This window comes from Xenopus laevis, chromosome 5L, assembly GCF_017654675.1.
Source record: "Xenopus laevis strain J_2021 chromosome 5L, Xenopus_laevis_v10.1, whole genome shotgun sequence".
Lineage (NCBI taxonomy): Eukaryota > Metazoa > Chordata > Amphibia > Anura > Pipidae > Xenopus > Xenopus laevis.
Window position 1 is genome coordinate 118964298 of NC_054379.1, and position 66405 is coordinate 119030702.

Below are 66405 nucleotides of genomic sequence, written 5' to 3' on the forward strand. Positions count from 1 at the left end.
TGACCTTAAAGACCACTGATTTCCAAATACCACCCACTATATTTCTTAATATCCTCATGTGGCATTGTCATTCTTTCAAACTATTTGTTTTGTTTCTTTGGTGGTAAAGATGTTATTATTTGTGCCCAGGTGGCCCCTCTAAATCTTAGAGAGTGGGAAAATCATGCTTTGAAGTGTGATTTTTGGGGTGGTAACAATTATTATTGCTTATTATAGCAGAGGGCATGGGGCCAAGAATGTTGCAGGGTCTGCTGCATAGTTCCCCCTTCCCAGTGAGCAGGTGGGTCTTGTCTATGGTAGGCAGTCAGGATGATCTGAATTTGGACCAACTTTTATTGAATCTATTATCAGGATATGGTTTACTAGTATCTCTGGTGCTTTTGCAAGTTTCCTTACTAGTTCTTTCTGCAGAATGTACACTCATATATTAATGACATGGCAGGATGAAAATTGCAAAAGACAGGCTCTCCTATTAATGAATACAGAGAGGCCTACATTTGTCAGCAGCAGCAGTCTGGGGTTGATATGATGTCCCCCCTAACCTTTACCACATTTCAATGCATAAGCTATAGGGCCCAATAGGTGCAGGGTGCTAGGGAGCCCTGTGGGGGGGGGAGTGGGGTTTTCAAGATAGAGGTAATGGGGATGAGCTTAAATTGTGCTTGCCCTTGAGTGTTCATCAAAGGTGCATTGTAGATTTGACTGAGATAAGAATAGCATCCTGGGGGTGCAAAGGAGCTCTTGGGCTCCACAACAGTGTACCTCTATGTGTAGGATGGAATGTATCATTTTTAATCCTGGCCCAGGCTGGTTTGGCTTCTATAGTTGACCAAGCTAGAATTTGGTATAAATGTTATGATCTCTGAAAGAAAGGGACCTCCAATCCTAACTATGTCTCTTTTGGTGATCAGTACTGTATGCACATTTTTTGGATTGTTTACTGATTGTACAGCTTTGTAATTGACTTGTTTATGAAATGAATAAACATACTTTAAAGGTAACGTACTGTATCAGTGTCACTTGTTTACTATTAAATATGGATTTCTACACACCTGTTTGCGGACTGATCAGTATTTTAGTGGGATTGTTATTAGAAAAGTCTCAAATGAATACAAACATTCTTCCTGCTATATGGATAAACCAGGAGACATTATACATTGAGTAGAAGTGTTGTTTGCTGAATGAGTGAAGAGAAGTTCTGAACTCTAACCTTAAATATACTGAGGTAAGTCAAGATCCTAGGGGGGTAATTTAAAAAAACAAAATTTGCAAATAAAAATTTGCATGTCACAATGTAATATTCTTCATTAGACTTTTATTGCGTTGCAAATCTTAATTGCACCTGCTTGACAGTGGTGTAAACTTTTGGAGCAAATGTAACAACTTTTTCATTGAGACGTTTTATTACATACACTTCACTATTCAGTGAGTTTGAGATTGATCCTCAGCATGCAGGCCAGATTCAAAGACAAACAGTTATGACCAATATGCCTCCCTCAAGTTACTGCCTGGTAACCAATCAGTGGAAACCAAGAGAGCTGCAAGGCAGGAAGTAGTGTTCTGGCTATTATGTTACACATCCGCTCCGTCCAGCCTTTGTAGATTTCTATCTATTTACCCAGTTATTCTTTTTATACTGAACAATCTGTGGGCCCCAGTAAATGTAAATGACAACTCTGCTTCATTATAGAAATTCAATACTTTACAATATCAGTTGAATGAAGCTTGAAGTTTGCTCAGCATATGTTGGCAACAAGCATTAATGTCTAAATTAGACACCATGTTTTCATTATTTGGGATGCAAGATTGATAAGGAGATTTAGGTGAACAGATGTTTGCCAATGGCCTGTGCAATTTCTTTCTATTTCCTTTTCTATTTTAATACATGTCTGGCATGGTTAAATGCTGAGACATCTGGGTCAAGTAATGGGATTAATTACAGTACCTGACTGCGTTATACGTTACAGAATATAGACTTTGGAATGATCGTGGTACTATATCAAGCTATGGTATCAGAAGCAGAAGACTTTAATTATAGCAATGCTTTTCAGTGTGTAGCAAGTTAAATCCTCATACATAAGATTCAGAGAAACAGGTAGGGGACATGTTATCCAGAATGCTCAGGACCTGGTGTTTTCTGGATAATGGATCTTTCCATAATTTGGATCTTCTTACCTTAAGTTTACAAGAAAATCATGTAAACATTAAATAAACCCTATAGTCTGGTTTTGCTTCCACTAAAGATTTATATCATTTTAGTTTGGATCAAGTACAAGGCACTTTACTATTATTACAAAGAAAACACAAAATCATTTTTGGGTTATTTGGATAAAATTGAGTCTTCAGTAATTCGGAGCTTTCTTGATAATGGGTTTCCAGATAACAGATCCCATACTTGTATGTGGAATCTTTCACAATGATTATATAGATGAATAATCGGGTGACGGAACATCAGGATATGTACTGAAAAGGTATGGAATAATAAAAAACACAAAAAAGTTTGCATTTATTCTGACCTGCACACACAGTTTTTAAAAATATGCAAGCAAGTTTAAAAGGTGCACACAACATAATTTTTTTTGTGTACATAGCCAAGAAGGAATTAGAGGGGACATTGGTTACCAATACCAGTTTTTGAGGGTATTTGCTCTGGGCCCCAACACCAGAAGGGCCCCAGTGATGGAAAAAATTGTGTTAAAAAAGAACAAAAGACATATTGTGAATGAATGTTATTTCAGTAAATATATCAAGGACTACAGACCTTCTCCTCACATGGCCCACACACATTCTGTATATTTAAAAAAGCAAGAAACTAAATGCAGTGGTTGAAATTTATTGGGGAAGACAGGTTTAACATAATAAATGTAATAAATATATAAAAAGTAGAGATAGAGACCTGTGTATATTGGAAATTGGTAGATAAGAAGGATCCAGTCATTTGGCATGCTGTCATGCCTAAACAGATTTTTTTTTTTATCATGGATCAGATGGATTATTCTGCCTTAGCAGTGGTGTGACCCAGGTTGTACATAGATGCCTCCAGTTCCTCCCTTGCCTATTGGCCAGAGCTCATGGAAGCTCAGCTCCTAAGATTTATCTTAAGATTGTGGGAGTTCTACCCCAAGGCCAACTTTAGAGCTGCCAATGCAGTATGACATCCCTGGCCCTGTTAACATTCCCAATGGCATTGAAGGAATATATTTCACAGTAATTTGTTATGCTTTAAAAAGTAGAAAATGATTATGGTTTTTCATTGAAAAATGAAATATGTTTCAACACATAACAACACTCGCTGACAGCCATAATTATAGAGGGATTAAATAGAGCTGTTTCCATTTATATTTGACAAGAAATAATAACCTACCTCAGTGTTAGGTGAAAAGAATCTGAATATTACTGAACAGAATGGGTGGAATGTTGGATAATAATTACCATTCCATCGAGCCACATCCTGATTTGCTATAGACATAGCCCACTGCTATAGCTTCAGACTAATTAGGCCCTGAAGTGTGGTTACTTCATGTGGTCTGTTCAGTAGTTTCCCAAGAGATGTGTTCACAAGTACATTGTGCATTTTCTCTCTGGGCAGGGGGCTACATTGATATAATCAGACCTGCCTCTCTATAAATCAAACCATCGCCTTGACTTCTCCTCTGTGCCACTATATTAATCCCAGCTTTGCAATAAAAAAATTGTGAGGCTGCTGCTGTCGGTCAGAAAATGTCAGGATATTTCCATTTATGTGTGTTTGCCCCTGGTACTGGGCAAAGCTACATTAGCTATATATATATATATATATATATATATATATATATATATATATATATATATATATATATATATATATATATATATATATATATATATATATATATATATATATATATATTATAAAACCTTTCCCTTGCTACTTTGTTCTTTCTAACAGGTCCATGACGCAAGGACATATTTCATGGCAACGGTCCTCTCAGGTAGAACCAGGGCGATCAAAATAACTTTAAAGAAAACTGGAGGGTACTTTGGGCTAAGGAAACCTTGCCCATACATACATACTTATTGAGAATGAGGTACTAAGATCATATAACCTTCCCAAATTAAGCATATAATCACAACAAATGAAATGTAAATAGACCTTGCACAGTAAAAAAAAAAAATCACAACATACAAAGATGGTATTGTAGCCAAAAAAACTTTATTGGTGTTTTGTGTAAAACACTTATGATATTGTATTTAAACAGTGTTTATATCAGTGACAATTTCCACAAATAATTTATGCATACCACCTAGCATTAATATTCTATTAGGTCTGAAAGTGGATAATCCAGGCAATAGAATTACCCCAGCATTTCAGCAAGGAAGCCTTTTATCAAGGGTTTTTTGAGTACAATAACACCTTTATAAATAGTGATTTTTAGTGTACAAAATATATGTAAATATTATTCATTTTGATCAAAATACCTGCTCCTGAATTCAGCAAACTGCCTGTTACTGGAATGGGAAATGTGCTGTTATGGGTAGGTGGGTATCTGTTAGGAAGTCAGCAACCAGCATTGTTTACTCCTTCTCTTCTTAGTTATTTTATAAATTGCAGTATGATTTTGCCTGTCTGTTTCTTTTAAAGGCAGCCATACACTGGCTAATGTTCCATGGTATCTGACCAATCAGTTTGCAGGGCCAACAGCTAAATACCATACCTCTGGTCATATACATGGATGGTCACCTTCTATTGTTCCCCACTGGTTTTGAAAATCATTAGTATAAAAGCATAGGAAGGCTGCTATTTTTCTTTTTGGACAGGTGAGGAATAGAGATCAATAAAACATGCAACACGATGAACATTTCTCTACAGGAAACAAGATAACATATCAATCCCCAGTAGCTTGAGTGTATATGAACAAGATATTTTCCCAACAAATTCAGTTAAAGAGGGGTACTAGGCTGGAATGCCCACTTTCCCTGACCTGTTCACATTAGCAATTGAGCCACTAGCAATTCTTATCCGTGACTCTTCAGAGATTAACATCCACTACTTGGGAAGTGAAAAAGATCGTATCTCTCAAAATGCTGATGATGTATTTTTACACCTAAATGACCCAGGCCCATCGTTACAGGTAGTCCTGGCATTAGACACTTTTGGGATATGCTCAGACCTTACAACCCACAAGAGGAAATCCAGTATGTATCCTATAGATGAGAATTTGATTCCTTCGGGTACTTTGGAATAGTAATAGTGAATGCTAAATCACTGGGCATCACTCCCACTGAAATAGATCAGGGGCAGAATCAATTTATTGAAAATTGTAATTACTGAGATTCCACTTACACTGTCAAACCAACATTTACCCAGCTACAAAGTTTACAAGCATCATTTATTGGGGTCAGAAATCCCTTCACTTTTCTATGGCAAAAAGGAAAGGCTCCAGTGGAAGAAGGGGGATCTCACATTTCTATTTATATTCTCTGGCCTTCAAGCAGAACCTAACAACCTCAATTTTTAACTTCAGGCTATGCTGGTGGGCTCAAAAGAAACTCAGTAATATATTTCATATGGGGAACTGAAACCAAACCCCCAGTTACTGTGTATAATATAAACTCTTATCTTGACTATTGCCAAATGAGATCTTTGGAGGTTTCTTCTATTATACTATAGGAAGGCATTCATTGTGCAAAGTATAAAAGTGAGTCCTCCTTCTAGAAAGGACTGGCTGGATCTTAGGGCTATGACACATTGGGAGATTTGCCACCCGCAGGAAATCTGCACTACTCAGAGGCAACAAATCTGAAAATGCTTCTCTCCTTTAGAGCTAAATCACTAAAAAATGCAGAAGCAATATGTACCTATACTTTCTCCCCCTTCACGTTTATACCCCAGTCCTGGTTAACATTGAAATTCAATAAACAACACCTGGGAAAAAACAACATAACAAATGTATTTGCAGCACAAATAAAGAGCTTTTATTTTGAAGATGACAGAATCCATTTAGCGTTTGAAAAGATGAATGAAATCTTGTTTTCCAAAAAAAAAAAAAAGCTATACAGAGCATTTCATACCACTTCTGTTCCTTGTGAAGCCTTGCTTTAAAACGCATTCTCATTTAAGTAAGAGTAGATCTAATGTCGGGTAAGTAACCACTGCTCTTTAGCAGCTTGTTTCAGTTGCTAGGAAATGCTAGACTAGTAATTAAAACCTACCATTCTGCACTACGTAAATTGCTTAAGGAAAGTAAACGTGTTAATATTTTATAGGGAAAAAGCCCTTGCTCTTTATGTATATGTGCTTTTAAAATGTTTGGATGGTGCTCTAGAAATTCTCAAATATTACATGTCATTCAACTGGATGCTCTGCAAAACTGACAGCATCTCAATAACAACCAGTATATTTGGGATACTGACATTTGTAATTTATCAGCAACCACAGAAATACAGACTGAACTAAAGCAACCGCTGTTTCAATACAACGTTTTCTATTGCTGGCACCAAATGTCCTCGCTGTAACAATTATGGGAATGCTCTTAGCAAAGCTATCCAGTACGATGCACACAAAATCATGTGTTATTTATTGCCTTTAGTATATTGTAAAAAATATACATTTGTATATTGATGGATTGCACCTTAGAAAAAGTATCATTTTAACAAGATACCATATGATGAATGAACAGTTGCTCCACGTGATGGGTTAATCTGACCTTTGCAGACAATTCTTGAAATGTATAAAATTTACCGAAAGCCATAGCAGACTATGAAACAGGTCTAATATCAGTGCCCAAAATCATTAATGCCTTTGTGACAGAGCCGAGCGAGACTGGCCAGATGCCCTATGCAACCTGGCCTGTTACGGCGCCAGCTGAGCGTGTGCGCATGCGTGAATCCATACTCTTGAGCGCATGCATGAGTTGGCGCTCATGTGCATGCGCAAGTTATTGCTCAAATGCTTGGAAGAGCAAAAACACCCGGAAATAACACACATAGTCGGGGAGAGAGGGGACCAACATGGGTTAGGCGACAGGGCAGGTACGTGCCAGCTTTGCGCCCTAGCATGTGCGTACTCTGCCTACCTCTAGTTCCAGCCCTGCTTTATGACTAAATGGTAAAAATTACCAGTGTCTGACATCTGTCAAAAATGTCCCATAAGAATAGAGGCTGTTATAGTAACAAACGGAAGACTAACTACTTTTTATTAGCCTTGTTTTTGGCAGCCCCCATCAGCCCCCCTCCAGCGCAGGAAAGGAAAGCTCCAGGGGCGGCATTGAAGGAGCCACCTCAGACCAGAAAAGCCCCTGCATGACCTGTTGCAGGTTGCAATTCATTGCAACAGTACTCCTAGGTAATCCTCATTAAGTACAGGTATGTGATCCGTTATCCAGAAAGCTCCAAATGATGGCCATTTTAAAAAATTTGGCTCTTCTAGTGCGAGAGAGCGCAATTGTGCTCTCCACACTAGCAATGGCGGCATTGAAGGAGCCATCTCAGCCCAAAAATGCAGGACCTGTTGATGGCTGCAGCTTCTTATAACAGTACTTCCAAGTCATCCTCATTAAGTTCAGGTATGGGATTTGATATCCAGAAAGCTCCAAATTACAGCAAGGCCATCTCCCACAGAGAACATTGTTATCAAATAATTCCAATTTTTACAAATGATTTCCTTTTTCTCTGTATTAATAAAACATGACCTTGTTATTGGTCCCAACTAAGATATATAGTAACAAATCCTTATTGAAGGCAAACAATCCTATTGGATTTAATTGAGGTTTAAATATTTTAGTAGACTTAAGGTATGGAGATCCAAATTATGGAAAAATCCCGTATCCACAAAACTCAGGTCTTCTGGATTCTGGATAAGGTTCCATACCTGTATTCACAAATATTTTGTAATATATTCCCATTAACAGGATCCCATCTGAGTAGGGTTGCCACTTGGCTGGCATTTTACCTGCCGGTGTTTTTTTCCAGAAAAGGTGGCAACCCTACATGTGAGCCATCCTTCAGCTGGATCATTTGCATGTAATATCAGAGTGATGTGTTTCTGATTTATTTTATCTAAGTTCTATGCAGATCTGTTGGGAGTAGCACTGAGCGCAAAGTAAATCTGACTATTCAATCAGAGGCCTTCAGATTTTCTTGGTACAGATGCTTTTTTGCAGTCCAAGGTTTGGTCGGACCCCCTTAATGTAAGTATATGATGAAAACTAGGAGTAAAGCTTGGAAAAAATGGTAAGATATGCTTGTAAGCCAAGGTTGCCAAACAAACAGATTTTTGCCTGATTTGGTAAACTGTCATAAGTGAGAAATCAGTGGATGCTTTGCATATCCTATCCTACACAAAATGAAAAGGAAAATGTATTAGGAAAATCTATTTACTGCAATGTAAATTTCCCATCCAAGACTAATATGTTTGAGTAATTGATGTTTTTGTTTCTTATTTCTATCTGAACACACTGAGAAATGTCTGATTTCTCCATTATGCACTTTTGTAAACATCTCATTTTCTAGCTCATTCTAATTGGTGAGAAATCTGTACTGCTGCAACAAATTAGGCCGAGTCATTATGCCACTAATTTATTAATGCGAGAATATGCAAATAATAATCCTCCAGATATAGCAGTGTTGGCACGGATAGCCTGGGAATTGTCAACTTTGCTTTATACCGTATTGTGCTGTACACACAAGCATCTATTTCTCTGATTCTCTTTCCCTCTGGGAGGCTCACTTCTGTATAAAGGGAGATGGAATACAGCAACAATTACACTGGGCATTCTTATCAGTGTATTAATAGTATCTAGTGATGGGCACCAAGATTTTCCATAGTTAGATTTGCTTTGAATTTTTCAGTTTCGCCAACAGCAAAAGTTTTCACAAAACTACGCCACACGGCTCATTTTGCCTTGCACAACAAAAATTTTCACACGCGAACAGCACAACAGAGGAAAGTCATCACCGGGAATCCTGCCCGATTTTCCTAATTTGGAGAACCGGCCAGGAAGTTTTGACCCGGGCAGCCCTTCAAAATACTGGGCTGTCCAGGTAAAAACCGGAAAGGTGGCAACCCTAGCTATTATCCAAGTCCTCCTGCCTCATCATCATACAAACAACACTCTCTTCAAAGCCTTCAACTTATGCTAGTGTTGAGTTATACAGTACTTGTATTAAAGGCTTGCATTATGTGTAAGGAGCGACAAAATAAAACAAAAACATAATGGATTTGAGGCCCACTCAATTAAATAGCACTTTTGATAAAAACGATACTTGAAAAATAATTCGGCACTCACACGGCAAAATCAGCATTCGAGTCACATGACGCATCAAAAAGTGGGGTCACCAGTATAAATACCCAATGCCCTGCCCTTTCACCTGTAGGAGAACTTTTACAATGAGACGATGGCAGGACCTGGCGCTTTGAATCCCCAGCAGCTCAGTTTCTTTATTGAGTTCCTGCATCTTAATGGTGTTGCCTGCCCCATACTTGCCATCCTTATAGATAACGGTTTTCCTGTAGTTACACAACACAACTCAGCCTGTAAAATTTGTACTGTACAAATGCAAGTGCTGTATCACTCAAATTGAAATTCTTTCATTGCCAGCTGAATGGCTCCAATTGGATCTGGCTGCGGATGGCACAGCAACAGCACGTGATAAGGCAGCAGCACCACTGGAAGTACCACCACCATCATCTGCAGACTTTCCCAAGCTGGCAGAACCAGTGACTGCAGCAGCTCCTCTGGATGTTGCTACTCATACCAGGGAGCAAGGCTACCACCCCCACACTGACCTGCTGTTTACTCTTATCCAGTAGGTCAATGCAATGAAGCAGGAGCTTCAGGATATGAAAGATATCCTCCTCACTTTGAGGGACAACCATTCTCTCCTCCTGTGTTATAAATCTGTATTGTGATCTGTTGATCACTTTAACATTTAGCAGGTTGTGATATTTTTTATATTATACATTAAAAAAGTAAACTACTACTTTTATTTTACTACTCAGATTGTTCTTGAAATTGTTTGGATTATATAACACAACTATGACTATTCTTGAGCTCAGTCATGTAACATTATATTACATAGTATTTCAGATTCATTACATTACATTATAAATCCAAATAGTGCTCATAAATGCAGCAGAAAGCTCCCCTTTGCACTCTTCTAGCTGCTTTGGAAAATGTATGTAATCTATTGTGGCCTTTATTATACTGGACATGCTGTGCACATCAAAGGAAAAAATAATTCAAACCCAGAATTTTCCAACAGTAAAACAATCCACCCCGAGCGAGGGATACTGCCTGCGGTATTTTGGAAAGCAACCTCTAGTGTCCATTATGATTTTCCAATAACAGGTAGAATTGACATATAATGGAGTTTAAGCAGCAATATGCTTTATATCTTCCCTGTGCAGTAAGCCATGGCAACAAGCTATTTGCTTTCATTAATCTTATGTCCCTAGACCTGCCAAAGCAAGTTGCTGATTGGTTGCTATGGGTTACTTCACCTCAGGCAGAAGTTACTCCTCTATGTGAGAAATAGCACACTACATCACCTATATATGTCTATAGAGGACCAGTCATGGAACTATTATGACACTGGGCCATGACAATCTACCGTAATTATGGCCCAAGTCCAAGGAGAGCATCAGAAGATAAAATTCCTTGTGGGTACTTTTAGCCTGTTCAAGAATATTACCAGATCATTTGAAAAATCAGGGAAACTTGTAAAGCATGCAAGTTGCTGGTCTGCATTTAAATAAAATGCATGATTCATGTAGACAGCACCATACAGGATAAGGTTAAAAAGGTTTATTGTAGATAGGGCTTTCTTACATGTTAAGACAATAACACAGCAATGTTTCAGGCTTGCAACAGCCTTCCCTCAAGCTTATTGGTGAGTGCTGACATCTTATCACAACACAGTCAAATAGTTAGCCACTCCAAACTCACTCCCCTTGGTTCTTTCTCCTCCATTTGCTCCACTCCAGGACCAGGTGCTCAGCCACCAGCGCCTCAGCTGTAGTAGGTAAAGATAAAAACAGATAGGCGGCACTCCAGATAAAATGAATAAAGAGAATTTATTCCAACAGTGGATGTATCCACATGGCCATGTTTCAGCTTGTCATTAGCAGCAATGATCCAGGACTTCAAACTTGTCACAGGGGGTCACCATCTTGGAAAGTGTCTGTGACACTCACATGATCAGTGGGCTCTGAGCAGCTGTTGATAAGCTAAGCTTAGGGGTCGTCACAAATTATCCAGCAGAAAATAAGGTTTGTCTGTTATATAAGCTGATGCTACAAGACTGATTATTAAATTCTGATGCTAGTTGCACTGGTTTCTGAGCTGCCATGTAGTAATTATCTGTATTAATTACTAATCAGCCTTGTATTGTGACATTTCTATTCTAGGTGTACTGTATATTGTGAGTGGGTCCCTAAGCTCAGTAAGTGACAACAGCACAGAGCATGTGCAGTGAATCAGCAGAAAAGAAGATGGGGAGCTACTGGGGCATCTTTGGAAACACAGATCTTTACTACTAAAGGGCTGTGGTTGCCTGGGGTTGGTACAGAAGCCCAAAACACAATGTACAACATTTCTAGCCTACTTCTTTAGTTGAACTTTCCTTGTCCTTTAAGGGTGGTTCCCTGTGCTGTTCAGGGTTGGCCCCTATGATCACCTTTACCAGTTGCGGAACTACTGGGGGTGCTTGGAGTCTCAGAGCTCGGGGCCACCACAGTCTTGTATGTATCAAAATCTGGAGCAAACAAATTAGAACTACTGTCGATCCGAATAATACCACTATGGCCTTTATGAAATGGAAATTTATCATCCCGCAGGCTGAAAACATGGATATTCACATACCAGGAAATGTCCCTGCAATTGCTACACCATGCTTACCTCACACCTCTAAAAATATTTCATATAGGCACAACACACTCAGATAGCTGCCTGAAGTGCGAAGCGCCCATTGCCGATATGATACATTGTCTATGGTCATGCCCTCTTATACAACAGTTCTGGAAGGAAATCGCCAGTTATTGGGAAAACCTATCGGGGAAATCGATTACCGTTAACGCCACATGGGCTATATTTAGCAAATTGCAATCCACCCCACACATCTCCAAGCCGGAGAAAGCCTTAGCGGAAAGGCTGGCGGCGGCAGCCAGGAAGGCCATCTTACATACCTGGCTATCCCGACTTCCTCCGCCTCTATCTTTGGTGCGCCAAAAACTGCATCACATATTCCACTTAGACTGGATTGAAACTCTAACGAATAAGGAGAAAAACACAGAACGGTTTTTTGACACTTGGTTGACTTACATTAACACCCTCACTCCACCTACAAAACTACTCACTATCCAAACTTTTCAAACTACCACGTGGTATGAACGGGAGCAGCTGCTGGGGACCGATCTTGTCCGTGAGGCGAACCAACTGCTAAGATCCGTGGGAAATCCGCAACAATCAGCTGTTATGGGACCCCCCAGGAGTCATCATCTTAACCAACTATTTTCTACCGCCCTATCTTGATCATAAACCTTAATGCTCTGTCTTATCGTCTACAGGTAATACCATCGTGAGTAACTTTCAATATCTACAATTAGGGGTATACCTATCCATTTCCCCCTTTTCCTGATCACTTGACTAGATTTTGGATTATTATTGTCTATCTTGCTTTATGACACTCGAATCTGTACTTGACTGTTTACCTTATTTTATTTTCCTTTTGTTTCTTTTTTTTTTCTTATATGCATATTGAAAAACAAATAAAAACATTTGTGAAAAAAATCTGGAGCAAAGATTGCAGGTTGAGGGGGATGCGGGGGGCGCGGCTGCACATCCTGCACCTGGGCCCCACCATCTATGGTTCCGTTAATGACCTTTACTACACTGCCTAGTCAACTCTGGGCATGAATATGCCTCTCAGTCTTACTTTGACTCCCTCTCTAAAATTGTTAAGAAATCCTGACCTAGATAAAACATTAGGAACATTATTATGCTGATCTAAGCTGGAAAGGGTAGTGTAAAGCAGCAAGATTGTGATTCACAGGTCGGTGAAGATGCATCTGTCAGTTCAGTGGATCAGAGCTCCAAGCAAAATATTTTGTTAGTGCATGAGAACAGGGCCGCCATCAGGGGGGGACAGGGGGGACAAGCGTACCGGGCCCGGGCATGAAGGGGGGCCCGGCAGCGCTGCATTTTTTTGAAGATCCGGGCCCCCCTTACGAGCGCCCGAGCCGTACGTCTTGCCTCTTCAGTGCCGAATGCGGAAGTGCCGAAAAGCCGAAGCCGATGCGACGAAAAGACCCGAAGTCACGGAAAAAGCCGAAGTCACGAAGCGCCGAAAAGACCCGAAGTCACGAAAACAGCCGAAGCCGAAGTCCTGAAGCAGCGCAAAGACCCGAAGTCACGAAAACAGCCGAAGCCGAAGTCCTGAAGCGGTGAAAAGACCCGAAGTCACGAAAGGAGGCGAAGTTGAAGTACTGAAGCCATGAGTTCAATTCTACTGAACACCAGTTTGTGTTTTTTTTTTAATCCCCTGGCCACCAATGTATTATTTTAATATTCTATAGGCCCCTGCCACCAATCTTTTTTTTAAAACTTTTGTTTTTGGGGCCCCAATTTTTTTTTTAACTCGTAAGGGGCCCCTTGCCACCATTGTTTTTTTTGGGTTTTTTTTTTTAAAAAAAAAATTAATTTTCTTTTTGGTGGCCCCAAATTTTTTTAACTTGTAAGGGGGCCCCTGCCACCAGTTTTTTTTTTTTTTCAAAAAAAAATTATTTTTTTTTTAAATTTTTTTTGGGGCCCCAATTTGTTTTTAACTTGTAAGGGGGCCCCTGCCACCATTTTTTTTTTTTCAAAAAATTTTTTTTTTCTCAATTTTTTTTTGGGGCCCCAATTTGTTTTTAACTTATAAGGGGGCCCCTGCCGCCAATGTTTTTTTTTTTTTTCAAAAAAAAATTAATTTTTTTTCAAATTTTTTTTTGGGGCCCCAATTTGTTTTTAACTTATAAGGGGGCCCCTGCCGCCAATGTTTTTTTTTTTTTTCAAAAAAAAATTAATTTTTTTTCAAATTTTTTTTGGGGCCCCAATTTGTTTTTAACTTAGAAGGGGGCCCCTGCCACCAATGTTTGTTTATTTTTTAGTTTTTTTTACATTTTTTTTTGTTGGGGCCCCAAGTTTTTTTTAACAGGGGGCCCCTGCCACCAATGTTTTTAAAAAAAAAAAAATTTAAATTTTTTTTTTTTTGGGGCCCCAATTTTTTTTATAAGGGGGCCCTGACCATCAATAGCTTTTTACAACTTGTGTGGGGGGGGGGTTACTTTTTTAGCGCTGATGTCTGTGTGGTCTTTTAACTGCGATGTGGGCGGGATATGGGGCGGAGCTTGGTCGTCAGTGTGGGCGGGGCCCAGGGGGCCCCAAAAATTTTGTTGTACGGGGCCCCGTGATTTCTAATGGCGGCCCTGCATGAGAGCATACACAACTGCATGACAACATGGCACATACAAGAAAGAATATTATTAAAATCAAGAAAAAAAACAGTCCCGAATTTTGAGCAAACCTGGTCCAAATGGGACTTTGGGTACACCCAAAAATCAAGGATTACTACCTAAAGACCTCTTGTGAGAATTTCTCAAATAAACACACACAGTGCATATACTCTACTTCACCCCATCTTTCTTGACTATACTCTGTACCCCTCCACATCTCCCCCCATTCTTAAATTCCCTCATATTCACTTTACGCTCTTCTATGCTAAAACTATGGTGATAGCAGGGAATAATAACATTTATTATGTTGATCAAACCTCTGCTATATAAATGTACTGAACAGCATAATGTCCACGTGTTGAGAAAATTTTATGTTGAAAAAATCAATAAAAAGAAAGTCACGAAAAAAAAAATCAAGAAAAAGTCCATAGTGGTGCTTGTCTGTCTGTGCATTTATAATGCTGGGAGGGGCGGGTACATGAAAAAGTGAATACGAAGGCTAAAGATTAACTGAACAATAAAAACATAAAAATGTGTAATTTTGGATACCTGTCACGGTTCTAGTGCTTGACAAGCGCACAAGCTAAACAGTAACATTTAAAATGCTCTATATCCATTTGTACATAACATACATCTAGCCAACATTTCAGGAATTTCAGTTCTGTAACATAAATATACAGGACAACAGGTCTGCAAATATGCTGGAATTATGGGGAGAAAACTCTGCTTCACAGGTAGAAAAGAACATGGCAATTAAGTTCGAAATTGCAATTTGCACACTGCACTTGTGTTCCTACACGATCCTTATAATTTTTCAAAACAAAGACTGTCAGACTATTTGGGCTTCTGTGGAATTAACTATACAATAACTGACACTGTGACTGGCGCTGCAACCATGTGCAGCCTTTAGTGAATTCGAATCCACCCCACCTTTTTAGCATTTGATTTTATGGCATCTAATTAAAATAATATGTGAAATAAAGGCACCCAGACTAAAACTTGAAATAATGCCCCCGTTCGTGGGCAAGTGACTTTAGTGCATGTGCCAGCAATCAATAAGTGAAATAGGTTTAAACCCTGCATCTAGCACCTGTTCTAAAAGTGTCCATGGACTTTTGTGCCAAGTAACAGCAGGCTTCCGCTTGTCCTTTGTCCCCCACTGTTTTATCAATATTCCTGTTTACAAGAGAAATGTATCTTTCCATAGTCTGTTTTTCGGCTTGTCTCTGTAGGGGGCAGAAGAGTAATAGCGTCATAGTGAATTATTATTTTATATGTCCTGTTTCTATAGAAAGACTCTGTAACATTACAGTAAACACTTAGTAATATTCCAATGTTCATGTTTGAATGGCTTTGCTATTAACAATAACATTTATTTTGTTATATAATATGAATATCAGTATATAACATAATAAATATAAAACCAGTTTATATAATATGAAACCAATCAGTTCTTCCCATGCAGGCTGTACTCTAACATAGAAGAATAGGATATTAGAGCATAAGAACTCATATAACGCTGTAAGAAGAAGCAGGTTGTCAGAACACAAAAAATAGACTCACCAAACCACACAGGTGCTCATTCCCCAGACTTTCAGCTTGATGAGAAAAACCAGATCATTCTTGCAGAAAATGAGACTGCACTCTATGAATGGATATATGGGGGCAGATTTAATAAGCGGCAAATTTTCTCTAGTGTCCGTTCGCACCGAGCGCAACACTTCGCCAGGTGCAAAAGCACTCAGACTACGCCAATTCACTAATATGTGGAGTTTCGTCCTGGGCACCGAACGATGGCGACTTTTCACTTGCGGTACTTCGGCAGTGCAAGAATTTCATAGCGAAGATGCGCTAGCGTTCACTTGTGCCTAGTGAAAATTCGCTACTGATCTTGCGCTTAGGTCAATTTGCATTCACCGGGTAATTTAAAGTTGTATGGACGTCTTTATGTTAAATGTGGTGCCAATACATTCCACTTTTAAAAACACATGTCCAGAGAACCCTTATAAAGACAATAGAGTTATTCTAATGCCCTACACATGTGCCCACTGTAAAATTAATGTTCCATATGTTTGAAAATGTATGGGGAAAACCGGTTACAAAAAAAAAAGTTTAAGTTAGGACTTTTGCAGGCAATCCTACTTCAAAAAAGGAAAAGTCGCCAGCATTTTTTGAACTTAGATGCATTTTCGGCAAACAGGATATGATGTATGTGACAGAAGATTGAGGAAGTTCTAGCTACTTTATAGCGATTCGCCTGGTCTCAGGTGGCGAAGGCTACTCTGGCGAAAGAGGTAATGTTATGCAAAATCCACATTTTAGTGAATTTGCGGAGTAACGTCCGTACGCCAGAGCAATAAGTCGCCTGGTGAAAGACGGAAAATGACCACTAGCTGTCTATTTCGATAGCGAATTGGCTCCTGCTAGTAAATAGCTGATGTCCTTGTGGTTGGCAACGCTGGCGTATCCACTTCGCTCTTTAGTAAATCTGCCCCATGGTTTCAACTCAGAAGTGTCCTGCATTTTATATTCTGCATTAAAGATCCTTTTATGTATGTATGTAGATTTATGTTAAAAGAAAAATGCTGAATTTGGCAGTACTTTTATATAACATAGGCTGTGGGAGCACATATTGGAAATTGCTGTGGGTTTTAGTCTTGAATTTTACACTATGGTTATGGAGTGATGTTTTGAAAATACTCAGAAGCACTATTATCATTTATATATACCATTGGCTCCTGTAACACTTAGCACAAGACATAACAATTTCATGTGCAAACAATGACATCTTACTGGAGTAAATACACACTGTAAAGGTTGCATAGTGTTAGAGACAATAGTGGGAGGGTCCTGCTCAAAACAGCTTACATTTTAAAAGAGGAGGCAAGTGAAATATAAGGTGAGGGTGACCTGTGGGGTCCTGTCAGTCTGCTGCTGTGTCCTTAACATAGAAAGACTAGTCATCCATTAATGGTTAATGATATGTGAGGAAACTTTAGTGTTATCTTTGTCGTACTGGCCAAAAAGATCATACATATATTAACTGAGGGCTATTTGTTCCTTTGTTTACTTTCATATTTACCCTTCAAAATAAAGTCATGCACAGTGAATGTTTGTTTGACAATGATTACTCGATTTAATCCGATTTTCTCACTTCACAATTAGAATTGTTAACCTGTTCAATCTACCATTAGGACAATGTGGTCGGAACAATCAGAAATGTTATGATTATTTGCACCACATCAATGTAATGATAATTAGGCGATTCTATGGGATCATGCTTAAATCTGCTGTTTTACATGATGAAAAAAAAACCAGTCAGGTTTAGGAACTTCAAGTAACACTTACTTACAAAAGCAGAACTATCCCTGAAAAATGTAGACGACCTATAGGTAACTTGCAATGTACACTAATATTTTGAAGATTAATGTCAGTATCACTTTAAGGGTGTTATGAAGAAGGGGCAAGTTGTCGAGGGCTCGGTTTGTAAGCTTGGATGAAGAGGTGGACTTTAAGTGAATGTTTCAAGGCCAGGAAGCTCTGTGAAAACTGAATGGGACAGGAAAGGGAATTCCACAGGAAGGATGCAGGAGTGTGAAGAGATGAAAAAGAAATAAGAAACAATTGTCATCTGCATAAAAGAGGTTATGTCTGTGGGTTTAATTAGTAAATAATGAGGTGATGTACTGTACGGTGGTGCAATATTGTTGAGTAAGTGTGAATTTCAAAGTGAATTTGGTGTAGCCAGTGCAGGGGCTGGTAGAGAGAAGCAGCCTTTAAAAAAAGGGACAATAAGTGTTGTAACATAGTAACTAGTAGTAAGTTGAAAAATGACACATGCCCATCAACTTCTATAACCCTGTATTCCCTCACTTGGTAAAAAGTCTTCCGATCCCTTCTTAATGCTATCTAATGTATCAGGGAGAGAATTCCACATCTTCACAGATCTCACTGTAAAAAAAAAACTCTTTCAAATATTTAACCGTAACCTCCTTTCTTCTAACTGGAATGGGTGCCCACCTGTCTGGTGGAAGGACGTATAATGTAAATAAAGCATTAGAGAGATTATTATATGATCCCCTTATATATTTATACATAGTTATCATATTGCCCCTAAAGCGCCTCTTCTCCAGTGTGAACAACCCCAACTTGGCCAGTCTTTCCTCATAGCTAAGATTTTCCATGTTTTTTACTAGTTGAGCTGCCCTTCTCACCACGGATGTCAAACTTATTGGCCTAGATTTACCAGGCTGAGATCATAATCCCTTTTTAAATATAGACATTAGATCAGCTTTCCTCCAATCCATAGGTACTATACCAGATGAAAGCAAGTCTGAGAAAATCAGAAATACTGTAGAGGCCAGTCTAAAACTGAACTAAGCTCTCTTAGAACCCGAGGGTATATTCCATCTGGCCCTGACGCTTTGTTCACATTAATTTTGAGAGAGCTACACACTCAACCCATATCTTTTTACATTTTACTATTAATCTACTCAGTGTACTATGGTTTTTAATTTAGTTTCTCTTCTTTCCTGTTAACTACTTTATGTCTATATTAAGCCACATAGGATGGTTCTCAGTGTTTCTACATTTGCTCTTTAAGGGATTAAATTGAGAACAGTAACAATTTAATATCATTTTAAATGACAACCACTGTTTTTCTTTGTTTTTAGCAGAAAACATAATTCCCCAATCTATGCTTTGTGAGACAGCCCTTAAGGAGCTAAAATAATTTTTTCTGAAATGCAGGGTTTTTGTGACCCCATATGTTGTGTATAGGGATGCACAGTATCCACTATTTTGGATTCGGGCGAACCCCTGAATCCTTCGCAAAAGATGCAGCCGAAATCCGAACCGAATTCTGAATCCTAATTTGCATATGAAAATTAGGTGTGGGAAGGGGGAAACAGTTTTTACTTCTTTGGTTTGTGACAAAAAGTCATGCAGTCTCCCTCCCAAATTAGGATTCGGATTTTGTTCAGCCGGACAGAAGGATTCGGCCGAATCCCAAACCGAATCCTGGATTCAGTGCATCCCTAGTTGTGTATATTTGTTTTTTGCACCAGGCATTAAATGAATTCACATTATGGTCACTATTACCCAGGGATTCAATTACTTGCACATTTGCAAAACTTTCTGGGTCATTAGAGATTGCTAGATCCAGTATAGCATGGTTCCTGGTTGGCTCTTCAACAACTTGTGTCATCAAATTGTCATACAACAAGTTTCTAAATGTGTTCCTAATAACTGTTTGAGTCTGCAGCTGTATGCATGATGGGTTTGAGGGGGTCATTTTAGAAAGGGTAGTCCATGTAGCAGTGTGTTGTAGTTTTTGCAGGATATGATGAGATGAGGTCTCCTTGGGTGTAAGGAAGTATCCAATGTGGGAAAGGTTCTTAAATTTCAAATAGCAGGATCATCTGAGCATCTGGATGTGGGGAGTGAATGAGGGGGCAGTCTAAATGACTTCTAAGAACTGGAGATGTATGCCTTCATGCTGAAGTATAACATCTAGTATATAATATGGCACTATATATTATTATAGAAATGGAATTAAACACTAATTCAAAGTTTTCCCTCTGTAAAATTACGTTTCCAGCATAAAAAACCTATAATGTGAAATAGCACCAAATGCACAAAAACTCGCCTGGAAGTATCATAACTGACTGACAATGAAATGGTTAAGAACAGAATGCTCTTATTGGCACCAGGGCTGTAAAAAACCCTTTCCAGCTCAGAGGCACTGCTGTACTTCTACTATTCATTTTATTTTGGCAAGCAGCTTGGGTGAGACTATTATCTGAACATATATGCTTAGCTCTATCAGATGACTCCTTTGTGTGCTTTACTGAATCATGTGCTCCTGCTGTCATTAAGCTGCTATTCTCAGTGCCCATCTTGCTGCATGGTGAAACATCTTTTCTAGGTTGTCCTAATCCCCCCAAAGCAGCCAAATTCTCTCCTAAACCTCTTCCCCTGGGCAAGATGCTGAATTATGCATGGGGCTAAGCTCACGTGACCCAGGTTGAGTCTGAATGATTCAGGACCTGTGCGCTCACATCCTCCTCCTCCTCCTCCCCCTCCCTGCCAGCCGCATAGACAGGAGACATGGATCTTACAGCTGCCAGCGCTGACTGCTGCTACTGCTGCTGCTGATCTTCATCAGTACTTGGTGAGTTGGTTCTTCTGCTTCCTTTATCATTCATTCTGCCCTGGTTACAGTTCAGCTACACCTTCTCCTCTAATAACCCCCTGCTGCTTTACACATCCTCAGCCCCTGCCTCCCATCAAGAGCTCCCTTGAGCTGCTGCTGCTTCTATGTGATGTTCCTGCAAGAGAGCAGATTAGGTTTCCAATGCTCAGTGGAAGGGCGGCTGCCCATGTTTTCTTATTGCATCAAAGGGAGTCGGGAGTAGCGAGCTCCTAGCCCGGGGGCGTTCCCAGACCTCCAGCATGATTCTGTCTGCTAGCTGGTAAAGCAGGTGTAATGGATCTGGGCAGTGGTGTAACGGTCCCCAAAATGTCTAGAGGTTTACTTGTTATTTATTGAATTTGTATATAAATACAATATATATATATATATATATATATATATATATATATATGGCCTAATGGGGCAGGGTCTGCCTCCTCTGTAGTTACGCCCCTGGATCTGGGGGATCTCATAGTTACACAGTCACTTAGTTAAATTGGGTTCAACCACTCCAAATGAAAACCCAGCATCCATACACACACCCCTCCCTACTTTCACATAAATTATATATACCCATACCTATACTAACTATAGAGTTTAGCCTTTGATATTATGTCTGTTCAAAAAATCATCCAAGCCACTCTTAAAGGCATTAAATGAATCAGTCATCACAGCATCACCCGCAGTGCATTCCACAACCTCACTGTCCTCACTCTGAAGAACCCCCTAAGTTGCTTCTTGTCTGTAGTATAAGGTTTTTTGATATGATGGGGAGGATGATTGTTGTATGTGCAGACAAGAGACTGTTATAGGTGGGAGAGGATAGCTCAGCTTGATAAGCAATTGTAAATATGGATAAATATCCCAGTGCCCGACCTTTGCCCTTTGCTTATTAGCAACGTTTCGGGGAGCTGGCTGGTTGGCAACTATTCAGCTGTCACGTGTCATTCTTTGCTTTTAATATTTATTGCCTTGAGCTAATCGTGTTGCCATATGTCTGTATTTACCGGCTTGATTAGAAAGCAAATAAATCGATAGTCAGCCTGTGTGTCTCTTTGGTCTAGGGGCAGAGTGAATGAAGACTCATGTGAATGCTGTACTGTCCCTATGATTAGCGCTGGGTAAGTAAAATGTGGGTGATGCACCCCAATACAGCTATGTCTTTCATTGCAGTTTTTGCCTTCAGCTGGATGTGTTCAGTAAGTAATACTCACTCAAGCATCCCTGCAATGTGCCTGGGAGTTTAAGGGTTAACGAGTGCTGTCTGACAACTGAGCTGCGGCAGAGTCGCTATCATTAGGGAGTAGCCTTCAATTCAATTCATCTTACATGTTATCGGCATGTTTATCACTAACACTGGGTGCAACTGCCATTTCCTGGGTGCCACTCTGCCCCTTGATCAGATGACCCGAGTCGCTGTCAGTGCAAGTGCGTTGTGTGTACAGTCGCTGTCCGACGTGCTGAATCGCCTTTAGCTTCCTGGAACAAGTAGCGCGTTTCTAGTCCCGCTGAAAGGTAAGTATAAATATCACATGGATCATTGCCGAGAGGTTTTGACATCATATATATAAAGTATTACTTAAACCTGATCATAGAGCTGCAGCTGTTGCTTCCACCACTCCTGTTTGCTTGGTGTGTGCCATTCCTGCAGGCAGCTGGGCTCTGCTTCACAATTAAGCATTTACCCAGTATTTAAGCCGTTTCCCATTAAGGACCATCTGAAATGTTACAGTGTGTTTGGTCCGACCATATAATAATGTGCAGTATAATTCCCCAGGAGTATAAAAGGTTGCAACCTCTTCCTACAGCAAAGTCACCACCTGTTCCTTTCTAAGACTTATGTAAGTTATTTTTTACTATAATTTGAACATGTATGAGGCTATACCCAGGAGATAATGCACTACTGATAGGAGTATGGGTTCTGAGCCATTTATAGACATCAGGGCTCATTTAGCAGTGGCACAGGTACAAATTGTAGAGCACTAAGGGTTGCAAAATGGTGTAGAAATCCAACATAAGGTGCAGAACAAAACTTAATAATGATGTACAAGTATGGGGAGTTTCAGGGCACATAGTGCCTACCTCCTATTTTTGCTCAGTCTGGCAGGCCTTCCTAAGGGCTCCTCGTGATGGCCTTGAAGCTGCAGACTAAGTATGGAGAATAAAGAAATAGCCTGTTTGCACTCATAAGGTGAAACCATAGCAGTAGAAATGCTGTCACCCAGCTGAATTCAGTTTGCAACAGGTAGAAGCGGGAGCTCCTTACTCATATTTACTTCTGAGCCCCCTTCATACAGTTTGTGTGTCTGTGTTTTTTATTTTATAAATAAATATGTTATTGGTGATTGTGCTGGAGAACCGATATAGTAACTGATATAGTAATGAGATAAGATTCCAGTTTATTCTAGCATTTTAGTTATGAATGTGTTTCTAAAAAAATATATACATACTATACATCGTGAATATAGTGTCCATAGAAGATTTCTCATAAAAACACATGAATGGGATTCTTTATTAGAGCATATTTATTTTAATTATTTGGTCATTTTGGGACTAGCTAGGCAATTGAAGTGTGAGCTGGCTGGTTACTGGAACTGACATTGGAGCGCTAACACACACCGTATTTAGATTTTTAAGTGGTACTTAAAAAGCCAAACACTGGCCTAGAAGGAATCCAGAATTAATACCAAATCTGCTATGTACATTTTAATACATTGGTGTTATGTTAAACTCCCATGGGTATTGTTGTACTCAAGCTCAGTATTACATCACTATTGTCTACTAATTATTTCTCACACCTTAAAGTATATATAGAATGTGTATATAGCTAATAAAAACTAAACAAAGGACCTATAATGTTGATCACAGTTTGTATAGTAGGAATGGCTATCGGCATAGAAGCAGTGCGTATGAGATTCTTAATTATATTCTTATTAGTGTGATTTATTTACTAGCATAGTTGCTAAATTGTACTGTTGCTGTAGCCTGCAAGCTGAATTTTGCTTTTATCATCATGCAAAGGCTGACATTTAGGATATCCAACATTAATTACCAAATATCATTGATCTGTTTCCTCAGACAGTCTCCTAATCACTAGTCTGTGATTGTCACATATAGATGGAGTGCTTGGTTTCCCAAATGATTTCCCAGGATAGATTTTCTTGGCTGGATTACTTGGGGTTAATATGTTTCAAATGTCTGAAAATAATGTGAACTATTTTCAGATACATATCCCAAAAGAGTTCAGATATTTTGAGCAATTTGGAGAATCTAATTTAATATCCAGTAATCTAATATCTGAGATATCTCTAGAAATTATTTAGGATAGCGATTTAGCTGTCCATTTTCGAATTGGGGACATTGCAACATTTCTTTATTGAGATACCAAAAAACACTGTAGTCAGCCATTTTCACACCAAAAAACCTGGTAGTGGTTAGAAAAATAGTAGCATTTTTGGTTCAAGTAATCCACTTTTATCTGCAAGTCGGACTCTCAGTTTGATACATGCTACTCAGAATTATTGGGTTATTTAAAGGGAATTTATTGTGTATATGTTTTTACCCACAAAAATGTGATTATGTAATTATACCTATTGTAATTAAATATATGTTATTGGATAAGGGTGCCTACATGACACTTTTTACAACACCCGGGTACTTCCTGTACAGGGATGCACCACATCACATAGTGGGAATTGAAAGAGGAATTACTCCTTGTATGTAGCACTTATAGGGTTAAGCCAGTAGTTATTTTGTTAGAGTTAGAGCTCACTCAAGCAGCTTGTCTAGCTAGAAAATTTTCATGCATTTATAGGTGTAATAGAGGTGTCCGGTTGTTATAAATAGGCACAGAATAACAAATTAGCAGTGGCAAAACCACTGGGTGAGCAGCGGGTGCGGCTGCACAGGACCTGCAGGAAAGTGAGGTCCATTCGGAGACAGAAAGCACTGTGCCAAGAAACCTAATCGAGCCCAGTGAGTTCTGCTGTGGTTGGAATTTCAGGTATGGATGGGAAGGGTCCAGTAAAATGGTGGTGCCCTGGAGCCTATAACCTTCTAGTACTAATTTCGTACTGGTAATTATATTTACAATTGAGTTGCCTAACCACCATACCTCAAACCCCATGAAGGCAGAGCGCCTAGACTGTTGTGGGGTTTGCTGTGTGGTTCCCCTTCCCCAGCCCCCTTCAATTACAGAAGATAACCTACCTAAAACAGCTGTTTCTACTGCAAATGTCTCTTTTTCATATGTGGGCATATATGTTGTAAGTGTTATTAACATTAAGGAAAAAGTACCCAGTGGCTGCTGTTTCAGTCTTGCCTTGGCATTGATATGCTTTGAAATGCCCCACAGTTCTTACCTGAACATTTGCCACTGGGAATTGTTCCCTTAGTTGTCAAATGATCGGTTTGTTGTAGTCCAATTTGGTGAAATAAATCCAGGCTTTCTGTCCTTTATATACGATTGCTGACAACTATAATAATCATTTTAACTGAGTGCCTGATAACTATAATTATGGCAGGTGGTAGGACTAAAGGTTTGGTAACCTGAGCTCCGCTCTTTTGTGTAGATTGTCAACAAGCTCCGCACTCATCTTTCCTTCACCATTCATCAATAACAAGATCTCTATGGAGAGAAGACTGACTGCTGAGCCTTTTTTTGTATACATTGAATGTATTTAGTATTAAGCCATTGCATATAAACACAACACATTATCCCTAATAAAAGTGGATCAACCCAGGTCAGAGAGTAAGAAATGTAGGCTTGGGGCATTTGGCAGAAAGCTTTTGATATTTATTTCAGGGGAAAGGGGTGAGAAGAGAAAGGACAGGGAGATGTAGGAGAATAACTAATAATATCTGCTGAAATCCCCTTCTCTATTTATAACTATTTATAATATGTATATAAATAATATATAATGTTGGCATTATAGCCAATAAATCCAAATGCATGGCCTTCCATCCTTTGTGAACTCCCAGTGTCCTCAGCAAACAAGTTCTGGTAGTTTTAGTTCTCGAAGACTATCGGGGGAATGTAATAAAAGTCGGTAACGGAAAAACTATTCGCAATGCGAAAAGTTATGCCTTTGCACGAATTTAATATAGCTTTTGCGAACCCGGAAACTGTTTAGCAACCACTTACGACAGTGGAAGACCGTTTGCGAATTTTATGGTTTGCGCCAATGCGCAGTCAATGTAATAAAACTTCTAAAGAGTGTGCAATTACAATTTGCAATGCAATAACCATTTAAGGACCAATATTACATTGCGAGATGTGGATTTTTATTCTTATTGGTGCGAATTATTTTGCTCTTTGTGAATTTAATTCAATTCCCCAGTATGGGGTGTATTTCTTGACACTGGAGACAAGCATCATCGGTGATGTTGCCTATAGCAACTAATCAGCAGTTAGATTTGAACAGTCACTTACAAATTAGAAAGCAAAAGCAAAGATCTGATCGGTTGCTATGGGCAAAATCACCTGTGATGTTTGTCTCCAGTGTTAATAAATATGCCCCATATGTAATAATGTAATACATGGTTGTATAGTTGCTATTTGTCCAGTAAACAATAACATCCAATCAGCAGTAGCATTTAGTGGTAGGCTCTTTGGAAACAAACATCTGATTGGTGGCTGTGGGTTACTAGATGGGCACAGTTGTTAATTACATCTCTAGACTAAATGCTAAAAATGGAGAATAGGGTGCAATCACATTAGTTATAATGAGGAGAGTCTCCTCATGCAATGAGACAATATTTACAATCTGATTCAGGCTTAATTGTCCATTGGACATTGTGAAATGCCTCACTGACGTCAAGATGTAATGAGATCAATATCCTCTAATAAGTTTTCCAGTGTAACTCACTTGGCAGTGATTAGGTGGCACAGCAAGCAGGTTGTCACTGTTAACCCTTTAAGCACTAGAGAGTATTTGGCCCCAAGAGAGCAAAGCCTCATTGTAGTTCTTCATCTAACCATCTTGTTTGCTTGTGTTTTTCATCCTCACTTAAAGAGGAATAACAATTTCATAATCAGTATTTAGTAAGTTTGTGAGTCAGTTTATTTACATCTGATACATATGAGGAGGTCATTATAGGACTACTGCCATATGCTTATGTGCTTCCAATGTTTGTGGATATTGTTTAGTTGTCATCCCAATCTGCTTAGAGTTAGACTGGGATGCATTTAATAAGGAGGCACAACAAAGCGCTGCTGTGATAAATTCTCAGAGTAGCAGCAATGCAGTTAATTCAGAGTAAAATATGTTATTGGCTGACATTCCACTGCAGTTGCTTTTTGTGCTGTGCTAGGTTAGATTGTTCAGAACATTAAGGGCTCAATTCAATTTGATGAGAAAGACTTACAGTACATCCTTATTCAGTTCCAGGTTCACGCATTGACTTCATTGTGGATTTTATGAGATAAGCTTCGATAATTTTTCCAGTCAAATTAAATCTGACCCTGAATGACAAAACACAAAAAAACAGAAAGGTTGAAGGGGAAGTTTACCTTCAAATTATATGTAATGACCCGCCGACTGGGAGGAGATGCTATTGTGGTTTTAAAACAAAGTGAATTGAATTGATTACTTGCCACTTCAAGCCTTCATATCTTCAAAATATACAAATAAAAAGACCAGGGGATGCCCAACAAGCTGCTCTCTCTTGATGTTAATCTGCAGTTTCCAGTGGCTTTGGTTATTGCAGTTTAACAAAATGGCAGAGGTTAAACATCCTTTGCCTTTGCTTTACCGCTTCCTACGCCTGCAATTTTAAGGGATTCTGGGAATAAGAATGGAATTTACCTAAACACTGCAGATCATATTTTCCTTATGAAAAACCACAGAAAATAATATTGTACCTGCAATTGTGTTTTACTAGCAGATGATGTGAACCAGCAGTATCTTAAATTAACTCAGTGTGTGATAGCATAAGGAATAATTAATGGTATATGGAAATGTGTTTCTCTTTTTCTAACATGTACAATTAATTACTAAGCTTTGGGCACCATGCAAAGCAAATTGTTAGCTGATACATCAAATAGGTTAAAAAGCACATGTAATTGTTGTAAATCAGATTATTACTAATTGATAATTAGTATATATTATACAGATGGAATAATGCAAGCTTCCTTTGAAACTGCAAATTTCTGATAATTTATTTCAGGCTGAAAATACCCTCAATACCAAGATATAATCACGAAAAGTGAACAGACCTATGAAGGTCGCTGATTTGACCCAATAGTTACTGGAATATATTGCAGAAGGCTAGTCTGGAATCTGTTGGACAGTGAATTATGAGAGCATAGTGCAGGGTTCATGCAGAGAACGTATGAAACCTCACCTAAGCCTGCACAGCAAATATGAGAAGTGTAAAGCCAATGAAAATTGAGGTGGAGAGTAGTAGGACCAGAAGGAACCAGGATTGGAATTTATAAAATGTTTACATACGTGAACTGTATTTACTGTATTTATATAGAGAAGACGAGGCTTAGGTCCTGGTGAAAATATGAAAGGCTGTAAATATTGAGTTGTATTGCCTCAGGGGAATCTTTTCAAACACATGAAAAATTGATTTTGCAGAGTAGTGAAGTTGTGATATTCTCTCCCTGAAGTGGTTGTACTTGCAGACCCAGATAGTTTCTAAAAATTGTTGGATTAACTGGGAAAATACAAAGCTACTGGCATGAATATTCTTGGTTCAGTTAAACTGAGCAGTGGTCTGATTGCCCTTATAGAGTCAGGAAAGAATTCTTCCCTGTGTAACTGTTTGTTAATGAGGTCAATATACTAGTGGTAAATAAACCATTGTTTTCTTATTCATTATTTTGGCCTCCCTATAGGGGCTCAAATTAGTGGTTTGAAGGCTCGTCTGTATAAAAATTTCGTTAGTGTGAGATGTGGGGTGGATATTTATTTGTTGTTCCAGATGTGCTTGAGAATATAGCACGACTGCTACAGGAAAGTTTCTGTATTTCTTACTTATCCATCAAATATAGAATATATTTGACAATATATGGAATATGAACATGCAATGAACATAAATGTAGTAACTGTGTTACTTCTACTGAAAGTACATGCTAATAATAGTAGCTCTGTATAATACAAACAAACATGAGTTTGTGAAAGTGTATGATCCCAGTTATCAATATTTCCTATCAGATTATAAAGGGATACTGTCATCGGAAAACATGTTTTTTTCAAAACGCATCAGTTAACAGTGCTACTCCAGCATAATTCTGCACTGGAATCAATTTCTCAAAAGAGCAAACAGATTTTTTTATATTTAATTTTGAAATCTGACATGGGGCTAGACATTTTGTCCATTTCCCAGCTGCCCCTGGTCATGTGACTTTTGCCTGTACTTTAGGAGAGAATGAATGTGTCTCAGTGAGACATGGGTTTTTACTATTGAGTATTGTTCTTAGATCTATCAGGCAGCTGTTATCTTGTGTTAGGGAGCTGCTATCTGGTTACCTTCCCATTGTTCTTTTGTTTAGCTGCTGGGGGGAAAGAGGGAGGGGGTGATATCACTCTAACTTGCAGTACAGCAGTAAAGAGTGATTGAAGTTTATCAGAGCACAAGTCACATGACTTGGGGCAGCTGGGAAATTGACAAAATGTCTAGCCCCATGTCAGATTTCAAAATTGAATATTAAAAAATCTGTTTGCTCTTTTGAAAAATGGATTTCAGTGCAGAATTCTGCTGGAGCAGCACTATTAGCTGATTCATTTTGAATTTTTTCCCATGACAGTATCCCTTTAATCTGTCTGGGAGAGACAGAAATGCCACAAAAGGCTACATCTGGCTCCGGGGTCGGGCAGTGCATGATGGCTTTCCAGTTTCAACAGGTAATTGGAGCACAGCCCGATATCAATATCTAACTTCAATCAGATCAGCAGAAAACAGTCCATTTTAATTAATCAGTCTCATAGCAGTATTTTACTTGCTTAACAGACATCAGAATGCAGATCAATAAAACCATTAACCCAATGATTGTCATTTTATTTTTCGGCCTTATTTCTGCTTATAAAAAATGAGTACTGTACTCCAGCCACACTATCTCATGTATTTCATTTTATTATGGGATATTTTAAAATGTTTTAAGAAGAAAGAATGGAAGTGTGGCTTAAGTGTTATACCGTGGCAGATGTATGCTTCTATTATTCAACCTGCAGTAGCCCAGTTAACAATACATGCTCATTGGTTGCAGTGGGCTACATCATCTTGACAAATGCTGTTATTTAATATTAGTACATGGGATCCGTTATCCTGAAAATGATTATCCAGAAAGTTTTGAATTATGGGAAGGCAATCGCCCATAGACTTCAGATTTTTATCAACAATTATCTTTTGCTCTATAGTAATAAAACGGTACCTTGTACTTGATCCAAACTAAGATATAATAAATCCTTATTGGAAGCAAAACCAGCCTAATGGGTTTAATTAAATTTTACATGACTTTCTTAAGGTAGACTTAAAGATCCAAATTATGGAAAGATCCATTAGTTAGAAAACCCCAGGTCCTGAACATTCTGGATTACAGATCCTTTACCTGTAATAGTAATATTAATAATAATGCCAATATGAAATACATATAAGATGATGATAACAGCTATTCATAACTTACATGCCAATTGTTATTCATACATTGACAGTAGTAGGGGATACTAATATGATAAATCATATTAGTATCCTCTACTACTGTCAATGTATGAATAGAGCTGGTGATCGTGATTCAGACAGTTCTATTAGGTGATAATGCATACAGTTTTGAAAGATCACAAGATTCACAGACCTATATACAAGCACTTTTTTCAATCCTTATAATAAATTAATCAGATTTGGTTTGTGCTTACTTAAAGTACAGTGATCCCCTCGGTGCCCAGCAGCAGTTCACGCTCGAACAAATCCACTGCGAAAATCACTTTTGGAGGTGGGCCCAGCGAGGGTTAGTTACGTCACTGATGATTACTGATGGTGAATTAAATTATGCGAAAATCTCTTATCTGGAATACCTCAGGTCCCAAGCACTTAATTGATCCTAAATGTTAACCCTCTTCAGCACATCCCTATAGCTGATTAAATAGTGGGTTAACCTCCTGAAAGTCACATCGCAAAGACCAGGAAATTCATCCATCATAAAGTGCGACGACAGCCACAAAAACGGCAGCTTCTTTTTATTACACAAAATGTTTCGGGATCACATGGACCCTTTCTCAAGTGGGAATAACAACTGTTCAATGAACATCTTTCAAACCCCTTGCTACACAGTGCTCCACCTCCCACCAAATGTCCAATTACCTTAATAGCCCAATCAAATTAAGTTAACCTTAGGAGATACAATAGTCAAAAGTGTCTTTGCTAAGGGTCTTGGGACTATGGAATAAAAACACAAAATTTGGCCAGGTGCTATGGGTTTACTGCACCTGGGCAAACTTAGTGCCTTTTATTTCATATAAGGTATATCTTGTATTATTTCTGAACTGCTATTCCTATCATTAGTTATTTGAAGCGTATTAGCTTCTGGGGCCCAGTAGTATGTGTCTATTTAGATGATAAATGCAGAGATTAAGGGGGTAATTTACTAAAATCTTAATTTATCTAATTTTTTTTATTCAACAAAGAGTTTTTGCCCCAAAAAGCTTGACTAGAAAAAAAAATTGAGGTTTAGTAAATAACCCCCTAAATGTGTATTTTCCTATCTATACCTATGGACCCTATCTAATGGAAATGGTTAAACAGTATGTAATCCATACCTTTCTTTGAGCTTAATTTAAAGAGCATTACCAGAAATGGGTTAGGATTTTAATGCTGTAATTGGGTAAAAGCATAGGTCATATACCCATAGCGGCATATATCCATTAATCTTTGGAAGATTTGTATAGACAAAAACCAGGAAGAATATAATTGGGCATTGGTTTTCAGACAACACTTTTTCCTAAATAAGATCAATAACCTATTTGCTTGTTTCAGAGAATGTGATTTTTTCTGCTAAAGCAAGGCCTGGTGATAAATTCACTGTGTCATAATGGTTTCATTTAGGAGCTTCATGTAATCCTTTTATCATTTTTCTTTGAATCCAACGCTGACTTATAAAATCTTTTAATTGATTTTCAGAGAGAGAAAAAGTAAATACATATACTTTTTGAGTAATAATAAATAACTTTTGTATAAAGTAAATAAACCATACACTAGAAAAGTAGCAGAGAGGGGGCTATTTATCAAAGGTAGAATTTTAGAGCTTTGTGAGCTCTAAAATGGTTTCTAATTTAAGAAAAATGTAAGAAAAAACTCGAATCAGTGTAGTCAAGGTGAAAGCTCAAATACTCAAATTGATCTAGTTTTCAGTGGAAAAAACTTGAATCTCTCAAATTGATCGAGTTTTCGAGGCTACCTGAAAAAAACTTGAATGTCACAAAGGCTATAAACATGTTCAATTGTTTCATGAGACCTCTGCCTTTGACTTCTACGTGACCTCGACAGGTTTTCAATGGTTTTCAATTCAAACTATTTCCAGCTTCGGGTTTTTTTCAACCAGAAAAATTGAGTTGTGAATGAAAAATACCCTTGAAAACTCAAGTTTTATTAATATTCACATTTGAATCAAAACCTGCTTTACCTACTACCATTATTTGCAGGCAAATCAAAAACCATAGGTCTATAAGAAATATATTGCTTTTTTATGTCTGAATATAAACAGAATAGCATTTTACTAAACCCTATTTTCCCATACTGTAGAAATGCATATTTTCCGAATCTACTGTATAAATGTATCTCTTTCTATAGACAATCCGTTACATTTGTTACATCTCTGTATAAATCCATTTGTCCTCTTCATGGCCCAAAATATGAGATTAGCACAGTGTGGCCAAATCACTTATGATTCCACTTGTGATTGCCCAAAGATCAATCTAATATGGGGTTAGCTTTAAGCAAAGCATACTAAACATGTTACTCAATATAGAACACCAAATAGAAGTTTAACAGCAGTAGGGCAGTAAGTCATTTGCAGTAAATTAAACAGTTTCACTGAAACACAGGGTCATATTCAGTTCAGTGATAAAAAGTTATCTAATGATTTATCATGTGAAAACGCACGGACTAGATTCAATTTGAGGAGAAAAAACATTTCTTCAAATTCAGTTCCAGTTTTTCCCCATAGACTTCAATCGATTTTGTTCACGTGATACGTGAGCTGGGTTTTCTGAATTGAATTGCATGTCGAATTGAATCTCGTCCATGAGTTTTCATGTGATAAACCCTTTACTCACTAAACTGAATCTGGCCCAATGTCAGATAAATGGATGGCTACTTGAGTAATTAGACAACCACAATAATAAGCTCAAGCCTCAGCACTTAGTTTTCCGGTGGTTTATATTTGTGGCCTATCCCTTGATAACCTACGGCTTGTAGTTGATAGCTTGCTCAAACTCACATCCAGACACAGTGATTCCTTTATGCAATTAGTTTTCCCTCGAACACCTTTTCACATCTCACATAGATATGGGCAGACATTATTGGTTAGGGCAGTCTAGCACATACAGTTCTAAATTGTAAGACTTTGAATCATAAACTTGTTCTCAGACTCAGAAGCACTTTCACCACCTGGCAGTTACGGAATCAGAATAATCTGCCCTCTTCCTCTAAGAGTTTTGTATTAATTATGTGTGAACTGATGTTTATGCCACTGCTGCATCCAGGCCTTGTGTTTAGTTCATGCACACTTATTTACTACTGAGATGCCAGATGGGAATCCTTATGGAAACAATGGCAAATATAAAAGACTTGCACATGAATGTGACCTCCCATTTCTGATTTGTATCTGGTGTGTCTAAACAGCAGTTCCCCAGAGAATTCACAATTGATAAGTTGCATCATGACTAGTAACACATTACACCAGGAATTCACTGGCCATCGGAAAGGTTGGTTGCTATCGGTTACTAGGTTTGGTGGCCTCACTTGTCAGATATACTTTATGTCCCATGTACAAATAAACATTCATTACATTTAGAGGGTTATTTATTAAGGCTCGAGTTGTGTTTTCCATGAAAATCAAATTCTCAGGTTAAAAAAAAAACCTTGAATTTAGGATTTTTGAGATTTTTCAAGAGGGTTTTGCCTGAAAACTCAATCAATTCACTTGATTCTATTTTTTTTTTCCTGTCGAAAACTGATTCATTTGAGTTTTCAGGTTGTAAACACCAAACTCACTGTTTCGATTTTTTTCCATTTGAGTTTTTCTTAAATTAGAAACCATTTGAGTCGTTAGTTCATTCGAGGTATTAAAAACTCTAAATTCGATAAATAACCCCCTTAATATAAATATTATCTAGTATTTTTAACTTCACTTCTTTACTTCAGTTTTGTTATTGTTAGGAATTTATTGATCCTAATACATGTCTTTCTTCATCTGCATAATATTTGCTGTCATAATGTTATTACTTGTTTAATATGAAAATCAAATAAAACATTTTCAAAATAAATAAATAAGGAATTTATTGATCCAATATGTTATGAACTACTGCAGCGCATGTAGCAGTAACAGGTGCTGGTGTGCCAGGGGGTGAGGGTTGGATTGAAGTTTTGGTGCCAATGAGCAAGAGGGTTATAGGTGGGTGGTGGTTGTTGGTGGCGACCTGGGGGTGACAGAGCGAGTACCTGCTGGCCCAGCACTGCCACTAGAATAGGCCATATAAAATATGACATACCAAAAATGTAAAACAGATGTATAAACTCTCCAGAGAGGGAGGATTCATAGAGAAGTAAATAGAATTTGCCTTTAAATAAATCCCAATAATGTAAGCTGAATACCCTTCGATAGATATGCCCAAGATGTGGGTGGAACACATTGGAAAATTAGATTTGACATTCGGCTCTTCCCAAGGTCTTAAATAATACAGAATTTTGAAAGCTAGTTGTTTTATAAATGTAAAATATACCCAGTGCATTGTTTTCAGTGACACAGTGTTTTATGTTCATGTCTTCTGCTTGTATGTTAATGTATATTCATATAATACATTTATGCCAGTGATACAGTGTTCTTCATTGCAAAATAATTTCTGTCATTTGGAGAGATTCAGTTCAGTTGAGAGAGTTTTATCTCCTAATTCAATTTCTAATTTCCTCATAGACTGACTTAAATGGAGATAACCCTGTTTTTCTTACAGCATTGAATCTGACCCCTTATCCTGTAATGTTATATAAATATCTTATTTTCTGTCTTCAAGATTTGTTTTGTTTTTTTGTTACAGTTTTTCAAGTATTAACTGAAGAGGGAAACAGCTTTTTAAATAATGCGGCATTTCATTGAATTATAAGGACAAGTGAAACAATTTAACATAAAATATTGAACTGAATGTTGGAAGGAGTGCGCAAGAACCTGGTATTACCTTCAACATTTTTACTATACCGCTGAAATTATGAGTGGGTTCCTTTCCTACCTGAACCCGCGGAGGATTCCGTGGAGAGCCACTTGGCATGCATTTAGTTCAAGGGTTATACGCACCAAGCCTGTAGAGTCAATGCTGGAAGGCACCGGGGGAACTTCTGCCCAGGGACCCAAACTGGCTAAGGTGCTGACAACGTTGGATCTGGTCTCACTAGGTGTTGGAAGCTGTGTTGGAACTGGGATGTATGTTGTCTCTGGAATGGTTGCTAAAGAAATGGCTGGACCAGGAGTAATTGTGTCATTCATAATTGCAGCTGTGGCATCAATCTTGTCTGGTAAGTGGACTTTCTCTCTCTCTTCTTCTTCTTCTGTGCTCTACTGGATATCCTTGAATGCTAAATAACCTAAAATAATGGACTTTTACTAAGATAAATAGTAATATTTCCATATTGTTAAATTTTCCACTCTTGTTTTTCAATAATGCAATAATGCAAGTTTTTTAACATTACCCTTCCCACTGGGGCAATGATTTAGAACTAATTTCTCAATTTCTTGTCTGTGTCTAAGGCAGATTAGACAACCTAATGCTACAGCCAACTACACTCTGAATTCTAATACTTGTAGTAGTAGAACACAACTGCAACTGTAGGTTACCGCCTAATAGGGTGCATCACAAATAGCCATGTAGCTTCACTTGTGGTGGCCAACTGTGCCATAATACATAAGCATTGACTAGGAGAGAGAATAATTATTTCAGTGCAACTGAAAGAGTGCCACGAGGTTTCAAAAGTGTGCCTCTTAAAAAGCACTTGTGTTAAGGGTCTGTCTGAACTCTTCACCAAATGCTGGATAAAAAAATCCAGTGCTTCAAAGTGCAGCATCAGTGGGTGCAAGGCAGTCCTATCTTTACAGTCTGCAACAAGGCACATGGTAAGTTTTGCAGCTTGCACCCACTGTCTCTTCCTTATTTGCATTTAAGTAGAGCCTGTGGGTGCAGTTATGAGAAAGGCAGTGGGCAAGTTATTAGATGAGGAAGAGGGAGGAATTCTACATACCTTCCCCACATGCCCCTAATAATTACAAATGCCAAATGCAAGCAGTGCTGTATCCATGAAGCAAACTCTGGACTCCGAGGTCTTTTCTGGGTTTCCCACAGAGTGCACTTTGCACCCTGCTCTGTATGTATGATCCTTAGAGCCTCTTTAAATGTGTTCACATTGATTTGGAAATAATCATTTTCTAATTAATAGCATTAATGTGAATGTTGCACATTTCTAATAAGGTAGAGGTGGTATCTATTCTTCTGTAAAGTTAAACAGTGCTCAGTGAAGCCAAAGCTCCATTTTTACTGGGAAAGCAGATTTCAAACACAAATGCTAGTGTCATAAGCATAAAATCAGCTTATTTATTAAAAATGGAACAGATTCAGCAAATGATCTTCTTTGTCCCAAGTTTATACAAGTTTGTCAGCTGTTTCTTTATTTTACATGTTTGTACATGGGCAGAAAATGGTTGTGCATCAACACATCAATTGCTTGCAGTGCAGGGTGTCCACCATTAGAGCCTATTGGCGCAACCTATGGTGGGAGCTCTGTACTTACTAAGTGTTTAAGGAAATTGCTTGGTGCAGGGCTCTGTCCTATGCCTGGCACCTCATGTGGTAAGTTTGGTGCAACTCACAATTTGGTGCAGGATGTGCCGCACTACACACTGGCTCAGCAGTACAGGGTTAGCATGCATTAAAATTACTAGGGAGCGAAGGTATTATTATTATTAACATGTATTTATATAGCGCCAACATATTGCGTAGCACTGTAAAGTAAATGTGGATATACAACTACATCACATGAATTACATATATAGAATATATGGAGTAACAAACATCACAATCAATACAGGTACAAAGAGGTGAGGAAGGCCCTATGCATAGGCATACAATTTAAAGGGAAGGGAGTAATACACAAGGTGTGGGAGTGGGCAAAATCGAAGTAAGTGGGTGAGAAATGTGGTGTTGTATGTGGTGTTGCGTTTGGTAGTTAAGCAGAGTGAGGGTAGGCTTCTCGAAAGAAGTGCGTTTTCAGAGATTTTTTGAAAGCAGAAAGGTTGGGAGAAAGTCGAACAGACCGCGGGAGAGCGTTCCAGAGGAGGGGTGCAGCCCTTCCAAAGTCTTGAATGCGAGCATGTGAGGAGGTAATGAGAGAAGAGTTGAGTAGCAGGTCAGTAGAGGAGCGTAGTAAGCGAGTGGGTGAGTATATAGAGATGAGTTCAGAGATGTAGGGTGGAGCAGAGTTGTGAAGTGCTTTGAAAGTCAGTGTCATTAATTTGAATTTGATTCTGAAAGGTAACGGAAGCCAGTGCAGGGATTGACAGAATGGCGAGGCAGAGGAGGAGCGGTTGCTGAGGTGTATGAGCCTCGCAGCAGTGTTCATTATGGACTGGAGAGGTGACAGTCTCTGGAGGGGGAGACCAATTAAAAGAGAGTTGCAGTAGTCTAGACGCGATATGATGAGAGAGTGAATAAGAATTTTGGCAGCGTCTTGGGTGATAAATGATCGTATTTTGGAAATGTTCCTGAGGTGGAAGTGACATGATTTAATAAGTGACTGGATATGAGGAGTGAATGACAGGGCAGAATCTAGGATAACCCCAAGGCACCGGGCTTGGGGAGAGGGGGTGATAGTGGAATTGTTAACTATGATGGATACTTCGGGGATGCTACTGGTGTTAATTGGAGGAAAGAGAACCATTTCAGTTTTAGAGAGGTTTAATTTAAGGTAGCGTTGCGACATCCAGGTAGAGATAGCGGACAGGCAGGAGGAGACGCGAGTTAGGAGTTCTGGGTTGAGATCAGGAGATGAGAGATATATCTGAGTATCGTCAGCATAGAGGTGGTAGTGGAAACCATACCAGTTGATTCATTTGCCGAGGGAGGAAGTATAGGGAGAATAGTAATGGTCCCAGGACAGAGCCTTGAGGAACTCCAACAGAAAGAGGTAGGGGAGAAGATGATACTCCATTGTAGGAGACACTGAAGGAACGATTGGTGATGTAAGAAGAGAACCAGTACAGGGCTGTGTCACGAAGGCCAAGCGACTGGAGGGACTGGAGGAGGAGTGTCAAATGCGGCTGAGAGGTCAAGCAGTATTATCTTTATATAAAAAAGTGGTTTTCATTCTAAGTGGCTTCATACACTATGGGGGTTATTTATCAAAGTCCGAATTTATCTCAATATTTTCTGCTACAAACTCCGATCAAATCCGCTCAGGTTTTTTACACTTATTTATTATTAAATTTTCCCGAAAATTTGCTTTGCGGGAAAAAAACAGATTTTCATGAATTTTTCTGACTTTTTCATCCGATTTTCTTTAATTTTTTGTAATTTTCACCGGATAACTCCGAAAATGTCGGGGTACTGCCTGAAACCCAGCGCACCTCAAAAAATCATTGGGACTTCTCCCATTGACTTATTTGCAACCAGATGCCGGATTTTCCGATTCGGATTTCTTCATTCTCTGTGTTTAGTAAATTTTCCGAGAAAAACGTGATTTTATTAAAAATTTTATTAAAAAAATACCTTCAGGATATTTACATTTTCTGGTATTACCAGCCCTAAGACTGCTCAGTGGATATTGTGTATCTAAAGAGAACTGATAACCATAGATGGGGCTTCAAAACCAGAAAAGAGTAAGTGAAGTAGGAAAGCAAGGCCTCCAGTCAGTGGAACTCCATTATGCTCCATTGAATGTGTCAAAGTCACTGTTTGTGCAGCTTGGTCAAGTCAAGTCCAGTTTATTGTCATTTCTTAATGAGATAATGAGATAAATTTACAATATTCCATTCCTGCCCTAAACCATAAAATACATATTACATGCACAAAAAGCAAATACTGTAATAAAAACATACTTCAAGATACACTTTAGGGCAATGCATTTATTAACAAGAAGCTCCTTTGTTGAGCTCCTAAAACCAGAATTATTTCTTATTTTCTATACCCTACTGCTTTATTAAAAAGAGTTTGACTTGCTGACTTTCCTGCTGTTCTAGAGAGTTACAAGGTTTTTGTGGAGGCGCCCTTAAAGAAGTAGCTGACAGAATTTCTAATGTCCCTTCTTATCATCCAAGACTCCCTGTCATGACTCATAAGTGCAAAATATAACATTGTGGAGGCCATAAAGAATTTGTTTTGACAATATCCAATACAGGCAATAGAGACAGAAATCAAAGGAGACGTGTCAGCTCTAAACAGTGACCTTTAAGAGCAGGATTATAAAATCTAGATATTTTCTTCACCATTTAAAATCTGCAGCTCAGAGTCTCTGAATTATCCCATACAGCTGTTAAAATAAGATTTTATGGGGTTTTTTTCTTGCTGAATAAAATGGCTGCTCTTTAACAAGCAATGTGTTTTATTGAGAATTGCAGAATATATCTGCAATTTCAAGATAAATATATTAAGGTTCATTTATTTCTGCAAATCAGTAATGGAAAAGGATTTAGGAATAACAGGCGATACTAACCTTAGTTGCAGATGCTGCACAGGGAAAATGTTAGAATGTCTGAAGAAGGGCATTTGATTTAAGAGATGCAAGGATAATTCTGTCATTGGATAAATCTGTGGGCACATATTGACAAATGTGACACTGAAGTAGACAAAATATTTTCTTAAAGCTATTCAAATTAATTAAAGGAGTAGTTGGTTTAATGTACTTGATAAAAGGCCTGAAAAACTGCTTCTTAGGAAAGAGAAAGCTGGGAAGGGATATAATCAACATATACAGATAAATTATGATATATGAAAAGTCAGTATGAAAGGGGATGACCCCTCTGCACCCTTCAGCAAGTCATCAAATCTGTCAGAGCCTTAAGGTGGCCATAGACGTAAAGATCCGCTTGTTTGGCTCCATCGCCAAACAAGCCGATCTTTCCCTGATATGCCACTAACGGGCATGGCTATATCGGGTATAATCTGAACGTTTGGCCCTATGGCCGAATGATCGGGTTACTATGAGAGCGCAATGGGCTCCGGCGGGACGGTCGGGACAAAATCAAACCTGTCCGACCGACCGATCTAAGCCGGACGAAAAATGTTGGGACTCTCCACACGGTCCGAAAATAGCACGAATCCTCGATTCGTACGATAGGATGTTTGCGTCTATGGCCACCTTTAGTCGTAAAGATTTTAATCTCTGTGGGGGAGGGGCTCATTGTGACCAGAAAATAAGGATAAAAGGCTGTTTTCAGTAATTTGAGTAATTAACAGTACTTTAGACCTTACTTTAATTTCTCACTTCTCAATCATTAATACAATCAAAACCAGTCCCAGTGCCAAGTCATGTGGATCAGTGCTCCATTTAGAGAATGAGCCCAAACTTTATATTTTAATTAAAGGGGTGGTTCACCCATTAAGTTAACTGTTAGCATTTTGTAGAGTGTCTAATTCTAAGCAACTCTTTAATTGGTCTTCATGATTTATTGTTAATGTTTTTTTAATTATTTGCCTTCTACTTTTGACTCTTTCCAGCTGGGGGTCACTGACCTCATCTTAAAAATGAATGCTTTGTAAGGCTACAAATGTATTGTTATTGCTACTTTTCATTACTCATCTTTCTAATTAGGCCTCTTCTATCCATATTCCAGTCTCTTAGTCAAATCAGTGCATGGTTGCTAGGGTAATTTACAAACTGGAGAGCTGCTGACTACAAAGCTAAAAAATATTAAAAATTGAAAGCTAATTGCAAATTGTCTCAGAATATCACCCTCTAGTCCTAATCATAACATCCATCTCCAGCTGGTAAAAGTTTAGGCAGATCAGATAGGGATTACAGGGAGGCATCCGTGTTCTCCAATATCTGTTCCAGAGAAAAGACATGTTGGGTTATGTAATAAAAGGCACTAAGTCTGCCCAGGTGCAGTAACCCATAGCAACCAATCAGCAGGTAGCATTTACTGGTCACCTGTTTAAAAGCAAACATCTTATTGGTTGTTATGGGTTACTGCTCCTGGGCAAACTTAGTGCCTTGTATTACATATAGGGGATGGTGTTGTGATACCTTAGGGGGTGGGTTTCCATCTTTGCTAAGGGTGCTAAAGCTTTTTGACCCAGATCTGGCCAAGCCTGTATCTTAACATACCAGATATTAAGAGTGAAATGCATTTGCAGTACCTGTACATCCTAAATCATTAGACCAGAATATTTCTGCTTTGAGATTGTTTGACAGATTGTTTATACATTATAAACTTGGAAAATCATTAACTCACTAAGTAAGTTGCCATCTAAGATTTGAAAGCCTGCTGCTTTGGCTCTCTGAGCCAATGTTATTCACACTTACACATATGTTAGAAATGCCTGCTTTTATATCTGTGAGAATGAGGAGCCTCAGATTTATGTTGCCAGACAGATGGAGCTCAAGGCATGTGAATTGAGTTAGAGGACTACTTCCAAAAAAATCTTTACTTTTTAGTACATAGTTAACAAAACTGCTCTGCGACTCAAATTCACCACCCAACTCACTAAAATGTGTGTTGATGAATATCCAAGGCAACAGCACACCAAAGAAAGAGTTGAAGCTCATTTACTAAAACCTTGACTAAACCTTGCAGTAAACATAGCGATCAATCAGAAAAGTGTTTCCATTATTCTTCCTGTCATAGATGAATCAAAGCTAATTACTGATTGGTAGTTATTTGGCCAGAATTAGTAAACAAAGAAATCATGCCACACTCTGTGCAGGGGTACTTTAATAAAGGGTCAAAAGGGGCTATGCCCAGGGCCTACTGTTTCTCTATTAACTTTTCCCACAATGGCCAGTAGCAGTCTCACGTATACTCGCCCTGCCTGCTGTCCATCTTGACTCACGGTTCAATCTGACTGTCTCTTCACTTCAAATGCACACTCCTGTCTCTCTGCCTTCTGTCCTATCTGTCATTAGCCCTACATTTTAGCCCACCCCAAGTAATTAGTCCTTCCAATTAGAGACAGGGAGAATGATTGACATCCGGTGAAAGCAAAATGGGAACAAGGACAGAGTGAGGGGGGCAGTCAGTTCACTGCTTATATTTATATTGTGCACATGTGCTTTTACAGAGAGGATGCATCACTAATACTAAATGGCCCGTTCTACTTTACAACCCTTACCTGCCTGTGTCTGGTACGCTTCTCTGCTCTATCTACAATAAGTCTAGCAATACACACATGCAATATCATAATATTGGGTTTCCTTGGGTTTATAACTAAAATTTTAGGGGAGATGGTGGGGGGATGTGTTGTCTACAGACGGTGACTGTGAGAGGCAGGGCACACCAAGGCCTTAAACCCTCCTGACTGTGAAGGAAGTATGGTTTCTATACTATGAAAAAAAATTCTGTAATTGCATAAAATATTGTGTTTGTGTCAAATGGTTTGGGTAGAAGGATTTCTACTTGAGTAGCTGGAACAAAACCAAATGAGACCAAAGCTTACTAGGAGAGCGAATAATCTAGTATTTCAGTATGAAAATATTTTCTTTCAAGGCCAGCTATTGTTTGCAGATTTGTAGTTTAGTGTGTGGGAGAAGCAACACAAAGATGCTCATGGTCACACTGTACCATGTGTCATCACATCAGTCTCTAGGCAACCCAGTGAGCAGTAAGATCTGTCTCCAAATGTTGCAGATTTCCTGCCTGATACAACTGCTCTTAGTCAGCCAATCATTTTAATTGAAGCTTAAACATATCGCTTCCCTTTTCTAATAATTACAGATTTAATTTATAATTGGTAGCAGAACAGAAGCTGTGTTTTAAAACCACTGCTTAGAAGTCATCTAGAGGGTTGGACAAACTTGGCTTTTCTTTTCCACAGTGGACCAGACTCGAGATGTATAGTAGCCGTTTGCTTACAGTCAGCAAATAGTTTTAATAAGTCTATTGCAGTTACTTAATATTGGATGAGTATAAAAAGAATTAAATGTGAATGATATAGCAGCTGTTAAAGGCAGACTGGTTAGTGCATAAGATAGAATGGAGAAAGCTGAGGATGGGGAAAATGAATGAAGGAAGGAAAGGTGGGAAACACTGGGTAATGTAGAAGTCAGGCAGGAAAAATGTGAAGAGATTGAGATCAAATGTTTGGGCACAGCATTACTCATACAAGTGACTGTATTTGTACAAGAACTTCCAGATGGTGCCGGAGGTGAACAATAGTGAACAACAGGCTGATAGAGAACAATGGCAAAAGTATTTTTCAGAGAAGGCACCCTGCCTGTCACAAAACAATGGGGAGTCCAATTTAGGTATTCATCCCTCTTTACTTTTATATATCTATATATATGTATATATATATATATGTATATATATATATATATGTATATATATATATATATATATATATATATATATATATATATATATATGTCCAGTGCACTTGCTCTAAAAACAGGAGGGGTAGTGACCTACATGCTAATACCCCCACCTCCCCATTCCATCCCATTCTATTGCTAGCACTAGTCTTAGTTCTGCTTGTAATAATATATTGTATCAGTTCTATTATATCTGGAAATGTTAATATGTGCACAGTTGTACCAATGCAAATCACTGGTTAAGTGGAATCTTATTTTAGTGTTCACAACATAATACGAATATGACAGGCCATATTTCAAGTCCTTTTTAAAACACATTTGATGCTCAAAATGTGTTGTACGGACTACTTGCACCCACTGTGATTCAGCCTTTGCCCTGTTTCCCCTTTCTTGCAGGATCTCCAGAGGGGAATTTGGTTGCCAGGGACTTGGAAACTAGGCACAGCTATAAAGGAGAAGTTTAGTATTACTTGCAAGTTTTATTATTTATTTTGTATGGTTATTGAAATACCGTAGCAACCCCAGAAAAAATAGTGTAAAATCCAGGAGAATGTAAAATCAGGGAAATGCATTATATATTATGTATTGATGGGTAAACTTAAAATCAGGTGGTGTAAAGTTGAAGTTTTATTGTACTGGCCGTCCTATTCTGTTTCTTTCCATCCTGAACCTAAAAATGCTCTATGGTCGGGGGGGGTCACTAACCCTAGCAACCAAGAAAACAGATTGCCTGTAAGGCTTTTCATGCCTCTACTTTTCATCTTGTATTTTGATTTTAAATCTGCTCTTTGGTTGCTAGCATAATAAACAATTAGCAGCTAGATCAATTAAAGTCAAAACCTGAGAGCTGCAGTACAACAAAAAGACAGGAAAGCACAAAATTCAAAACTGAAGAGCAGTTGAATAAGTTTCAGCTGGTAAGGATGTGAGAATATTAGTTGCTGCTTTATAATTCTGAATTCTGCACAGAAATTTGAAGTTAGTTCTTAATATCCCTATAATGTTCTGTAAGTGAACTACCTAATTCATGCAATCGAACTCCAGATCTGCAATATTACAGTCACCAGGTGACCCTCAGCTATTGTTTCCCCTTGAGCAGCACTGGAAGACTTGACGTCAATGTGTATTTCTCAGACTTGCAGTAACAGCATTAAACTGTGCCAAGCTTATGCTTTATCTGCACAGCCATTCATTTTATTTGTGAACAACACTGCCTGGCTCCACATCAGACAGTGACGATGGCTGGCGCCATATGGCTGTTTTGTGATACTTGCGCATTTCTGTAATAATGAAATAAGAACTATTTGTAGCGTAAGTAGTTACAGATCATTAGGGTAGACCCAGTTACAGTTTAACACATAGAACAGGGATGTGGGGATATGATACAGCATCAATCAATCATCCCGGAGCTGTCATTTGTTTACAGCATATGTACAGAAAGATGGTGCAGTTAGTAAAATGTTTACATTCATTGTGTCAGAGTTCAGTGTTTATATCTGTTTTTGTCTCTGTAGGTGTTTGCTATGCTGAATTTGGAGTGCGTGTACCGAAAACCTCAGGCTCTGCTTACACATATAGCTATGTGACTGTGGGAGAATTTGTGGCTTTCTTCATTGGATGGAATTTATTATTAGAATATCTCATTGGCACAGCATCAGGAGCCAGTGCTCTGAGCAGCATGTTTGATTCCCTGGCCAATTATACTATCAGCCATTGGATGATTGACAATGTGGGAACATTAAATGGATTGGGTAAGGAAACCTTTGATCATTTTCTTTTCCCAGGCTTCTTATGCTCTTCTAGTCTCATTCTTTCCATGTAGTAAATAAAAACAAGAATGCTATATAAATCAAGAGCTCCTACTTTCAGCAGTTCAATGGCAGCTGAAGGCTGTTGGGGGGTTGTAGCTCAATAAGAGTTACAAGTTAGTTATGTTTTTCCCTCCAGACTCCCCACTGAAGCCCACTAATCTTTAAGTCTGGTCCTGCTTGACAAGCAAGATTTGCGTATTACACATTCTTTATGATTTATGAATCAAAATACCTTAGAGCAGGGATCCCCAACCAGTGGCTCATGAGCAACATCTTGTTCACCACCCTTTGATGTTGCTGCCAGTTGTCTCAAAGCAGGTGCTTATCTTTGAATGATGACTTGCCAGCAAGTTTTGGTTGCATAAAATCAAAAAGTTCCAACAAACAGAGCCTCCAGTAGGCAGATAGTCCTTATAGTCCTTTTTATATTTGAATGTGACTCACGCTTAAAAAAGGTTAGGGACCCATGCCTTAGAGTCTCAAGAGTCTATAGAGCTGCTATAGTGCTAGCCAGTAGTAAATGATGGCATAATAAGGGCGATAAGCATCTGTTAGTGAAAATGCCATGATCTCAATGGTACATTCTGCATATACTGTATAATTAAATCCCATCTGTTTTTCAGTAATGTATGGGAGTCAGTCTTTCTCTGTGCATAAAACACTGAATATATAATTGGTCTCTGTTTAATATGTCTCTGGTTAATGCAACTGCAAAACCAACTATATGTTCAGGGAAACTTCTTCCTTGAACAGCACGCTCCAAATAGTCATTCCTCATTAATCATTACAACTGGTCTATTAGGCATTATAAATAAAAATTTAATATAAGCTTCATCATACTGAAATAAGACACTTTCTAAATGCAATCAATTAAATGTTTTGCTTTGTTTCTGAAATAATCAAGTTTATCTTCCTACCCTCTCTCAGCATCTGTTTCTCTTCATTCTGTCTTCTTGCAGCAGTTGGGTGTCAGATATTCATTGACAGATCCAATATATCTTCCCTTCCTTGCAGATGAATTAGAACTCACTCAAATAACTGATTCCAGTACAAACAAAATCTAACAAAATAACTGCTTTTTGTACAAATCCTGCATGTAGAGAGACATGATGTCTGGTGATTTAAATAGGGTGAGCTCTAATACATGTTCTAGGCAAAAGGAACCCCCTTATAACATATATTGGATTTAACTGTTAATGAATATCTGACACCCAACTCCTGCAAGATGAGAGAATAAGGAGAAACAGATGCTGAGAGAGGGATAGTGAAGATGAACTTGATTACTTCAGAAAAGGTACAGAATTTTTAATTGATTATAATTAGAAAAAGTCTTATTTCAATATGCTGAAGCTTATATAAAATTTAAATTTTTGCGATAGTTCCCCTTTAAGAAGAGAATGTGTAGCTTATGAAACTTGATTGTTGTTGTTGTTGCTGCTGAAAGGCCTCATACAGTTTGTTGCGCATTATATGTTACTCCATTTTTCTCTTTTTTTTCTAGGCAAAGGAGAAGATTCCTATCCAGATTTTATAGCTTTGGTTATTGCTATCATCGTGACTATAATTGTAGCTCTTGGAGTGAAAAACTCAGTTGGATTTAATAATGTACTCAATGTTATTAACTTCTTGGTGTGGATCTTTATCATGATAGCCGGTCTTTTTTATGTGAATGGAAAGAACTGGTCTGGAGATTTTCTCCCCTATGGATGGTCTGGGGTAGGTGCTTTGTAATATTTTGATGGATATAACAATCACTTGACAATAAAATTAAATTAACAGTTATTTATTCTTGATAACAATGTTTTTATTTCTGTAATATGCTACTGTTACACAGTCTATACAACACAAGCATTTTGTATTGGTGGCTCCCATGAATGAAGGTGTGCAAAAGGGGCTTTAAGGCTATGTATCATTCTGCTTATCTATGAGGAAGGTATTCCATATTGGAGTATTTTCCATGGGCTGCCCTTGTGTGTCCAAAAAGACATTCAGAAAATGCCCTTGGCAGCTGCTGACACAAGCAGGCAGGCAGGCAGTGCAGTTTCTGATGTTCCTATTATTTCTTTGGGACAGCCCGGGTCACTCCTCATGGTCAATGGCAGATTTATCCCACATCAATATCAAACACAACAGTAATAATCTGACCTCTACACTTCTGTTTCCTGGTTTATTATTGCATTTCTGTGTATGGCTACTTAATACTATTATTAAATAGCTTATCGGTATCTGTTCATAGAATAGTTTTGTGTCTTACAGGTGATGACAGGCGCAGCAACCTGCTTCTATGCCTTTATTGGCTTTGATATCATCGCTACCACAGGGGAAGAAGCCAAGAGTCCAAACACCTCTATCCCATATGCCATTACTGCTTCTTTAATCACCTGTTTGACTGCTTATGTGTCTGTAAGTATTGCACACTATTCCAGCTTTACAGTTGATATGTATCATAACAGATGCAATTGATGCAATCCCATTTATGATCTGAGATTTATTAAATTAATTTTAATTAAAGGGTTGGGCAATGTGCAAAGTACAAAAGACATGTTTTTGACTCAAAATGCTCCCTGCCATCTTGCATTGTAACCAAGGCTGCTATGAACAACTATTTTGCCATTCGGCATGGATTGTTAATAGTAGTGATGCACCAAATTCAGGATTCGGTTGGGGATTCGGCCACTATTCTGCTTTTTCCAGCACGATTCATATTAGACTGAATCTAAGTGCCGGGCCCAACTGAATCCGAATACAAAAAATCACGAATACAAAAAAATCACGTGACTTTTCGTCACACAAACAAGAAAGTCAATAATTTTTTACTCTCTTTCCCCCTTCATTTCCCTAATTTACATATGCAAATTATGGGTCTGACTTATTTTGGTATTCGGTTTCGGAATTTGGCCGAATTCTAAAATAGTGGATTCGGTGCATCCCTAGTAAATAGTTTCACCTGGCTATAAATGCAATTTTGGCAGGTACAAGTTGCAGCCACCGTGGAAGAGATGGCTTTTGTAGTGCATCTGTGAATGCCCGACCTGCCGTCTTTATTAACCTTTATTATATATTGTAAGTCCTGGAAGTACTCTCTAGTGTTTCTTTAGAATGTTGCAACCTGCTTTGCTCCCTGTGGAGTGCAAGGTATAATCTTGTAAATAACAGCTTAAAGAAATGCCGCTTGACCACTTATTCCTGTAATTTATTTTACAACCACTGATTTCTGCTTGACATTACAATCTAGCTATTAAAGCAACATGATATTTAGCATGAACAGTACAACTTTGATTTATTCCAGGTGAGTGTTATATTAACATTGACAGTGCCATACAACATGATCGACACAGAATCCCCGCTGATGGAAATGTTTGTAGTTCACGGATTTTTTGCTGCAAAATATGTTGTTGCTGTTGGATCTGTCGCAGGACTCACTGTGAGTCTATTTGGCTCACTGTTCCCTATGCCGAGGGTCATTTATGCAATGGCTGGTGACGGGCTTTTGTTCAGGTGAGTCCCTGCTCTATGAAACCATCAATAACAAGCCTAACGTGATTAAAATATGATTGTCAAGTGTTCTCAATCATTAGAAAAAATTGTGGAATTTAAGCATTAATTAGAAAAATGGTTTTCTAAAAATGCAACCACAAACAATTCCACTATACTGTAGATAGTATTCCAGATACAATTTCAAGGCACAGTTCAAGTAAATACTGCATTTGCATGGGAATTGGTAAGGAAAGAAAAAGGAGCAAAAATGAAAATGAAACTTGGGAAGAGAATAAAAGAGAATTCACAAAGCAAGAGGACCAGGCATAGGATAAAGTAATTAGAGATGTCTGAATGAATTAGCTACATGCAACTCCAGATTTCCAGAAACGTGCCCATTTAATTGGATTCGTGAGCTGGTCTTATTCTTAAACAGGTGGTTCATTTTTAAATTAACTTTTATTATGTCATAAAATGGCTAATGCTAAGCAACCTTTCAATTGGTCTTCATTTTGTTTCTTTTTTATAGTTTTTGAATTATTTGCCTTCTTCTTCTGACTCTTTCCAGCTTTCAAATGGGGGTCACTGGCCACATCTAAAAACAAATGCTCTGTAAGGCTACAAGTGTATTGCTATTTTTCATTACTCCTCTTTCTATTCAGGCCCTCTCCTTATCATATTCCAGTCTCTTATTCAGTGCATGGTTGCTAGGATTATTTGGACCAACCAGATTGCAGAAAATACAAACCAGATAGCTGCTGACTAAAAAGCTAACAAATCAGAAACTACAAATAATAAAAAAATGAAACTAATTGAAACTTGTCTCAGAATATCACTCTCTACATCATACTAACAGTTAATTTAAAAGTGGACAACCCCTTTAAGTAGTGAAGTTGAAACCTCACCCTGTGCAAAACTCCAGTTACTCTTTGTTCTGAGTAATTTTTGTTTAAGGAGGACATGCATGCAGCATTTTTTAGGCTTTACGTAAGATGTCTAACTTTGGCAAGTCATAGCTAATGTACCTTTCATTAAATTTTACAATACACATTTCTAGCTCCTTTGCCATTAACGTGTGACAATTATTTCGTTTTTTTAGGTTTTTGGCCCATGTCAGTTCCTATACAGAAACTCCAGTCGTGGCCTGTGTTGTCTCAGGATTCCTTGCAGGCGTTCTGGCTTTGTTAGTGAGCCTTCGTGATCTGATAGAAATGATGTCAATAGGAACTCTATTAGCATATACACTGGTGTCTGTTTGTGTCCTACTACTGCGTTACCAGCCCGAGAGTGACATTGATGGCTTTGTTAAATTTATCTCAGAAGAGAACACCAAAAAGAAGGAAGGAATCCTGGCAGAGTGTGAGAAGGATGCATGTTCTCCTATGAGTGATGGAGAGGAATTCAGTAGCCCAGCCACAAATACCTGTGGTGCAAAGAATCTGCCTTCTCTCGGAGACAATGAAATGCTTATTGGCAAATCAGATAAGTCCCACTACAATATAAACCACCCCAATTACGGCACAGTTGATATGACACCCGGAATTGAAGCAGATGGGTCAGAAAATATGTACCTTTTTAAACTAAAGAAATTTATAGGCCCGCGATATTATACCTTACGAATCCGTCTTGGTTTGCCTGGAAAAATGGATCGGCCAACTGTTGCAACTGGCCGTACAGTCACCATATGTGTCATGCTGCTTTTCCTTCTCATATTAATCTTCTGTTCATTTATTATATTTGCTGCTGACTATATCTATGAACAAACATGGTGGGCTATTGTCCTGGTTGTCTCAATGGTCCTGCTGCTCGTTGCCTTGGTGTTTGTAATCCTTCAACAGCCAGAAAACCCCAAAAAGCTGCCATATATGGCACCATGTGTCCCTTTTGTCCCTGCTTTTGCCATGCTGGTAAATGTGTATCTCATGCTGAAACTGTCATCAATTACATGGATTCGCTTTGCTATCTGGTGTTTTGTTGGTAAGTTTTTCTTTTTTAATTCATTATTATATTCTTTTGGCATGCTTTACTAAGATAAGAAATATAATTCAGCCTTAAAGGGACAACATTTTAAAAAATGCGCAATTTTGGTTGCGTGTGAGTACAATTGAGTTTGTTATTGACTCTAAAAATGCACTATAGATGCCACCTTTTAAAAAAATATACTCAACACTATACAGAGTGAAAATGCATACTTAGTGCTGAAATTCTGAAATTCACTTTGTGTTAGTGCTGCCAGGGCACAGAGAAGGGCATGGCTACATAAATGACCCCCTAGTAACTTTGTCCAGGTGCAGTAACTTATTGCAACCAATCAGCTGGTAGCATTTACTAGTCACCATTTATTGGTTCCCATGGATTACTGCCCCGGGTAAATGTTGAATTAGTTAATCATAGTAAAGTCTTATTCAGGTTTTAATAGTTTACTTTTTGTTTCTCTTTCAGTACAGATGTTTCTGTGTTTTGTTTCTGTTTTCGAATGAAGGGCATCATTGTTGACAATAATGAGTTAAAATCCATGCCTGTTTAGAAAAAATATTTCCACTTGACCTGTTATCTCTAAACAACACCGGTTTATGTTTACCGTGTCCTCTGTATTGTGTTGTAGTCTCTTATCTTCTTAAATTTCAGGTGCCTCTTTTAGGTCTGTGATTATCTAGGACTCACATTTTTGTGGACCAGGTTTACTGTAGTGATGCTGAAAGACTTAGTGGGGCCCTGGGTTTTACAGACTCAGAGCTGTATGCAAGATGAGACTATAACTGATTTTGGCAATTTGCATTGGACAATTAGTAATGGAGATCTGATAGCTAGCTTCTTCTTGCCGTTTTATTGAAACCTCCTTGTTGTTCCTTTAATTGACTGGTACTGTCCCGGGGCATTATTATCTGGGGGGACTTTTGGACACTTTCCATTTACCATTCTCACTGGATTTTAGTTGGAGCATATATAATGAAAATATGGGGTTCCTTATAACAATTGTTCCCTTATTCGCATAAAGAATAATAAGCTTTGCAAATGGTATTCAATTACCATTTTCATTTGCAGTTTTTAAACTTCTCAGTGCCTTAAAGGAAAACTATACCCCAAAATGAACACTTAAGCAACAGATAGTTTACATCATATTAAGTGGCATATTAAAGAATCTTACCAAACTGGAATATATATTTAAGTAAATATTGCCCTTTTACATCTCTTGCCTTGAACCACCATTTCGTGATGGTCTCTGTGCTGCCTCAGAGATCACCTGACCAGAAATACTACAGCTTTAACTCTAACAGAAAGAAGTGTGGAAGCAAAAGACAGAACTCTGTCTGTTAATTGGCTCATGTGACCTACCTGTGACCTAACAAGTATGGTTTGTTGGTATGTTTGTGTGCACAGTGAATTGTACATTCCTAGGGGGCAGCCCTTGTTTTTTAAAATGTCAGTTTTCTATTTATGATTACCCAATTACTTGAAAATGGTTAATTTACATGAAGCAGGGGTTTTACATATGAGCTGATTTATGCAATATATTTTTAAAGAGACCTACATTGTTTTGGGGGTATAGTTTTCCTTTAATCCAAAAAACAGCGATGTGGCTTAGATGCAACATACATTAATCAGTATGCCAATCCATTACAGCTTCTCCTCTTGCTACTGCACTTCTATTAACCCACTTTTTTAGAGTAGTGCTTTTGCTTCCAGGTTACAGTTCTACACTTAGGACTCTATAGAATGGTACAGTGAGAGTACTTGCAAATTTGGTGGAACGAATCACTTTGGTCACTATTCATATAAGGTTTATGAAAATAATTGATATAAAAAAAATGGTCTGTAATTTAAATAACAGAACACAAGCTTTGCTTTCACCAGGGGATCCACACTCTGCAGATACAACCCTCTTCTCTGATCCCAGCCCTGGCTAGCTCAGGCCAAAAAGGCCCCCGAGCAAACACTTTTAGGCCACATGCTGCATATACCCGTTAGATCCTGCTAACACATTATTATTGTATAATGTATTATCAGAAATCTTGTCGAAATGCAACAGCTATGTACTATATCCTGACATGGTCACTGTGCAACAAAGTGCAACACTAGATGATTCTATAAAGTAGGACCTTTACTTTTCTGGCTTCATTTAAAAAAGGCACAGTGTTTGCTGGGTACAATATGTCATAGCAACGCCATCTTCCATTTTAAGCAATGTCAATTTTTTTCCTCTTTAATGATAACAGAGTGCCTTGTACTTTATGGTAACTAAGCTTCATAAATCCATATTGGTGGCACAGCAATCCTAATGGGTGTATTTAATGTTTAATGATTTATAGCAGACTTAAGCTATGGATTTGTTTCCATATATTTGCACAACAGGTTAAATATAAATTCTTGGTTCTGAATCTGAGATGTTTTCTTTCTGCTGTAAATAATCAGCAAGGCATATATCATGCTACATCAAAGGATGGCGAATGTATGAAAGCAATTAAAATGTTTTCCTTAATAGTATTGATATGCTTGTAATATCAACAGGTTAAATGGAACTGTTTGATGAGCCCCTCAGCCTGTCACAGCAGAAAGTTACAGTATTAATTGAGCCTGTGTATGGCAGGACTCCCCATGACAGGATATGCTGGAGAGTCATGAAAATTTTATGAGTAGAACTATACACATTCACCATCTGGCTCTGTAAGTCCGGAGGCTTCTATCCATATCAAGAGATTCCTGTAACACTTGTCATGCATTTTTTATAGGTGGAGCGGTCGGTAAGAAAATAAATTAGCATCACAAATAGTGTGAAATCTTGCTCATAAGTACTAATTTAATGGAAAATATAGTCTAGGGGCTTGTGTACAAGCAGATGTAAGACCAAAAATGCACATATTTATGATAAAGGAGAATGGGAAGGAGTTGCCAAATAAGATTATTAAGTTATTCAGGTTCATTTCCTTGCACAGTTGAGCAGTTCAGAGACAGGACAAGTTGCACAGGATCTTTCATTCCATGCACATTTAGAAACCTGATGCAGAAGAAAATGACTTTGGCAACGCTGCCTAATAAAAGCCCAAGGGTCTGATTCCCATAACAAGGGGTGACATTGCTGGGTCAGAGAGCATCTAAATGTAACATGTCATTATTGGTAGGAAACAAAAGATGAATAATGGAATACAGAAGAACATTATAATCAAGTACAGTTAAAGGAAGTTATATTGCTGGTTAGAAGGCACATTGTCTTAATGATACCTCCACTATATTTTCACTTTTATACACATCTCCAAAAATCTGTGTTGTACATAAGCACACACAAAAATAATTTTAGGAAAGGAGCACTTACTGGGCTTATAGATTATAACTAGACATTCTCCAGGTCAAAGTTCTAAAGAAGGTTTCATTATGGGTTGAAATGTTAGCCACTGTTTAATGTTGCTGGCTTACTTTTTGCAGTCCAGTGAGTGTACTTTTTGCTACGAGGAGACCAGGTCAGTAAAAACTAGCATTAAAAATGCAATATCTTTAACATGCTGCTTAATAAATATATGTATGTCAGTATATTCCCCTTGAAAGTAACTTTGTCACAAATCACAACTTTTTTGGTGTTTGGTGTTGAGATTGGTAAGAAAAAATGTGCTTTTCAGGTATGGAAATTAGCTGGGAGGGCTGAAACTTTTATCAGGTATCATGAGGCCAATAAAGCATACAAAAAAAAACAAAAAAACTAACAGACAAGCTAAAATATAGATGGAAAAAGGTATTCAAGAAAGTAGTCAAATTAATCCAAAATTATTTTATTAATATGTAAATATAGGCATAGGATATGTTATCCGGAAACCCGTTATCCAGAAAATTCCAAATTACAAGAAGTCTATCTCCCATAGACTAAATTTTAAGCAAATAATTACAATTTTTAAAAATGATTTCCCTTCAGTACCTTATACTTAATCCCAGCTAAGATAGGGTTTGCACAATGCTATGCGGCAAAATGCACAGCAGTGGTCAGTTCTGAATGGGAGGCAAAAAGGAATGACAGTACCGAGTGCAACTATATTTACTGTAAGTGTGTGGCGCTTTAATTAAAATGGTTTTCGACTCAACACAACTGCAGGGAAAATCACAAGTTGTCCATTACGTCTGTGCATGTAAATGCCCTTAGAACATGTAAAGGTAAACAAAGCTCCAGGACCAATGGTATTTATCCAAGGGTACTAAACTAGCTCTATGATTGCCAAACTTCTTGACTTAATTTTTTTTTTTAACTTCTGGCATGGTGCAGAGAGACTGTGAATTACTTATGTGGTGCCACTATTCAAAAAAGGATCCCATTCTTTGCATTAAAACTATAGGCATGTTAGTTTGACAGCAGTGGTACAAGATCACTATAGGGTGAGTTTTCACCTGCGAAGGCTTTGCCACACTTCACGCCACTTTGCCAGGCACAAATTTGATACCTATGCCTATTATTAAGTGTCCCTAGTGACACGAAACGCATCAGGCAAGAGATGATTGTATAAATATAGTATCCATTTTTTTATCTACAAACCTTTGGTCTGATCTACACGTGAGTTACCAGTGTGCCCTGCACTAACATTTATTCTTTGCACAAATTTGATACCACTATGCTAATTCACCAAAATTTGAAGTTGCTTCTCTGTTTGTAAATTTACGAATTGGACCAGGGTTGTTAGTGGAGTACCACAGGGGTCTGTCCTTGGCACTATGCCGTTTAGCTTGTTTATTAATGACCTGGAGGTGCTCATTGAAAGCAGTCTCCATTTTTTCTGAGACTAAATTGTGCAAACCTATTCAGGATGCTGCCACTTTGCAGAGCAATTTGACTAAACTGGAAAACTAGGCAGCAAATTGGAAAATGAGGTTCAATGTTGAAAGTTATGCACATTGGTACAAGTAAGTAAGTTTGAGTATATGCTAAATGGTAGTGTGCTAGGGGTTTCCTTAATTGAAAAAGGAACTAAAATGTTCTGAAAGCTTTCTATGATTATATTAGTTAGCCAATAAAGTATGACCTTTATACCACTTTAGTTATTTTTTTTATTAGAAAAGGGTTGCCCTGTAACATTTTTACTGGCTAACACGGTACAGCAACTTTACCTTAATTGAGAAGGATCTGGGAATTTTTGTGAGGTTGTGGAATGTTCTTCTGGGTAATGTTGTGATGGTGGATTCTAGTTGCTTGGATGATTTGTTGAACAAGCATAATATACAAGACTAACAGTTAGTATATTTGGATATATAGTTATGTATATGAGGTCTGTATATATATATATATATATATATATATATATATATATATATATATATATATATATATATATATATATATATATACACACAGTGTTTGTACTGGGTTTCATTTGGAGTGGTTGAACTTGATGGCCTTTTTCCCCAATCCAACTTAACTTGAGAAGAGTGCTGCCATGTTGGTAATTTTCTATACAGAAATCTTTTTTACATACCCCCCCCAATGGATGACTTCCAACAGTTTCATTAATTTTTGACACTAATAATAGCTTATAGTGGCACTACAAATAAAGTGAGCATAGTTGTGTGGGTATGTTAAAATGTTAAAACTGGACACATGCTTAGAGGTATAGAAATAGACCTACAACCCAGAGCAAACCATTCACATGAGTTTGTTTATTCTCCTTGTGCTTTTTTCAGTTTCTTCTCACACTACAAAACCAGACAAGCAGGTGCATTGGATCCAGATCAAATTTGCCATAGTTTGTGTGGGAATGTAAAAGGGACTTTAGACACTGATGTATAAATCAAGAATATTAATATTATTCTGACAATATTCCTATTTATCTCATAACAGACACTTTCTTGGTGTAATGGGGGAATGTAATTTTGGTCGCTCATGCAAACATTGTTCACAATTCGAATAAATTGTGAACAGTTTTGCCGCTGTGAACACTTTTCCCCTCACGAGACAGTAGGATAGTGATTGCAAATGTTATAGTGCGCAGTGTATGTAATAAAACTTCTTGATGAAAAAGTTGTTACATTTTCTCCAAATGTTTATACCACCTTCAAGCAGGTGTTAAAGGTATACAATGCATAACTGAGATTTGCAATGCAATGAAAGCCTAACGAAGAATATTACATTGCGACATGCACATATATACTCTCAAATTTGTTCTCTTTGCAAATTTTATTGCATTACCCCCAAAGGGCAGGGTATGTAATTAAATTTCGCAATTGCAAAGTCTTTTTTATCAAAAAATAGTTAAAGAAACTCCAAAGCAGGTGTTCACGCTAAACCGTTGCTTAGTGAAAATGCCCAATGTAATATACGCCAGCAACTGATTTTATATTGCGAGCAGTGCTAAAACATTCACAAAGACACCATTTTAAATAACACTTGTGATTTTTAATTACACTCCCCCTTAAGTGTTTCAATGCTGTACATGCTTCTTTTCACAGATCAAGTTTGCCTATATGTATTTTATCACTAAATAATATTTAATCATACTTATTTGCAAAGCCATGAAACAGATCAAGTAATTATTGCAGTCATTAGTGGTCATAATGAAAAACATTTTATGTGTCAACCACTTACCTAATTTGTTGTCTATACCTTAGAATTATTTTTTGTGTCTTACAGGCCTGTTGATTTATTTTGGCTATGGCATGTGGAACAGCACCTTAGAAATCAGCGCCAGAGAAGAGGTTCTCCATCAAAGCACATATCAGCGCTACGATGTTGATGACACCTTCTCTGTGGATGATGGATTCGCCTATCCTTCAGAAGAAAACGCCCAAGACTGGGGTGGCACGGAAACAAAAGACAGCTACTATCAGCAGGACCCAGCAACAGAAGGCAACAGCCAGATGAACAGTAGGCCCAAAAGTAAACGGAAGCACAAACAGGATTCTGATGCACTGATTGCCAACGATGAGTTAGACTATGGAGCAGAATAAATCCAAACCAATTTTGTGCTTCATCTCTATGAATATGACAGCTTCATCAGCTAGAATTTTGCTTGCTTTCCTCATAAACTCTGCTGCTTATGTTATTACGTTGTACGCAAGTGTTCAGTCTGTTGTAATTTTCCTACTTGTTTTATGCATCACTTCCTGTCCTTGAATACAAGTTAAAGGATAACCCTAAGAGTTAGCGTTCACTTATGGTCACAAAAAAAGCATTTTGTGAAATACAAATATTTATACATGTATAGTGTCTTAATCTTTATGTGGAAGATCCGTGGAGTTGCAGCTGACATCTTGTGGCAGTTGAGACTAATTAGAGATTATTTTATTTTTGCATTCCTCATTTTCTGTGCATAGACTATGCCTAGTAAAGAGGACTGTGAGCAAATAGTTTTTCTCACTTTTAAAACAGAGCAAACTATTTTATGGATCTCTAAGTTTGTCATGGTAGGAAACTAATATCTGTATGTGAATTTTACAAAATGCTTTTAGGTGTGTACTGCAACTGTCTCGCCATATGTACACATACAGGTAAATACTGGACATCCCTTACTCAACAACATGGTACACTGTATACAAATGGCTTAGGTTGAGGTCAAGAATTTAGATCCTTTACAAGCCTTGGTCTTTCACTGGAAGAATTATTCCAATCAACCATGTCTAGATGCCTAGTACTTAAAGGAGAACTAAACCCCCCCCTAAAGAGTCCCAATCCACTACACTCCATTGGCCCCCCTCAATGCTTCCTCCCCACATAGTGCATTATTTAAAACAGTGTCCCTGAATGTCATACCAACCTATCCATGAAGAGTAGTGCAGTGGAGCTCATGGGCTCAATATTCTGTACCTTCAGATCCTCTTTTTCCCGTCTACAATTTACGGAACTTTCCAGCGCATGTGCATTAGGTGCAAATATCAGACTAGCTCCAACTGTGCATGAGCAAAAAAGCTTAGTGTCAGTGGTCACTTAGCGAAGGAATCCAAATATACTTAGGATTGCGCCCATGAACTCCGAAGCATTACTCTGTATGGATAGGTTGGTGTGACTTTTTTTAAATAATAGACTATGCAGGGAGAAAGCAGGGAGGGGGCGAATGAAGCGTAGTGGAAGGGGAATTTACCTTTAGAGGGGCTTTAGTTCTCCACTATATTCCTGCTCTACAGGAGTTTCTGTTCTACTTACTGTACCACGTGTTCATAGTCAGGGTGGCAGCATACACCAAAACATAGGGATAACTTATTATCAACAATCTTTTTATCTAGGGGCATACAAGGTTTCCTTTAAAACACGTGTAACTGTGTGTTTGTGTCGTTTGTCTCAGACTGTATTACTCATTGTAAATAATTCACCATATTTATAACTTCTTCTATCATTCACTGTCTTGCAGAGAGTCATTTCCCAGTGTCACTGTTGGCATCACAAAAATCAGATTCAGAATGTGATGAACCTTACATTATGTGCCTCTTCCAGTTGATCCAAAGAAGGTGCCCATGCCTCTATGGAAGTATTTACTACCAAGAGTGTCTTAACATTTGTGTTGGCACAGGAACCAATTAGCGCTGTCTTTAGCAGGGTACAAGAAATATTTGTGGGCGCCCTAGTATAACTGTTGTATGCAGACATAAATTATCGACTTCCATTGCAACCCAAATATTTCTGTATCTTCTTGGTAGTAGCTGCACCTTTGGATAGTGACTAAAACAAGATGGTGAAATTAAACCTTTGTACTACAAATTTCAACAGCCACAGCTAGCCAATAATGTCTATTAGAGGCTGCTGGGAGTTACTGTTCAGTAACAGCTGGAGAAAAAATACATTTTTATATATAGAATATTTTCCTGCATGTTGACAAATGAAAATTTTATAATGGTTCAGAGCATCTTAAATTGTGATTGATGATTTTCCATTAGAGAAAACAAAAACTATATTTCTGATTAAATTGGTAGTTTTTTTTTCTTATTATCAGAAAACCATCAGTAATCTCCTGGTTATCCATAAAGGAACAAGCCATCAGCTCCACAGCTGTGGTTTTCCTACTGCCTTCAGTTAACAAAACTTCTCAGAGGAGATACAGCGTATGCCCTTGAGTGTGCCACACTTTTCTGCCGGTTTCATCATTTAGATTCCCATGTGCTCTTGTTCTAACACTTATTTACACCATTCAGCATGCAGGAACAGCAAATCCAAAGATGCCTTGACTTTTTCATTCCCTTTCCAAAGAAAACAGCAGAATATTCCAATTGCAGTAGGATAAACAAATGGATTTAGATGTTGGACCTCAATCTAATGCACACTTGGTTGGATGAGTACAATCCACTTCTGACAATTGAATTAAACTGGCAAAAGGGGCATATGCCCAAAGTCAGCAAAATGGGGGGGGGGCAGAGTGGCAGCTTTAGACCTTTTGTCTACCTTTCAATGAAACGTCCAACATAAATGGCAAAACCCTTACCATCATTTTAATCAACTGCTAGATCTCTAAAACATCACCATTTAGATTTGTTTTACTTTTTATTTGGACAACGTACCCACGGGTTCTTTCTAAAAAAAAAAAAAAAGCTAGTTTCTTTAGTGGAGACTTTTTTCTTATGGTGTCCTATGCAGAGAAATATAGTGCCAGAACTAGGGGCAGGCAGAGTAGTCAGGTGCCTTGGGCTCAGTTCTTTAAAATATAAGCACCCAAACTATACAAGGTTGGTAAACCCTGATACCCACCTGCACAATCATCCAGCTCTGCCATCACACTTAATATGAACCTAACCCCCAAAAATGGAAAAATCAAAATGTGAAAGGAATATTATTAGGGATCTATTATGTGACCCTGCATGGCTTTGGAACTGTGTGGGTATTTCCAGTTGTCATGAAGCATCCATACATTAAATACACACAAATTAAAGGGGGCATATTGTCATAAAAAATTGTCTCTCCCTTTGCTCACTGCTGAAAACAGTAAAACAAAAACCCAGCTTTTATATAAAAATGATTGAGAATTTCTAATTAAAGTATTTTGCAGACAGGCTTATTTTTAAATGGCGAAAGCAAATTTAATTTTATATTTTTTATATGTCCCCTTTAATACACAATTAGATATCAGCATATGCAAACACAATCAGCACATGATACATGACTTTTAATCCTAGACAATATGAGTGTGTTTACCAAATGGCAAATAAGGCTGTGTTGCTGCTGTAATTCTGCTTGGGTTTGTAGAAATGTGCTATAACATTTATAATCATCCATGTGCCAAACTGTCTAGGCCATAGATCATTAACCTGAGCTGCACATCCCTACCCCCCAACACCCTTCAATTATCAGTGGATTCTGAGTTGTTTTTAACAGCAATGGAGACAATGAAGGAAAACAGACAATGGATTATAATATGTCTTGAAATAGGGAAATGTAATAGCTGCACTGTAAATATTTTTTGTGCTAGGTACCTTTTTGGTAGCACACATTTCTTGGAGTAAGAGATATAAAGCTATATATTTTGATGCCCCCTGGGATGCCCAGATACTGTTAGAAATCATTCTTCTAGATATTATGTTTGGCTACAGATTTCTGCATCTCATCTTGGGCTGCCTAGAATGGATAGGCTGGATGCCACAGGAATGCAGACATTCCTCAAAGGAAACATAGATGATATCATTGAAGCTCGGCTAATAAATCATGTCTACTAATAACTCATGTCAGCACAGAGCTGCGTAGCAATAGTCTCTCTGCGTCACTTTAATAGAATTAGCTGGGCTGAATTATCTGGAAAATACACATCTTGTAACTTACTGAAGCTTTTTATCATTTAAATCTTCAAGTTGAAACATTTTACTTAAGCCTTTCCAGAATTTCACAAAATACTCATTGCTGTTCAGTAACCAATTTTATGCTTTTGAGTCGTTCAGCAAGACTAAACAATTTTGAAGCTGGAGATGTATATTTACTTGACAGAAAGTATCGTTTGCATGCTGAGTTATGTTTTTGCCTTTATTTGTCTGTGTTGGGCATTACTGGGATGTTGGGAGTTATTATTAAAAACACTGCAATTTTCAACAAAATTGGTGCAAATTGTTCCTTGTTTGAGCCCAATATGTTGATCAGAACAAATTTGAGCTTGTGGGAAAATCTGTTACTGTTGATCACAATGGCCTGTGTCCTTGTCTGTGGACATCTAGTCTTTTTGTGAAAGACCATGTCGGCTGATTTACTAACCAGTTTTGCCAATGGCTATTTATTTGATTTGAATCTAGTAGTGATCCTATAGTACAGCTGAATGGTCATGGTCTGCTCATATGTGGCAGGTGTCAGTCAATAAAAACTGGTCCTCAACTGATGGTCACTATCCTGTAGGCTTCATTCGGCTTTATGCTTACTCCTTTGTTTTGGTTCCAGTGTAAACTCCTATTAAGTTTTATGGGTGATAGGGATTTTGTGCAACCAACTTGTCCTTGGCCTGGGGGATATGAATACAAAGATTTTAAATGGACTTTTACAATGACAAGAGCTGTTACATGGCATATGATGTTTCTGTCTGCTCTTGATTTGTGCAGAGAGTAGTTTGGAGGGGCGTTTTATAAGTACAAACAATTGTAAATCATGTTTATTGATGGTTGAGAATTGGCTTGTTGATTATTCCTCTGCATATGTCTATTGTACTAATGGGAACCAACAGTGCAAAGACATGCTTGCATTGTGATCAATTCAAAAGTCTGAGTAAAGTGACCATTTAATCAGACATAGAAGCCTATGTCTAGCAGGAAAAGACAAGAATGTGCAACCAAAATGCTTCTGCTCTAATGCTGCATGCAGTTAATATGCAATTTCTTACAATCAGAATAGCAAACCTTAGGGTGCATTTTCTCATTTCTAAATCTAAAAAGAACTGATCCAGTGCAAAACCGAATACACAGATGGCCATTCTTGTGCCTACTAGTATGTGTATGCCTAGACTATTATGTTAGCTATACAGGAACTTATAGGCAGTTAAAGGAAGAACCCTACTCTGTTTATAAATAGCATGACTTTTTTTATTTACAATCATTTTACTAATTACTACTAGTTTACTAAACTATACAGTTTACTATAATTATGGGCATCCCTTATTAAGTGTCCTTGACGTTCTTGTGTTGTATGTTTACACTTATTCTGTATATAGGGGAGGAAGATGCTGCTGCTTTGTTTTTGTTTGTAATGTATTGACAGCAGCAGCACCATAAATTTATCCACATTAGGGTTTTTTACAAAAAGTATAGTGTTTTCCTATAGTAGCACTTGTTCAGCCAGTCTCTCTCCTTAATGAATAGGCAGAGCCTAAAATAGAACAACTCTCAGACTGCAAGGTTAAATCAGGACACTTCTTTTTTTTTTTGTAAAACCTAAAAATAATCCATTCTCTAAAGTAAAAAAGAAATATACCCTATGTATATAATATAGTAAAGGTGGCCATACCTGGGCAGATTTAAGATGCCGATATCGGTTCTTTAGACCGATTCAGTAGCTTATCTGCCCGTATATGGGGTGTTCTGACGGGCCTCGCCAATCAATATCTGGCCAAAAATCGGTCAGATATCAATTGGGCAGGTTTGATTTGCCCTTGCAATCAAGGACCGCATTGGATAGTTGATGCAGTCCTCATCTTGTTGGCGCCCATTGCCATTGTTGTAGTCTGATCGTTTGGCCCTAGGGCCGAATGATCGGATTAGCCTGATATCGCCCTGCCTTTGGTGGGCATATTGGGGAAAGATCCGCTCGTTTGGCTACCTCGCCAAACGAGCGGATATTATAGTGTATGGCCACCTTTAAGCTAACCTTCTGTCTTAAAAGGACAGTAAGACACAATAGTAAACTGATTGCATGCACATCATTTTCTTTCACTGCACACATAAATTAATGGATGTTACTTTGTGTGCAGCCATTTTGTTTGGTATGGTAAGGCATTTTCATTAAGTTTCACAACTGTATGGGTTACTAGATCTGAAGGAAACATAATTTTATAATCCCTAGTTCTTTTCATTCTTACAACAGATCTCATCCAACGTTAGTAGTCTGATGGCTAAAGCCTAAATTACCTTATAGATTAAATAACTGATTCTTTGCAGAGGTTTTGATGTTTATTATTTCATATAGCCTGAGAATAATCCCAAATTGGATCAACAACTTCCTAACTGTAGGCGTTCATTCTATAAAAGCTTGATATTTTATAAAACTCTAGAGAGTTCCCATGACAAGTTAAACTACAATTTTGTAAAAGGCTCAGAATTTTCTTACTTCTAGTTTTGAGCTAAATTTTGAATCTTATGGTGGATATTATACAATAAGCACATTGAATGGAAACTAATATATATAGGGATCTTTTAAAGCTCCGGTTGGTGTAGAATTAGGACTTGGGGAGGTGCAGATCTGTAAGAACTGGAACACTAAGGTTGCCTGTCCCTGTGCCTACTTTCCAGTTTTTTTACATATAAAGATACTATATGGCTATATATAGATAGAAGTTCTAAATATAGAATTCTGGTGTGTAAATATATATAAATATATTTTCACATTCAATATATTAATCTCAATATAACTTTAAGGCTTTTTGTCAATCTTCCTAATGCATTAACCTATAGAAACAAAAAGTTACCAGGTTGGGTTTATCCTTCGGACTCCCTCAGTGTTAAAAACTATATGGAAAAATTAAACTTAGCTGTCTTCTTTGAAAGTGTATAGTATAGTGATATATGCACAAGCCAACTGGGTGAAGGATGATTGTCTTCACACTGTATAGCTTGGGGACTATGGTGCACAAGGTGTTTTGAACGCTACTATCATTGAATAGAAATCAGATGGATCTGCGTGGGTCCCCTAGAACTAATGGGGACTACTGTTCATGCTTTTGAGCAATTTTGGGCCATAACACCAGGTAAAGGCTAATCACAGTGCAGCAGACTGAGCTACTTATAGTCAACAAGCTGAGTGCTACTCACAGTGTAACAAGTTGAGAATGACTAACAGGGCATCTATATAGTGTTGCTGGGAGCTAACCCATGACAATCCTGTATGCACTGATCACCACTATTCTGTATCTGCAAGTAAAACACTATATGATACATAAGCTTAAAAGTCACATGTACAAGCAGATTTACAATTGTCTAGAAGTGAAAATTGGGCAATGCATTAGTCTAATCATAAGGAAGAGAAGAAAATCCTGTCTACCTCAAAGTTACATAAGAATAAGTATTGTGTCTTTGAAATTAGTATTGAATAACTGCCATCATCAGGGCTGGAGAAAGGCTGGGGCCCCACCTGAGGTGTAGAAAATTATATAAATCAGATATATCTAAGCTGCGGTGTATCTGCTGTTGTTAAGCTGCAACTTCCATCATCTCCCAACTGTGGAAGGCTGTCTAAGAAATGTTTGGAGTTGCATTAACCAACATCTGAAGGACCACGAGTTAGACATCCCTGCTTAATGCACTGAAACTATTTTACACCTATGTCCTTTGTATTTTTATCTGTGTTGCCTATAAAAAAAGTTCCTCTTATCCTGGAGGCACAAGGGATACACCCTCTCTAACATGTGACAACGCTGGAAAACATAACTCCAGTTTTAGACATAGTTGTCAGATGTGCCTACATCTCTTGAGGTTACCCACACCCATGCCGGCACACCTCAGTAGGGAATGGGTAATATTTTAAAGGGAGTAGGGCCCTGCAAATGTACTTAACCTCCAACAGAGACTCGTGTAAGCCCTGGGCAATAACATCCCGGATCCTATGTTCTGACACATTGTTATACTATTGTAAGGTTAATGAGTCCGCTTGCAGTTGCAAATATGTTTGATCTTCCTTTTTTGGTCTTGTCTGTATCTTTACTTTGCAAATGGCCTTTCTGCTGTGTGACTTCTGCAGGCCGAACTGACAATGCTCTTGTTAAACTTTGTTATTTAATTGTATTCCTATTGGTGAAGGGGACAATGGGAAGATGTGGTGTAAAATACAAAAACACAAAAGTATATAAATATATATATATATATATATATATATATGCAGATATATTCTCGAGTGACTTATTTTCACATGATTGTGCATTTAAATCTCTACTATTGTCTGAAAACACAGTTTACCAAATCTGTATATTTTAATAAATGCATAAAGCTTTTACTTGTCACTTTGATATTAAGCCAAATCGATGTTTGCAGTTTGCAACTATTTCCTGTGTCTCAAGTGAATATTGCAGTTGGTTGGGGGTGGAAGTAGCAAACCTTGCTTTGTTTATTCACAGGCTGTTCATATTCAACCCCCAACTTCACCCATTTGAGATCCCACTGATGGCAAAGTAAGAAAAATAGCAAACTTATTTTCAATTTCAATCAATTAGGCCTAATGCCTATTATTAAGTGCCCTGATGCATGAAATGCGTAAGGCTGTTTTAGTCTTACTATTGTTTGAAATATACTTTAAAATTTTTTCCTTGCTGTGCCTTTCCATGGGATCTGTGAGTGGATTGGTATGATCCTTCACCTTGGAGCTGTAGGTCTTGGCATGTGCACCCAGACCCCATGTGGTCACTGGTGAGCTAATCCACCTTTTGGAGGTGGCATACTAAAAATGTTCTCTTATGTAGCACAAGATTGATTAAAGAAAAGAATTTAATCAGGCTTCACCAAAAACACTTACATTTCACAGTTAAAGAAATACTATCTTCAATAAGTGCATTCTATGGCCAAAAGAATCCACACACTCCTAGAATCATGTGTCCCCAGTTGGCACCCTCACTGATGAATTGCACACTGTTTCCAAACTATTTATTAGGGGTAGGCACAACTCC

The 66405-nt window shown here is 38.1% G+C and overlaps 1 protein-coding gene across 2 annotated transcripts; it reads left to right on the top strand.

Moving 5' to 3' along the window:
- Nucleotides 1-20554: 20554 nt before the first annotated feature.
- Nucleotides 20555-60518, top strand: slc7a14.L (solute carrier family 7 member 14 L homeolog). 2 transcript variants are annotated; one of them, XM_018263704.2, is made up of 9 exons: nucleotides 20555-20642; nucleotides 21728-21784; nucleotides 34919-35390; nucleotides 44903-45139; nucleotides 46701-46915; nucleotides 47456-47602; nucleotides 48489-48697; nucleotides 49776-50653; nucleotides 57276-60518. In XM_018263704.2, exons 3-9 carry the CDS (start codon nucleotides 35087-35089, stop codon nucleotides 57590-57592), a joined length of 2307 nt encoding a protein of 768 aa, XP_018119193.1. In that variant the 5' UTR covers nucleotides 20555-20642; nucleotides 21728-21784; nucleotides 34919-35086; the 3' UTR covers nucleotides 57593-60518. The 2 variants fall into 2 exon arrangements, with proteins under 2 accessions (XP_018119193.1, XP_041419275.1); XM_041563341.1 differs by lacking the exon at nucleotides 21728-21784 and having other exon boundaries at nucleotides 20557-20642.
- The last annotated feature ends 5887 nt before the right edge of the window (nucleotides 60519-66405 follow it).

Bases quoted from the DNA above. Each gene is read 5' to 3' on its own strand.
- slc7a14.L (XM_018263704.2), top strand. From the start codon at position 35,087: ATGAGTGGGTTCCTTTCCTACCTGAACCCGCGGAGGATTCCGTGGAGA. The intron at 48,698-49,775 runs GTGAGTCCCTGC...TCGTTTTTTTAG, and splicing joins GGTGACGGGCTTTTGTTCAG to GTTTTTGGCCCATGTCAGTT. The intron at 50,654-57,275 runs GTAAGTTTTTCT...TGTGTCTTACAG, and splicing joins TGCTATCTGGTGTTTTGTTG to GCCTGTTGATTTATTTTGGC.